The 72,089-nt window shown below is 41.0% G+C and overlaps 2 protein-coding genes across 4 annotated transcripts in view; one reads left to right on the top strand and one right to left on the bottom strand.

Moving 5' to 3' along the window:
- COLEC10 (collectin subfamily member 10) overlaps nt 1-1,211 on the bottom strand; it is a 19,800-nt gene extending 18,589 nt beyond the window's left edge. Inside the window, exon 1 of one of the 2 annotated variants that reach the window (XM_061994647.1) lies at nt 866-1,211. In XM_061994647.1, the coding sequence (XP_061850631.1) occupies nt 866-1,013 (148 nt within the window). In that variant the 5' untranslated portion in view covers nt 1,014-1,211. The remainder of the gene's footprint in view (nt 1-865) is intronic. The other variant, XM_010209679.2, reaches the window with a different exon arrangement.
- Nucleotides 1,212-52,655: 51,444 nt separating this feature from the next.
- Nucleotides 52,656-69,927, top strand: TNFRSF11B (TNF receptor superfamily member 11b). 2 transcript variants are annotated; one of them, XM_010203511.2, is made up of 5 exons: nt 52,656-52,929; nt 63,377-63,746; nt 67,301-67,495; nt 67,811-68,035; nt 69,185-69,927. In XM_010203511.2, exons 1-5 carry the CDS (start codon nt 52,900-52,902, stop codon nt 69,571-69,573), a joined length of 1,209 nt encoding a protein of 402 aa, XP_010201813.1. In that variant the 5' UTR covers nt 52,656-52,899; the 3' UTR covers nt 69,574-69,927. The 2 variants fall into 2 exon arrangements, with proteins under 2 accessions (XP_010201813.1, XP_061851944.1); XM_061995960.1 differs by lacking the exon at nt 67,811-68,035.
- The last annotated feature ends 2,162 nt before the right edge of the window (nt 69,928-72,089 follow it).

Raw genomic sequence — 72,089 nt, 5'->3', positions numbered from 1 at the left:
TCTGTAGCAGTGCTTTTGACTTGATAATCTTTTTTCTGCTTAAAATTTAAATCAGTTGCATTTTTTTCTCTCAGTCTATAGCCTATAGAAAAATACGATGAATTACTAAAAAGAAGGCAATGGTTTGAACTGCAATACCCATGGCGTGGAATATATATTTTAGATCTGTCACTGCAAGATAGATTTGTATGTCATGGACCTCATTTTTGGCTGAGATACCTCCCAGGCAATTCCATTGATGTTAGTTGTGTTACACAAAAAGCAAGTTAATGCTGAAAATTTGGATTCAGATATTTGAAAACTGTTTTGAAGATAAAAGACCCACACATGCCAGATCTTGCTGAAATCTGTAGCAAAAGTCTTGTTTAATTCAACAAGAGCTGCTGAATCAGGTCTGATGAATGCAGCAGAGTTGTGTTTACAAGTAAACATTTGGAAATAGTGACAGTTCGGTTATTTAAAATATTGCATCTCCCTCGCTACCTATAGGTGCAAAGTGAACCATTAGAAGTCCACAATAGGTACCTACTTTTAGACAAATGCACTCAATTTGTGACTGCTGGCTGTACTGGTGGTGCAATGAATACGAGAAGTAAGAGATTTACATGGCTGGAAAAACATGCAAAAGGACACCTCTAACTTATATGAGAATATGTGACACTGCTCCTGAATCTAAAGAAAAGTAAATCCAAATCTCCTTGCTTCATTAGTCCCCCATCGCAGTTTCACTTCTCTAGATGTTTGTACAGTCCACAATAGTTCACATCTTTCATCCCCAGCCCATGCCACAAGCCCTCCGTATCTCTGTTTTAAAAAGCCCGCCTTTATCAGTGCTGGTCAGCATTAGCAACCTGAGATTCCTCACCTTTTGGTCCAGGTAAAATTGTGTGTGTCGAGCAGACATCTGTTGTAGGTCGATTGTCAACATCAAAACCAAAAATCTGAACTTGGAAGATAAAAAGCACTACTAGGATCCAGTATTTCCTTAGCTGTTGTTCTTTCTTGCTGCTCATCCTTGCAGCTTCTCAGGAAATGCCTTTCGTTATTACAGTCTTAACAAATGCAGCTGACTCAAAAATAAATGCTCCGCAAACTGAAGCAGTGCAAAGATTGGGAGCTACATGCAAGAACAGCTAAATAAAGTGAAGAAAGTTCTTCAGTGATGCTGTAGTTATTTCTGTCCTGCACATTATCCAGGATATTTATTTAACACTGACAGCTGTTTATTCCTATTTATCTCTTATCTGTGAGATGTTTAGCTGCTTTTGCCATGAAAATTTCTTCAATATATGGAAATATCTCTTGTCTGTTTTTTTTCCCTTTCGGCACTGACTCTTCTTGCCCAGCTTTTCACTTACTCAAGAGACAAAAGACTTCAGTATTGTATCCAAGTAAGTACTAATTAGTTACAGGATACTTGTGGCTGGTTGTGTGCTGGAAGGGTAATGCAGCCTACATATAACATGTAGAGAGATTTTTCCACACAAGGTTTCCTCCAAGGACACTGTTGGTGACAATGGACTAGCTGCCAGTCTGCTGTGGGTGGTGCTATTTCACAGCTTTTTGGTGCCATGTACCTCTAGACCCCAGAATAGCAAATGAAAAGTTTGTGTTATCAATGAGTGCTTGAGCCAGAAACCCACAAACGATGGCTTTATGCTTACAGATTGCTCCAATAGTTGCTCCAAACTCAGATTATATTGGCAGACAGAGTTCTGGATTGAAGCCACAGAGCAGGAGGAGACTGAATGACTGCAGTACCTCCTGCCATATCACCTGTCCCCATATATATCAGGACAGTGGTGTAACTTAAATCCTAGTAGAACATCATCTTTGAGTTGACCAGGAAGCTACTACTGGTTCAAAACTGCATGAGATAACCGTCAGGTTTTCAGTTGGGTACTGGGACTTTGAAACCAAGGGTAGGAGGCCTTTTGGATGGAGGAACAGGCAGCATGCAAACCCCCTATATATGCTCTTGGAAGGAGCTGTGACAGATATCCATCTGTGTGAAATCCCTTCCTAGAAAACATTTTAGCTTTCTCTTGGAGAGAGCACAGTAACTGGGGACAGCAGACCACTCGAGGTAGCCTAGCAGAAAATAAACATGAGATGTGTATTTGTAACCTTTTCAGGAATTTCATTGACTTCTGGTTTCTCACACAGTGAGGGAGGCAGCTGAACTGTGCTTTTGAACTGCCTAGTCTGTGAGTGTGTGTTTGCTTTCCATTCTAAGGAAAAAATACATTTCCTAGGATAATAGCTTTTGAGATACTTTCTTCACTATTTAAGAGAGCATTAATTCCTTAGCCCTATGTCATGGTTTCAGCCTTTTGGTAGACAGAATAAGCAGCAGCACTGACGTAAAAGCGAATACCTTAAAGGCTGAAGGAAGGCTTTGATTTTAAGCTTTCATCTGGGATTAAATGTTGGCTAAAGTCCAAAGTGGGGTCTAGAGACTCGTCTCCTTCATTCTTTCTAGCCTGGTCACTTTTAAAAACAACTTTACTTTTTGTTAAACTGCACACAGTACTTTTCAGAAAGAAATAGTGGACTCTGTCCTAAAGAACATCATCTAAGTAACACCCTAAAATGTGGCCTTGATAATGGATACACCTCAGCTAGAGGGGGAGGAAAGAGAAAGCCGGTGTTACAGATGGATGGAGTTGTACTAGGAATAAACTCATTCCTCTGTGATTTGCGTTGGGCACTGTGCCTCTGACTTCTACACAGTAAATCTGTTTTATTTATCTTTTTCTTCTCTTCACTTTCCATTTTGCGAGCAGAAGGTCAATGTAAGAGCAAGAATAGAGAGCGTAGGAGTGGGAAGCTGGTGTACTTAGCTTTGGAGGAGGCATTTTGGGAAATGTTGCCAAACTGACGTGAATGATGTTATCTATTCCACTGCACTGAGAGACTTACAGGGACTTCTTTGTTATTTATCAGGGATAAAGAGGGGTAAGTGTAAGTGAAAGAGGAAACCATTTGTTTAACCACTTCAGCCACTGACCAGGACTAAGAGGGAACATTTTTCTGTCACTGCTATTGCTGTGATCATTTACAAATGCTCTCATTTCACATTAGAAAAGAAATTGAGACCCTACATTTTATTTTCCTCCATGACAGCCATAAAACCTCTAAATACACAGTGAGAAATTGAGTTTGATCTATCAAAAAATTTGGTAATGACAGCTCTTGCTTAAAACGAAGGAGATCCAGATTCAAATTATTTCTCTGCCTGATTCAAACCAGTGTTTGCACTACGGCCCGAAGGTTAAATTGCCTTATTACAAGGCTGTTTGCTAATCAGTTATGTCTTGTATATTGGACCAGAAATCCTGTCCTGGAGCTAGGAAACCTGCCTGAACAGGCAATCCATCAAAAAGTATATATTAGCACAAAAACCTTGGGTTTTAGCAAATGAGTATTTATCAAACCAGTTTCACTGAAAAATCTTCAAGCAGCCTCACTGCTGAGAGAGATTTAATGAGGCACATTGCCTGTTGTGCATGTTAATTCTCATTGAATCAGGCTTAGAGAAATGTCTATAGGCAAGAGAGAAAAACAAACTAGGCAGTGTTGTCCAGACATAAAAGACATAAAGCAAACATTTCTGATGGCATGAATGTTTTATAAGGAAACCCTGAGAAGACACAAAAGAAAATCCTGAGAGATTCTGTTCTTTTGAGATGAACAGTATTCAGGTAACCTTTGTGTAGTACATTTCCTCTTTGGAGCCCAAGTGCTTCCTTGGTAATTTGTATTATCTTCACCTGCTTATTCTTCACATGTTAGTAGTTAAATGTCAATAAACTATAAGGAGTACAGACAACATCCCATGTTCATCAACAGGTGGCCAGATCTACAGCCAATTTTAATAATTCACAGAGTCCCAGGTCGTGTGGTTGAACTGCAGGTTAATACATCCTGCTTATAACCATGGGCTGATTCAACTAGAAGTGCTGGGAGTCCACTGGCATCCTTTCTAACCCAAATTTAGTATTAGGGAGAACTTTCCTTACTATACTGAATAAATCTGGAGACATCTAAAGTAAAAGAGAAAAAAAAAAGTACAATAGTACTCTGCTTTGGGATCCTAAATGGTTTCAGTTCTTCTGGTATCAGAGGTCATGACAATTTGGAGTGTTTCAGCGTGTCATACCGGATACATCAATCACAGTGACAAAGCTTAGAGAGAATGGAAGAGGAAAAGCAGTAACATGTGGTTTGCCAAGTGTAGGGAGGAAAGTAATCCTAGGGCTATTTTGTAAAATGTCATTTTTGGTTTTGACACCACACAATGACTACTTGAGCCTGTAAACAATGTCTCTACCAGTTGTTGTTCATCTGAGTAAGATATAAGCAATGACTAGACCTTGATATGTCTGCAAATAACTGACAAAAGGAAACAAACCAAGGACAAAATTGTCCAAAATCTTGGTTCTGTGTTCAGTAATCAGAGCTTACGAGACGCTAATGATTGTGGATAATTCTTGTTTGAGGGGCTTCATCAGCCTCAGCAATGTAGACATATACTCCCCCAGGAGCTCTCTGGTTTTCTGCTAGTGAGTTTGACTCTCTGTTGAGTTGGGTACCTGGCCTTACACAGGATGACACTCTAGGAGAACCTTATGTTTTCTTTTGAGCTTCAGCCCCTTCTTGGGATACTCCTACCTCTCCTTTCCCACTCCTATCCCTCTCAGCTTTTAGCCCTTAAACAGAAAAGCTGACCCAGATTCCAGCTGGAAGTCTGTTGCAAGGCAGGAGGGATTTGGAGACAGCTGGTAACCAGGGAGTAGCATAGCTGTTCAGCACCAAAATCTTAGAAGGAGCTTGGGTTGCAGACAACAAATTGAAAGCTACTGGATGCTTTACAAGGTGCAGTGCTGAACCCTGTACCCTATTTTTAAACAGATCTCAATTATGTGTAACTTCTGCTCACTCACATAGCACTGTATTACAACTTTGCATTTCTAACTTTTGCACTTCACAAGAATTTACTGGCTCACAGTGAATGTGTTACAAGCACTTTTATTGAGAGCACTTTCATTTGAGAATCTTTCTCTGACACCTTTCAGGCTTTCAGTTCTACTGAAGGCACACCTTTGACTTTACTCATATGGCATCAGCCTTCCTGAGAGGCCTAAGACAGATACCTGTTGCTATTGTTTTCCATAGAATCACAGGGAGAATCTATCCAAAGAAGTAAGGCATGCACAAATGCATTCAGAGATGAGATAGAAAGTGAAATACTCAGTGTGGTTTGTAATTGTGTTTATCTAAGTGCAGCCTCTTCCTGTGTCAGAACAGATTTTTGCAAACAAGTGGGCAATGATTCAGTTTCAGGGGAAGACTGACAAAATAAACCCTGCCTTCTGCTGACCTGATGCAGTGCTGAACAGTGTCCTACCCTGGGAAAATATTTCCTGCTTCATTTTCATAAATATTTATGTAATTCCTTCTGGGAAACATATCTTCTGCAGAAAACTGAACATGCTGCTCCCTGACACAAATTTAACTGTTTGTTTACACATGAGAGATTACGGGCATGTATCCAGTCTTGGACTTTCACGTTCTTATCTCAGGCATTTCTGTCTTGTAGAGCTCTCCTTCACCCTCCTCCTACACATCACATTATATCTTGAGCCACCGAGCTTAGTTCAGGCTCTGGAATTTGAACATCCCTGATGCTTTTTGGAGAGTTATTATTTTGGGTTGCACAAATAGGGACCAAATGTAATGTTCTGTCTAGAATCACACTGCTGTTCTGCCTGGTCATGCCCTTCCCATTCTAGATTGAGGGTCCTCTCTCGAAAAAAAAAAAAGCAAGCAAACTCAAAAATCACGTAAGCAATTCAAGGGAGGATTGCATGGCTAATGAAAGTATTTATATTTAGAAACAGACCTAAACGCACTGCTGTGAACTGAAATAGACCTGGCATGCAGTCAGTTGAGTTTGCTTTCTAAGTTTATGGTAGGGATTATCAGCAAAATTGTGCACAAGTTGCCCCAAGAGAACACATATGCTCCCCACCATGACAAACCAAAAAAGGTTGATCCTTCTCTCTTTAACACTTTTAAAGAGAAAAGTCACTGACCTTGAAGTACAGACTGTCAGAGCCTTGCATAATGCCTTGTATTGGTACAAAGCTGAGTTTTGCTTGCCAACACACTCACAACCCTTCCCATGAAGTGATGAACTGTTTGGGGCACTCTGGAAAAAGCTGTGTGATGAGTGTAAGACATAGCCACAAAGAGATGCAGACTCAAAGCTTGTGCCCAGGACAAAACATATAAACGAGTAAATGGTACCTAGATCATATGCTAACCTGTGGATTTTATGTGAAATCTGTTTATCCTGCAGAACAATGAAAAAATGTCAAAGCACAAGCTCTCAGTCCTACCAGATCTCAGTCTCCTAGCATTCAGCTGCTGTGCCTTGAGTTACCCTTCTTGTTGAACATGCATATTTATAGATGATATGGATTTATAATTATTTAGTTTCTCTTTTTTTTCCCCTTCTTTTTCAGTTCAAACTCTGATGCACTTTTTCCAGAGCTAGAGCCAAACAGCTTTTAGCACTTTCTTCCACACATTGCAATTGGAACCCCAACAAACCAGGAGGCAGCTACTTACTCTGGAAGATTTCTGAGCTCATCCAGCAAAAAGGAAAGGCAAGGATTTGAGTAAGATGGGAGAAAGTGAAACACGATGAATAAGGAAGGATTTCCAGGAAAGCAGAAAAAGCCTGAAGATTTCTCTCCTAGCCCAGAGGTTTGTGATAGTATGTGCGTAGTCTAAAACAGGTATTCCAGACTTTTTGAGGTTTTTCACTGTGCTGTTGAGCACCATTGGGATGACAGTGGCTGCTTGCTCCTTCAAAGGGACTGACTTGCTGCTCTCAGAGCTTGCACCCTTGGTCGCTGCCTGAACCCTGCTACTAAGTGTGCCTCAAGACTTATACCCTGCTCAGTGAACTCTGTCTTACCTCCCGAGTTGTTTCCCTGGTGTTTGGGGATACACAGTGTTGTGTAACGTGTATCCTAACGTGGGTTTCACATCTGTGTGGGTGTCTTTCTGGCAAGAAAAATCAAGTTTTGAACCTCATGCTTCCGCCTTCCTAGTTATTGTCTGCCAGACTGTTTGCTAGTGATGAGGACAGAGGTGGTGGTAGTAACGTATTTTCTACTTGACAACCTAACAAAGCCAAAGGAAAAAAAAAATCCTTCACTCAGCCCATACTCAGAAAGGTGGTTTGTTAGTTTGCTTGGGTTTTTTTTAACCTGGTAATGAATTAGACTTCTTACAACTTCAAGTTTTATGTAATGAAGAAAGATTTGAAAAATGAAGGTATTCTTTTCTGACAAATTCTGATTATTGCTAGTACCTGTAGGGCTTTTGACTTCTATTTTGGAAACTGGAAGGCTGGATTCCAGTCCCCACTTCATATACATGTCTCTGAATTGTGAATATTTGTTTAAGTGTACAATGTGGTGTCATTATGGCTGGGTTTTAGTTTAATAGTAGTTAAACATATGAAGTGTAGCACTAGCCTAGACTGAATAAAAGGACTGCTGTGACTTCTGCTATTTGGAGTAATTCACATCACTTGGAACTACTGCTGAGCTACCCTCGGCAAGTTAAAAATTGAGCTACAGGGCTTATAAAAAGATTTCTGAATAGTAGTTACTTTGCCATTATGGGAACTGCTGGGAACCACTGAGTTTTTAGTATTTTTGCCCCTGGCAGGGTTCCCCAAACTTCAAGGTTTTGTTGTCTCATCTCCACATAGGAAGTGACACCTGCTTGGGTGCTTTGCTTTTAATCTACCTGCTCTCTGTCTGAGCAATACAAGTAGAGATATGGAAGAAAGGCTCATAAATCAGCACAGTATTTCTCATCACCAAAAACTGGTGCACGGTTTTGTTTAATATGTGGACTTTTATGACAGCTTTCTAAAGAATTTATGCGTTTAGAAGTAATATTAAATCATTTCCAAGGACAGCATCAGACTATGTCCAACACTGTCAGTAAAACAGTATGTAGCATTGTCATTTCTCCAAGGGTTTTGGAGATTCCAACTCTATTATGGGATTCAAAGTAATTTTCAGTCTAAAGGACAGGAAATTGCCACAATTTGCTAGGTGCTTGCACTTTGGTCAGAGCAGCATGTGCTGGGAGGAAACAGTAGATCCTGGCAGGTATTGGTCCTATGTTGCGGTAGAGAGATCTTTCCCCTTGGGCCATAACCACCCAGAAGCAGTTAAGAGTAGAGCTGAAGTTGAGAGCAGATGGGTTAATAGTAAAAGATTACCTCTAATACTAGCAAGTTTATAGCACAGAAGAGATTTGCCATGCAAAGCATCTACAGTACTGCATCACAGATCAGATGTTCTCTTTTCAAAGCTCAATGTCCTAATGAAAAGAATAAAGACTATGCAAAAGGCAGGCAGAGCCAGAATGCACAACCCATCAGTAAGAAATCTCCAATTGCTTTTCTTCCTCTTGTCTCCCTTCTTTTCTTGTCCAATATATGTCTCGACCCCTTGGCAGCAAAAATGACTTCACACCGTGGAGAAGGCTGTTTGGCTGATCTTGGAGGTGATTCCATCTTCATACTGCTGACATGATCCATTAACTCTTGAATCCATGCAGAGACTCCAGCCATGCTGTTGCTTCCCCATTCCTGGGCTTGGACTCGTGCCCTTGGTGCCCGCAGTTAGTGCATGCATGGGATTGCTTGGCTGCCCACCCTGGTGCCCATGTGGTAGGATGGCATGGTGCCTGCTCATCCAGCTGGAACTGGCCTCTTTTCAGTGATAACTTTTTTTTTTAATAAAGAAAAATTCTGGACTTGGTTGATCTGAAAGTGAATTACTACCTGTTAGCACTAGTAAGAGTTTCACAGACAGCACGTGTTTTCCTTTAAGGAGGCTCTGTGGTAGGGAATGAGTCAGTAATTGTGAGTCTTTCCCTGTGTGAGGGTGCCAGTGCCGACTGCCTCAGATGTGCTGACTGTACCTTCTGTCATTCTACGCCATACAGACAGGCAGTTCAGTGAGTGTGTCTCCATGCTGTGGTGGGGAGGGCGATAGAGGCACAAACTGAGTGCTGAGTTGCCCTTTTTCAAGGAGGCTATGGGCAAGAGCTGAGATTTATTGACTGGACCCCTTAAACATCATGGCAAACCTGATGGTTTTATACATCCAAAGATCTGCATCAATCAGCACTTAATACATATTAAGTAACAGGGGCACATGGCAAAGAGGAAGCGAGAGGTTTGGAAAAGAATGCAGGGGTGAGAAGATGAGAAGTCATGATTAATCTGTTATTCTAATTACATGGGGTTAGAACCAGACTAGAAACATCTGCTTCTTTGATTTTACTGCTTTTGGGATTCCTCAGCCCTTTCCTCCTAAGTGGAGCATTTCAAGTGAACAGGATCTGGCCTGAAGAAATCCATAAAGCTGTATTCATTACTTAGGTTTTCTGGTTGTGCTGATTTAAAGATTTGGCCGTTTTGATTTACTTTGGATTAGCTGAGCTCAAGGGAACTCTCCAAAGGAATGTTGTTTTCTGTTGGTGGTTTTTTTATGTGATGCAATGCATTAAAACTTTCATGCAGACAGTATTAATTGTCAAAACCAAAAATACCTCTAAACTTCTGTCTGCAATTATCCCCACTGTCCTATATTTGGGACACTTTACGGTTTCTATCATTAAGAAGGCCTCCTTGTAATGCCCCATCGTGGATAAAACATAACCACAAAAATGATGCATATGGACAAAATATAAAGTGAAATTATGGGTTTCTATACTGAAATGGAACTACTGATGATGCATATGCCAGACACAAGTGACACACAGAACAGACCTGTTAGTAAACAGAGGGGAAAACTATAAATATGCTTAAGATGAGACATCAGACATTGTTTCAAGTGACAAATTTTGTACTAAAAGAAAGGAAAAAGATCACAAATCTAGACAGACAGCACTGCTAAAAGTTATATAGCTGCATGATTCATTCCCCAAAGAAATCAATGTCAGGATGACATTTTTCTTCAGGCAGTACTGGCAACTGCTCGTAATTTGGGTAAACTTTCTCTGCCTTATAAAAACAAACCATCAAACCAAAAGGTAACCACTGGAACAGCTACCACTCAACCAAAAAAAATAGTATTTTAAACAGAGCACAACATAAAACTTCGTGAGTCAATCTACCGTAAACTTTCGGCAAATAGGATGTGTCATAGAGATCAGCTCCGGTGTTTCCAAAGAGTATGGGCTTATACAGCAGGCTTTTTAGAAACAGACTTTGCTCCAAATAGTAATTCCCTGCTTTCAATAAACCCTGACTGGCTGCAACTATTTATTTCTCCTGATACGCACAGCCAAAATAACTGACTCGTAAACAGAAGCCTATGGAGCTAGATTAATTACAGGGATTACATATAGTATTCAGAGCATTTAAAACCAGAAGTGATCTGTGTGACTGGCCTCCTGCATAACATAAGCCTTGGAATTTCACTGAACAATTCCTGCTCAGAGCTGCTGGTGGTGATGGGAAGATATATCATCCTTATTTAACTACTTCAAGTGAGTGAAAACACAACAGCTGCCCCATTCCAGTGGCTAGTTACCCTCCTTCTGTAACTGCTGGATCATCTGCCATGCATATTTAGTAAAGTGTATTTCATATGTATGCCTGCTCAAATAAGGGGTTGGACTAGATGATCTCTAAAGGTCCCTTCCAACCATACCATTCTATGATTTGAAGTATTTATAACTTTCTGTCAATTTTAGGCCCAAATGTCAACTAGTTTGACATTCTGTATCCTAAAAGCCGATGTATATGACAGAGAGCACCTTTCATCCTGAAGTGTTATGCTTCTTACCAGTGAAATTTTTCATCATACAGCAAAACATGTCTCTTGGTTTCCTTTCTATTAGGTAACACACCTGATGTCCAGTGTTTTAGCATGTTGCAACATGTAGCGTACTTGACAAACTCCACAGCTATTTAGGTTGGAGGCTTCTTACCACTGTCTTTCATATAGGAACATGGCTGAGATGTTGCCTGGCTGTCCTTAGTGACCTTGATTGTTCTTATTTGGTGCTTCTTAATGTCTCTCTTGAGAAAAAAATGAGTTCAGATATTTGCAACAAAACTTCTAGCTTTTGTCTGAATAACCTTTTAGATGAGACAGCCAGTTTGCCTGATAAAGCAGTCGTTTCTCCATTAAGTATGGGAAGACAGTTTGGTTTGCAGATCAACCAGTGCAGTGGTTGCAGAGAGAGCTAAGATGATCCTGTGTGAGTCAGTTAAGGTTTAGCAAAACTGAGCAGTTTAGGCACAGTGCCACCGGATTGCTTATGCAGTTCTCAAGAACAGTTCAGGTCCAGAAGGACTTGTGCTTGTATTTTTCCTTTGGCTGTGATGTCTCATAACTGTGGAGAGCTGATTTTAATAGATTTCCACAAAGCATTTGACTTTATACCTATAAGTGGGGGAAACAAACTCCACCCTGGATGAGAACAAGAAAGCCAGGTAGCTCTTTTAATCCCACCTTGTCATACTGAACAGGCATGTGACAAGAGTTAGGGAGGGATGCATGTTGCAATTGGGAAAAAAATGGAAGCAAGAGAAGATTGCAAACTACCTTTCTGTGGAACGGATGCAATAGGGTAAACAGAAAAATATAGAGAAGCTAGATACTCTCCAGTGAGTCTTTGAATGCAGATGAATGAAAAAGCATGACTCCAAGAAAGCAGTTTTGCAGGGGACTGGTCCATCGGCTAATCCCAGGAGTAAGAGGCAGGTTGTGAAGGAGCTTCCCTGACTTGTTCACAGTGGTATCTCCCTCAACACTCTCCTTTTCTTTAACTATTTTTGTACCTTCTTTTACCTCCAAGGTGAAGTTTGAGTGGCTTTAGTCAGAAATACCTTTATTACGATTGGTGTAAAATTCTCTGACCTCACATTCAAAGGCAGAGCTTACAAAAAATTCAGGGCACAGACTCAAGAAGTGGTTCCACCTTGGAGGCAGGTTGCCTTTGGGTTAGAGGTGTGTTTTGGTATTATAATGACACTATAATGAGCAAAGTTTGCACAAAGCACAGCCTTTTGTCAAGATTTGACAGACCCTTGGCTCAGGGTACTAAAAGTGCTGCTTATCAGTTCTAGGGGACCATTTCCTTCCCGTGTATCGTCACAGAGTCTGATCACAGAGCCTCCTCTCTGCTCCATACTCCGCGGTATTTGCAGATAATTGCTCTTTTGTGGATTCCTCACATACTAGCAGCACCTGTATCCACCCTGTAAGCCTTCTTGATTTTATACCTTTCCTTAATTGGTGAACAATGGTGATTTCTAATACAAGTTTTAATATAAGTTTTAATTTCCAAGCTACTTAAGTAATTATGCCACAATTATCTAGTGTGGAAAATTGAGTGTTTAAATACAAAGGGCCCAGTCCACCTCTTCACCAGGTTCACTTCAATGGAATGGCAAAAACTCACAATGGGAACAGGTATTTGTAGAAGAACGTAAGAATGGTCATATCACAGGTCCTTCTGTTCTGAGTAATGGTTTTTCAGAAAAAAAGAAAAAAGAAAGCAGAAAAAACTACAGAGTGAATTCACATGACAAACGAGATGATGAAAATAGTGAGACTTATGCAGCAAGGTTTCTGTTGAAGACGATTTTGTGCTTTTGCCCTGCAATACAATTTCTTGTCCATGAGTGCTTCCATTTTGGCATGGCTCATCAATCTGAATTATGTTTCCTTCAGAAGTTTCTGAGGTTTGAAAAATGGAGAAATCACAAGGAAAGATTCTTGAATTTAATGTTGATGAACAGCTTACCTGTTATCAACATCCCAACAAGGATGCAAGGTATAATTCATTCCACTACTGCTGGAACAAGGCAACATACTGGGTTATTCGTTGAGTCATGCTGAAGAGCAGTAAAATGGGCCAACATTCTCAGTATTTAGTCAGGTATGCAGAATTTTAATAATTTACTTCATTTTTTCTTAAGAGAGAAAACCTAATAAAAAAGAAAAACAGTCTAAATGTCAATTCTCAATTACAGAATACATCTGAGTGTCAGAAGATCAGAAATTTGGATAGATGTATCTGCTTACCTGAGGGCTTTTCAGCTCTTATGGAAAGTTCCTCACTACCTCACTGCAACTGTTACAGCTGGTGTCTATCAGAGAATGTGATGAATGTTATCAATAGTTGAAAGAATCAGCCAAAAATAAGTCTTTTCTATTATTTATGAGTAAAAATTCTGCAAATTATTGTCTTATACACAATTTCATAAAGCCAGGGTGTGTCTTCTCTTAACTTCCTGACACAATCTACTGTCATCTGCATCAGAGACTGAAACTGCACACCCTTGATATTTACTTGTGTACTATTAGCACAACCTCTGTTTTTCTGTCCTTTATTTTTGTAATGCTCATTGACTGGAAAAATGAGTAAACAAATGACTGTAAGCAGCCATTCGGAAAATCCAGAACTTTCACAGAAGAGTCATGTGGATGATCACTTCTTCTCTGTGTTTCAACTTTGTGGTGGTCTGGGAGGCAAAAAAGACCTTCCTCTGTCAACTCCTGGAGATGAACAAATAAGAAAAATAGTTGTACTTGGGTATTTTGTTTCCTGACATTAAAGCTTCTTGAGACAGAAATATGCTATTATGTGACATTTTTCTTTTTTTCTTCCTGTAACAGCTGTGGCAGACTCTCAGCATTTGCTTTGCATTTGAAATTCTGATTCATTTTGGGAGACCAGATCAAAAACCTGCTGAGACTTCTTCTCATCCTGACGTCAGTGGTAGCACTTTATTGAGATAATCTGGGCCAGCAACGGGCAACCCATATGTGAGTATGCACAAGAGAAAAGGAGGAGATGCAGGAGGAAATTTGTCTCCAGTCTGATGCTCTGTGGTAGGCTGTATCTTTATTATTGCTTTAATCATCGTGGTGGCAGCTGGCCTACCTGTATGCCATTTCAGCATAAAAGGTTCTTGTTACTCCATCCTGAGAAGTTTTAACATTTTTGATGCTTCCAACAGGGCTTTAAAATACAACTACGTATGGAGTGTTTTTCCAGAGATGCTTCCCACCTCTTTCTGCCTATCAGAGCTCAGAGAAGCTATGGCAGCTTGCCAGCATCACAAGCCAATGCTAGCGTGCTGGTAGCTCCACTGCAGCTGACACAGCAGAGGAGGTTACAAGGATGCTGGAGCTGCTCTCTGGGGCTTTCCATTTCCTCTTTCACCAGTTCCCTCCCCTGGAAATGTTTGTGGCTGGTGGCTGAGACCTGTTCATCTGATTTCTCTGTCAGCTGGCTTCCATGTAGCTATCTCAAGCAGTTAAGCATTCATGTCCCATCAATGATGAAGAGGTGGCTGAATGTGAACTGAATGGGCTTTCTTTAGCAACCTACACTTGAAACTCACCTTTCTTTTTGAAGTGGAAAATCAAGTCCTCTGAAGATGGGGAATGCCATGTATTTGTCTGGCCAACTGAAATTCGGCCTGGAGTTTGTGTGTTCTGCTACGAACTTTGATTGTCTTTGTCATGGACTCTGTCCTCAGGGCTCTGATTCATACAAAGTTAGATCTGGTTACGAAATCAACACTTTGAAATTAGGAAGCAAAGCTGGGGTTTCCCAAGTGTCCTTTATGCTGCAACATTGCATGCCTGCTCTTCTCCATTTCATGCCCAGCCTGAACACAAAGTGTCTAAATTTAGGCTATCTGGGCAAGCACAAATGTATTATTTCCTAGTTTCCAAAAATTCAATTTTGCCAGTGCTGCAATCTCTTAATGCTCTTTCTTTGGTAAGTACTAGACAGCATGGAAAAACTCCCATTGAACCCAATAACCTGAAAGGATCAGTGATGTGTATGGACCTTGGGCTACCGATACAATGAGATGGCACTTGATAAATCAGTTCATCCACTCATATGTACCCATCTCTTTCCAAGTAGCTAAATCAAAGGCTAGTATAAACTCCAAGGCACAGGATGGAGAAAGGCAAAGAATGTTTGGACTATAGGCAGAAATTCAGCCTTTGTATTTAATAACAGAGCAGAACTGTAAGAAAAGTGGCAGATATTTGAAAATCAATAGGAAAACAACCCCTCCAGCCCTCAAAACAAAGCATGAAAAAGTTTTAAAGAACAGCTTCAGCAATAAAGATGAGTAAATGTTATAGATACTTTTTAGAAATTATTCTTTTGTGTCTGGCACCAGGCTGCTGAGTTGAGGCTTGGCAAACCTATGCTTTGTTTTTGGCTTTCTCACTGAGCTGTTGCATAACACAAGCACACACAGATATTCAATATTTTACTTAGTTACTAAGTAGGCTTTTATGTCAGATTGTCCCTTTCCCATGAATTTTCCTTTATGTGGATGTCTACCCCTAAGATTAATCTAATAATAACATTAGATCACAAGTTTTCAGACCTATTTTATTTTCCTTTTCCACAAATAACCTTTTTCTGACGTTTTGTGCATTGCAGTACCAGTGGTGGTGAGCAGATGCAGTTGAACTATTGATACAGAGTCCATCCCCAAGATGTAGCTGACTTGTTTGGACAGAACCCTTCCCAGTGCCTCTTGTTTGTGGTAACAAAGTTTTCTGCATCAGCAGTGCTTTGCTGGGCTGAGTGTGTTGACGCCCTTTCAGTAAAAAGTTTTTGACACAAGTGCCTGAAGGTATACAAGTTCCTGTTGTTTGTAACTATAAAGTACTGGTTATGAGTGACTTGAGTTTTGAGAAGATATTACTGCAAAATATTTTTTTGTCAAGTGTGGCCCTTGACAACATTTTCAGACTAAATGTGCCTAAGCACCATTTTGATATATTTGGGTATTAAACAGCTTAGTGACTCAACAGGGAAAGTTACTAGTTTTTTTGTTCACCAGAGTATCCTCAGCTGGTTTATTTGTTATTTCAGCAATATGAGTGCACCCCTGTGTTATTTTGAGCATACATCCACTCCTGGGACTGGGTTCACAACACGCACAAAGTGCCCAGGCTATTACACTTTTGCTATGCAAAAGGAATGATGCTTTATCCCAATTCTTGCCATATGCTTCAAAGCAGCTCTTACAGATTGCCTTCAGTCCCTTCAGCAGGCACATTTGGTACTAGATGAAAGTAGATAATTTCTTTGCTTGGACAAATGTATGCCATGGCAAGAGAGGCAGCACCGCTTCCAGTGTATGTCATAGATACGATGTCCATAAATTCTCTGCAGGAATTTTACTGAGACAGCATTTGAAGTCAAGTTGACTCTGAAAGCCTTGGACACCTTTCTTCTACATAACTGAGGGACACCTTTCTTCTCTCCTCTCCTCTCCTCTCCTCTCCTCTCCTCTCCTCTCCTCTCCTCTCCTCTCCTCTCCTCTCCTCTCCTCTCCTCTCCTCTCCTCTCCTCTCCTCTCCTCTCCTCTCCTCTCCTCTCCTCTCCTCTCCTCTCCTCTCCGCCCTGCCCTTCTTCTTTTCCCATCCCTTCCCTTTTTAAGATTTGATCAAACTTATTTGCCAGCAACTACCATAACTAACTTTTGTAGTTAATTCAAACCTTCCAGGCCAAACATATAAAAAAGATTGTTTCAGTAAGATCTCCATAAGTTTGATCAAATCCTGCTAAAATTGAACTTGTAGAGCAGTTCTGTCGGGAGCTGAATTGGAGAGAACTCTTTACTTTTCCCAGAAGACTACCATTCCAATATACAAAGAACTGGATCATCTCTCTTGGGGAAGAAAACAAGGTAAGTTTCAGCATGCCAAATTATGTAACAAGTTTTTTCACATTATGTAGTGATTTTTACACTAAAAATGAGCACTTTTAAAAATAATTCATGGCATGAAATTGAAGCACAGGAGTTGATAGATGCAGCATTATGAGGAGGGCTGAAAGGAGCAGGTCTGTCTACAGTCACGTCATCAGATCATTTCACCCAGGAAGTAAATATTAAAATCACTTGAATGGGAAATTAAAGTGTGCTGTAGTGTTTTAAAATCTTAGTCTGATGTTTCCATCAATAAAATCAGCTGCACAGAGAAAAAAGAAAATCATTGTGGAAATGTGGTTTAATGGGTGCTCTTGAAAGTGGAATTTTGGTTTAGATGTGATTGCAATTGTTTATCACTACTTATAGCTCAGTTGAATAGGAGAGGAGATGATAAAATGAGAGGAACCTCATGAGGTTCAACAAGGACAAGTGCAGAGTCCTGCATCTGGGAAGGAACAACCCCATGCACCAGTACAGGCTGGGGGTCGAACTGCTGAAGAGAAGCTCTGCAGAGAGAGACCTGGGAGTCCTGATTGAAAATAAGTTAAATATGAGCCAGCAATGTGTCCTTTTGGCCAAGAAGGCCAATGGCATCCTGGGATGCATCAAGAAGAGTGTGGCCAGCAGGTCAAGGGAGGTTCTGCTCCCTCTCTACTCTGCCCTGCTGAGGCCTCATCCGGAGTACTGTGTCCAGTTCTGGGCTCCTCAGCTCAAGAGGGACAGCAAACTGCTGGAGAGAGTCCAGTGCAGGGCCACCAAGATGATCAGGGGACTGGAACATCTTTCATATGAGGAAAGGCTGCAGGAACTGGGGCTGTTTAGTCTGGAGAAGAGGAGATTGAGGAGAGATCTTATTAACATTTGTAAATATCTAAATGGTGGGTATCAGGAGGTTGGGACATCCCTTTTTTCTATAGTAGCCAGCAACAGGACAAAGGGTAATGGGATGAAACTGGAACACAAAAAGTTCCACTTAAACATAAGAAAAAACTATTTCGCTGTGAGGTTGATGGAGCAGATGATCTCTAAGGGTCTTTTCCAACCCCTGCCATTCTGTGATTCTGTGATTCTGTACCCTTGCTCATCAAAAAAACATTTTCTGTCATTTCCACAGGTGTATGTTTTTGGCCTACACTCACTAAATCTGGTCGGTATGTCAGTTTCTTTGAATATCTGATGTGAGTTTGTGGTAATTGAAGTAGAAAATTTAATTAAGAGTTATAAACCCTACAAATATGTTCAAAATGTCTATGGAGCTTTCTTTCTTCATTGGCTTCCCTTTGCTTTTCTATCAATTTCTCTTGCACTGTTATTTCTTGCAAGGTCTATAGTTATTATATTAAAATTCAGGAAATGTTTTTTCACTGTTTTGTATTCTATTCCTTAGTTTGCAAGTAATATTGTTCATGTTAGGCTTAAATTTCTGTTGTATGTCTTATACAATTTTTGTAACTACAGTAGACAAAATCAATGTTTCATTATATCCCATTAGGTATATAATTAGGATTACAACTGTCCTCTTTATAAGCAAGAGTTTCAGCTCTTTCTTACAAATATGTAAATGGTGGGTGTCAGGAAGCTGGGGCATCCCTTTTTTTGATAGTATCTAGCAACAAGACAAGGGGAAATGGGATGAAGCTGGAACACAAAAAATTCCCTTTAAACATAAGAAAAAACTATTTCACTGTTCAGGTGAGGGAGCCCTGGCACAGGCTGCCCAGAGGGGTTGTGGAGTCTCCTTCCTCGGAGGTCTTCAAGACCCGCCTGGACATGTTCCTGTGTGACCTGATCTAGGTGAACCTGCTTCTGCAGGGGGATTGGACTAGATGATCTCTAAAGGTCCCTTCCAACCCCTACCATTCTATCATACTATATACATGGTAAAATTTGTGCTAGTAAGTAGCTCTGTGTATCAGAAGACAATAGTTTCAGGCTTTATTTTAAGTCTGTCTTTACTTACACCACAGGATTGTGCAGATGCAGATCTGTTAAATTCGTGCAGGGAAGTACTTCTGACAAAAGAGATACTATTTTTTTGAGCATGTTAATGAGAGAAGGAACTCTTTCTACTGCTGAAATGCTGGACTGGAGTTTTAGCCTCAGCAGAAGAATTGGTTATCTATAAAAATATCCTTAATTTTCTCTGGCACATATATTCTTCTTCCAGTAACCGTGATATATATATTAATTTTTCCTATTGTATCTATATAAGATAGGTATTATGAGCAGGTAGAAGGAAGATGCATAAGACTGCATTATCAAACACATCTCTTTCAGGTGGTAGGAGACAATCCCCTTTCTTAACAGCTTGAGTTTCTTATAGTTAAATTGAATAAGAGCTGAAGGTACAAAGCACACCTGAAATGCATTACACAACAGAGATAGAACTATTCTCTGTATTAGGATTGTGATCTTTGTCCATTTTTCTATGGGCAGATTTAGCTCTTACTTGCATGGACACTAGGCATAATTATTATGTTTGCTGGTTTATTTATTTTGTTTATTAATTGTTTTCAACAACCATTTTTCTGATCCCTGTATGTGCTTATTAAAAATGTAAACAAGCCCTGAAACACAACGAAATTCCACAGATGCTTAAACCTAAGCATTTGACAGTCTTTGCAGAACCAAGTCCTTTTCATTATGTCCTGCTCTGGTATAGTAATTTTTGACACTTAAACTAACCTTTCTTCACCAGAGAATTTATGCATAGAGTATATTGCTGTCATAAGAATATGTTTTTGTTGCAAAGATAAATCCCCGAAAGAGGAGTTTGTAATGGAAACACTGACTGCTCCTTAAATGACTATGGAACTGGAAGGGGAGGCAACTCTTAACAAAAACAAGGGCATATTTTAAAATTAGACTTACCATTCCTACCTTTAGAAGGACTAGAGGAAATTAAATGGTTCAGCTTCAACCTGGAGGCCAAGACAGCAATGCATTTCACCAAGCACAAACTTGGTCCGAGACCTTAGATATGTTCAGCTTGCAAAAGATCTTACAATCTACCTCATATCAGGCAGCCAGGGGAATCCTGGAAGGGAAAAACAAAGTGCCACAGGAAGTGGCATTGTGATTCAGAAGATGACATTCCTCACCTTGAGTCACTCATGCCCTGCTGGGGTACTCTCCTGCAGGTAAATCCCAGCAATGAGTCCTGACTGCCCCATGCTGTAAAATACTGGATGACACTGGTCACAAGAATAGCAGCATCTATCTTAGTTTTGGCTATATTACAAACTGGGCAATTACCTTTAAGTCCTGGTTGCTTTCATTGCCTGTAGTTCTTTCTTCTGTACTTCCTTTCCCTTGATGTGTGTCATGTTGCTGGCACTGTTACTATAGTTGCTATGTTTCTAGAGGTAACTGTCTTTGCTTGATGCCCGAGGAGAGCTGGCTAGATTTCAGTGACTTCTGGATTGCTGCTTCTAGGTCGTGCATTTTACTTTGTGACACTATTGAAACAAAACCTGAACTGCCTTTCCTGTCTGGAAAGTGCCCAGCCTTCTGGAGTTCATACCCAATTAAGAATATTGCTAGCCTGAAGAACACTGGAAATTTGTGCTATGCCAGTAAATTAAAATAATCTTTACATAGCATCACAGGCACCAGAAAGCACGAAGTACAATAGGCACAAGATGCCATTCCCACATAGAAAACATACTTGGCATGAGTCAGTTATTATATTGTATTTCTAACACATATTTTAACACTACCAGCAAACTGTCAGCCACATGTGTCTAGAGCAGGAGCACTGAGCACATACTCATAAAAAAATGAGCAATTTTTCTGCTCCTTTGCAGGTTATTTTTAAAATAAGGAAGCTCTTTTGTACTGTGATGGAATAATAAGCATTGCAATTAATGTTAAGGACCAAAGTTTGATGGGTAATAAGAGCACAAATAAACTTAATTCTCCTAAACATCAGTTGAATTTTTATCTAGAATGCCATAATCATACCTGATTTGATTTCTCCTCAGAGAAAACTACTTAATCAACTGCAAATTTTAGAATGACTCCAAGGCTCAGAAACCAAACACCAAATATCTCCTTTCAGCAGATTTTTTTATGGTGGCTTATAACAGAAAAGCTGATAGAACTTCAGCCATTGCCTTGCTATCAAATGCTGCTGTAATGCCAAATTAACATGGCTCATGTTATCTACTAGCTCACCTGCTTGCTTTGCATTCATTACGGTGTGAGAATTGCTGCTTCCTTGGTAACGTTACTAATTTTGATGTCTGAGAGAGAATGTTTTGAGTTTCTTCTTAAATTCAAAGCATATAGCAGAAAACACTCTTTTACTGATTTGTTAGAAACCTGATCTCAGTAAGTACTGAGTGTCTTTTGACTTGGTTCTATTGATTTCAAAGAGCTGAGTGTGCACAGTGACTCACAAGACACGTTGACACCTGGCAGAATCATGTCCTAATCGATCTGTGTGGTGCTCGGTGGTTTCAGTTGGCAAAACATCTTGCAGACTCTTGCCTTTTATTGTATTATACATTCCAACCTAAGCGGTTTTGCAAGCCTTGAAGTTTGCTTTGAGCTCCAGATTCAAGTGTTTCTGATGCATTAATATAAAAGTCCTTCAAGATATCACCTTTAGCATGAAAACATGCTAACTGTAAATTTGGGTGAAGGAAAATGAAGCAGTGTTATTAAGATAGCAACTCAGAGCAGGTTCAAAAGCTGAATAGACCTTTTGATACATGTGCTGTGAGTTACAAATCTCTTTCTGAGCCCTAAACACAACACACTTCATGTAAAATCTAAAAGAAACCCCAAGTGATCATAATCATCCATTATTTCGTTCAGTTCTGTTTAAGAAGGGGCCAACCTTCCTTTAGCTTTTGCCTTTTGGCAAAAACTTCCACTATAGTCAGGAGACTATTTAAGCACTTAGGCAGCATATCCCCTGACTTTATTTCCTTAGTTATCTTTGAACATTTCCAGCCTTCTAATACATGTACCCGTGCACTTATACGTGTTCTTTTAGTACCTTATTCTGCACTGGTTTTATCCTGTCCTTTGGCAGCTAGAGAACAGCTGTCTAGTTGCTTATTTTGTGCAAAGATTACAAAGAGTGTACATGAAACTAGATCTCAAGGCAAGAATTTAAGAAAAGCCTTAAAAATGTCTTAAGAAATGCCAAATTTTAGAATGGAACCTCAGTTCTTATTTCAGGTATATTTTGTTTCTGGAGTTGGGACCTGCCTGCATATCAGAGCTGATTTCAGTTATCCCTTTTTAACTTTAAACCCAAATCTATATTATATCCCTGTGTTCTGCATGATGGTGCTTTTTAACTTGAAATATTGATCTGACAAAAGGGTTGATCTAAGCTTCAGCTAACGCAGCTCTTCTGTTATTAACAGGACACAAGCTGCCACCTTTTTGCTGCCAGTCTTCTACTGGCTGCCCAAAACTTCTCTCTTGCACCAAAAACATCTCAAAGTTGCCTCTCAATTCACACAGGAACATTTTAGATCTACTGTTCAGCTGTCCAAAGACTGAGGATAGGGCCTGCAAACCCAAAACACTTCACATGTGCGCAGATAACTCCAGATGAAACTAAGCGGTCCAGTTGTCACTTCACAGTCTGGCCACCACCATTAGCATGAGGCTAAACTGAGCTTAGATAACAACACTGATATCAGGTTGCTATCTGGTACTCTTCAAAGTGTTACTGAAAAGTCAATGGGGCTTCCATCCTTCCCTGCTTTTCAGTACCTAAAAACCAGACCACAGATCTTCTTGTGCATTCGTTTTTGCTGGATCGGAAGTCAATGTTTTTCAATAGCAACCTCCAAGTGAGGATCGGACATAGGAAAATATGTATGGCAGGGCCTCATCTACAGGTTGCATATTAAACAGTTTCTAAATGAAAAGGTGGTTTACTGTGCTAGAAAATAGTCATCCTTCTGCAGACCTACAGCCCACCAGAACGAGGGGACAGGATGGAGTGTGCCTTTTCCAGTATTCCCCACCCACTGACCCAGAGCATGAAACCCACAGAGTTCTTGGAACTGCAAACAGTGTTTGAATTCAGACTAAAACTGGAAAACAGAAACTGGCCTCTTTCTTTTTTTTTTTTGAGTCACATCAGTCAATGCTATTTACAAAATTGGTTTATGGAGACCACAGGTGGACACTCTGACTCATTACACATGAATACTAAATATATCCAAGACAATCTTGGAAAATCCCATAAAGAAAGAGGGAATAGCCGTCTGATTTTTATATTTATAATGTTGGGTTTTGGATGCCAGTAATGGAAACAATATTGTTTTCACAAAAAGCAGGTGAGGGACAGTAAGGGACTGAATGATTGCCAGGCTGCATTGGCTGGAAGGAGAAGAAGGCTCTAAGCTAGACACGGAGGAAGGTTTGTCATGCTGGCGTAGGTTGCCGTCCGCATTTGTGGCAGGCTGTGGTGAGGTTAGCAATGCATTCCACAATTGTCAGGAGTTAAGCAAATGTTATGTGCTTTAGAGAGGGTGAAAAGCACACCTGCCCAGGAAGCCAGTGTGAAATTCAGTACTGCCTCAGCCCTACTGCAGTGCTACATGGAGAATCTGAGTAGTACTTACGGCCTCATATCCTGCCACATATTTTACTCTCTCTGATCTTGAAAACCAGGGAGGTCCAAGGTCTGTAATATATACAGGAGAGTAGACAATGGATCCTCTTATGTTTGTGTCATCACTGAATTCTGTTTTGATGGATGTTTCAGTGGATGTTTCTCTTATTCTCACCGCTGAAGGAGAGCTATTGCTGGACTCCCTGAAGTCCCTAGCTTAGCCCTGAGAAAATTATCAGGGTGAAACTGAAACAAGACATATCAATTCTAGCCTGAAATCTTACTTTATACATAACCTGAGAAACAACAACTTCTGTTAAGAGGAACTAACTGAGGAATAAGTTACTGATTCTGATCTATACCCTTTCCTGAATTGCCAGTAAAGTGAATAAACTAGACACCAAAATGCAAATTTTGTGCTTATAGATCACCCAAATCTGTACTGTGGGTTTATGATATTTCTCATGGCCAAGATCCCAAGCCAAATTTTGTCTAGGCAGTGCAGATCAGTTCCTCGCTACTCCAGTCTTTGAAACAGCCCCACAACTAGAAAGTGCTTCTCTGTCACTACTGTCTTGCTGGAAGTGGCTGTGTGTGGGTGGCTGTAAACACAGACACAATGAGAAACTACTAATGCAAACTCAAATTAAGTGCTCATAATTGCTCAGGTCGAAACTGTATAGCAGAAGTGGTTTCACTTCTTTGTGAAGGCAGTTTGTATCAAGTGGTTCCTTGGTTGAGCAGATGTAATGGGGATTTGCTTGGGGACTTCCTACTAAGACCTGCTAATTTGCCTCTGCTTGCTGATCCTTTAGCAAAACAGATGCAGCTTCGGGAAAGTCACTCTTCTGCTACCTTGAATGACTAAAGTTCAGGAGCTGGAGCTGGAAATACCCAACCAGCCTGTCTACTTGGCTCACCGCAGTCAGTCTCTAATGAGCTCTCCATTTGTCCTGCGTGTCTCTGTAAGGCTCCTTCCAGCATCCTACTAAAGTACTTCTAATGGCAATTTCTGCTTCTTCACTGCTTTCAAAGGAGCTGATTTTTCAGCATATTATGCTTATTTCCATCTATTCACCTTTAATACTATCTACTTCAACAGACTTAAATCGAAATAAAATATTGCCTGAAATGTTCAGGATGTTGTTGTTGTTGACTGTTGAATTTAACTCATCACCAGTGCAGAAGACACAAATAGCACAGCAAATGGAAAAGTTTGTTGCAAAACCAGAAGGATGGCAAATTAGTATCCCCCTTTTTTTTGGTTTTTTTTTTCCCCTAGAAGAATGAATGTCTTTGTTCCAGCCTTAAGTCCAGCAATTTCTCCCAGCTCACTGTCTGCAACTCTTGGTTCTGCATTGATCATCATAGTCATATGAAATTACTTAACGGTTATTTTGTTGTCAAGGTCACATGAAATTCATTAACAAAAACTTAAAAGTGAATTTGCCAGCTCATCTCTCATTGAAACACTTTTGGCTTAAAAGAAACTGCTGAATTGTAAGAATGACCAAGATTGGGTATTTTCCCAATAATAAGATGGCAATAACAGGGAGGAATGCTTGGCTATGTTGTATGGTAAGTGAACAACGCGTCCATGAATTTTGTGTGTTTATATTCTGAGACACTCGTGGTGATTTAGATCTGTGACTAGTTTGAAATTACCAAGTGCAGGAAAATCACATAGGTGGTCTGCAGCTGTCATTAAGACTTTTATAAGTATCCCCGACAAAAGTAAAGGCAAATGTAAATCTTTTTGTGGAGTGAAGTGGAAAGGGAACTTTTTGAGAGTAAAGGATAATTTTATAAGCCTGTATTTCATTTAAAGCTTTGCAACGGCTCTTCACTTCAATCCAGTTCCATTCAGTGCATACTTTGGTCTCTGTCACAAAGAAGTCGCACTACAGAAATATTCACTCTCTTCATGAGGTAAAAGGGTCAAAAGACAAAAAAGGTTTGAGTATTTTGATACTGAGCACCTGAAAGCTGAGCCCTGCTGCAGAAGCAGAGTTCCGTCACTGCTGGGTTACCAGCTGTAGGACTTCTCATTGCTGTCTCTCTGGACTTGTGGATCTCAAATTCAGGTTGCAGAGTGTCCTGATTCCAATGAGAAGGGATAATGTCCTCCTTACCTAGAGAGTCCAGTGACCTCATGTCAGTGTTCTATGAAGCAAGAGCCATACACTTGGCCTCTATCGTCCTGGAAGGTCCACAAGTAAGAAGGTCCTTACTCAGAGTCTCCTATTACTTGATGGTTAGGTTGTCTTCTGGGAAGCAAGAGGCATAGATTCAGGCCCTGTCACTGTAGAAGGTCCACAAGGCAGCACTCCTACCTAAGCAAGTACCATGACCTCCAGGTTACTGTGTAGCTCACCTCTTCCCTCTACCCTTAAATGAAGGTGGCTGTGGCTGCAGGTCTCAGAGCACTCTGCTCATGTTGTGCTCACACCCAACAAATCAAGCAGCGTATGACTGCAGTTCCCTTTTGTTCCAAAACAACCCTAGGCAGGAGAACAGCTTCTGAGTGCAGAGCTCAGCTAAAGTAGTGGATTATGTGAGTAGAAGCAATAACTGGAGCTACCCATCCAGGCACAGGTGCATACATGGATTAAATATAGTAGGACCAGGGAAGCAATTGTCCCCCTGTATTCAACACGTGTTCAGTTTTGGGCCCCTCAATGCAAGAGGGACATTGAGGTGTTGGGGTGAGTCCAAAGAAGGGCAACAAAGCTGATGAAGGTTCTGGAGCACAGGTCTTATGAGGAATGCCTGAGACATCTGGGATTGTTTAATCTGGAGAAAAGGAAGCCAAGGGAAAACCTTATAGCTATCTACAACTACCTGAAAGGAGGTTGTGGCGAGATGGGGGTCAGTCTCTTCTCCCAAGTAACAAGTGACAGTACAAGAGGAAATGACCTCAAGTTGTTCCAGGGGAGGTTTAGATTTTGTGTTAGGAAAAAAAAAAAAAAATCACCTAAAGGGCTGTCTAGCATTGAAATAGGCTGCACATGGAAGTTGTGGAGTCATCATCCCTGGAAATATTCAAAAGACATGTAGACATGGCGCTTAGGGACGAGGTTTAATGGTGGATGTGGCAGTGCCAAGGGTTGGACTCAATGATCTTAGAAGTCTTTTCTAAACAATCCTATGATTTTATAGAATACAGCTTTCCTGCATCACTATGCTGGTTTTGTCTGGAATAGAGTTAGTTTTCTTCCTAGTAGCTGGTACAGGTCTGTATTTTGGAATTGATGTGAGAATAATGTTGATAACACACTGACGTTCTAGCTGTTGCTAAGTAAAGCTTATCCTAAGGGAAGGACTTTCAGTTTCCCAGACACTGCCAGCAAGAAGGTACACAAGAAGCTGGGAGGGAGCATGGCCAGGACAGCTGACCTGAACTAGCCAAAGGACTATTCTGTACCACAGGATGTCACGCCCAGTATAGAAACTGGGAGATGGCCAGAAGGGGTGGATTGCTGCTCGGGCATCAGTCAGTGAGTGGGGAGCAATTGCATTGGGCAGCACTTGTCTGGTTTGGGGTTTAATTTCTCTCTCTTTTTATTATATTCTTTTTCATTACAATTAGTATTTTAAGTTATTATTAACCTGGTTATTATTATATTTCATTTTAGTTAGTAAACAGTTCTTATCTCAAACAACAAGTTTTACTTTCTTTTCCTGATTCCTCTCTCTGTTCCACTGGGAGTGGAGGTGATGGATGGTGAGTGACTGTGTTGTGCTTAGTTGCTGGCTGAAATTAAACCATGGCAATCACTTGGAGTCAAAAGAATTCATTTAATTGCATTTTAGGAGTGTTTTTCATTTCAAAGGAGGTTTGTCACTGGAAGTGTAAATGACAGTATCACAGAATGTTGTATTCATTCACCTTGTTTAGATATTAAAACATAAAACTATTTACAAGACCTCTGAGGCCCAGATTTCATCTAAGTGAGTAAGAAATGTTCTGTATTTTGATTAACAAGGAGTGAGGCTTTCAAAAAATAATCAAGCCCATTCTTGTCTTAAAGGCAATTGCTCTTTGCTCTGGCTGCTCTACATCCTTCAAAAGAGACCACACTGTGTCTGCTAAATGATTAAAAAACATAGATTTTTTTTTTTTACCACACAGTGTAAGGTTGGACTCTCCAAAGTGTTTTAAACAAAGTTGAGACACCACAAAACTTCAATTCAATATGAATTGTTCTTTGTGCTGCTTCCACTAAGGAAAAATGCACAAAGTATTTCCTTTGCTGAACACAAAAATTCTTCTCACTTTTGCTGCAATGGTTCAAAGGCTTTACTTTTTAAACCATAAGAATTTCTTGTTAGAGACTGTGTGTGTGAGCCTGTGTATATATTTATGATTTAAAAATAAATATATTACATTTTTAACCTTTTAAAATTCCTCACAACAGCATTCTGTAACTGCATTCCCAAACCAGGCCAACCAAAAGTCTTTCTTGACCTGGTAAAAACCTGCATAGATTCATCCTTTGCCTAATTTTGTTAAATCTGTAAGGAGAAAGGTTTGGGTTTGTCTTTGCTTTTTTTTCTCCAATAGTAACAAAAGAGTTTTTTGGTGACCTAGTGCTTCCTTAAATTCCCCAGGCTCACATAGATAAAATGTTGCACCAACAAACCTTTGAGTCCTGGTCCCATAACATAACAAATTAACAATTGTTCTAACAAAACAGCCTTGGGGCATGTGAGGATCTGCCAATATATATTGACTCCATTATGATAAACAATACGGACGAGAGAGGACTTGTCAAATTCCTTCTTGTTGCCTACTCTTCTAACCAAAGGCTTAGCTACAAAAAATAGTGGGGAAAGGGTGAACATCTGTATGAGAACCTGACTGTTCAGAGCAGAACATTTTAGGTAACTATAAAATCTTGAGGGAGTTAGAGAATAAAACTGACAGAAACCAGAAACCGTTTCCCCTGACTTAGGACATTAGTTTCTCTTATTCGAGAAAACTCCAGCTGCAAGGAAGTCATTGGCTACCCTCCTGCAATGGCCTCAGGATAAATAACAAATGCTTAAAGCAGTTGCTGCTGCAAATATCCTTGTGCTACTCCTGCAGTGAATAATCCTCCCAAGCAGTGCTCCAAGGCCAGAAATGACACCCGCCTTTTTTTCTTCTCTCTACTTAAGACCATAAATCAGGAAATGGACATACTACCAAAAAGAAAAGAGAGTGTGTACATAACTCATGAACACCGAATTCCAGAAACTCCCTCGGCTCAAATCCTAGCTCCAGCGGTAATGACAAGAACCAAGTACAGCCAAAACCAGGGTCTAAGGATCATGAAATGAGCTGATCAGATCTGCAATGTCTATTGTCCCACATTGTCCCCTTCAGACAGCTATGCAATATTAGGCTGAAATTCCCAGGGAAGGGGCCTGATCAACTTTTTTTCTGGAATGTAGGTACAGGTATCTGGAATGTAACAATGTAATGCTGTTTATTCTCACAGAACCTACTAAACACTAGCTTCTTGAGTTTACTGTACACTGTGAGTTATTTACTCAACTTTCTTGGTTACGTTGGAGAAATGCTGCACCTTTTCTTTAATGTAATGCAAAAGAGTGGGTTTATATTTTTGCATCTGCTGCAGTCAGCAGTGATTAACAGCCTATGTGTCTCAGCAGTTTCTTTTTTCTTCCTTAACATTTAAAATAAAATGCAATGGAAATTCAATACTCTAATCCATATTCTCTCTTCTACTCACATAATTTCTCTGAGCTGTCAGATCTCATTTTCAAGCCTTCCTTCTTCTGTCATCAGAAAATTATGTCAATATTCCACACCGCCTGATTCATTCTCTTGCCACTTTATCGAAAGATCAGAGGAAACACATGTAGAGTACTGACAAAAGTGTGAACAATTATAGCTGCTGGGCCTGGAAACAACACAATTTGAAAAACATGTTGTCTTTATTATAACTTACACGAATAGCCTCAAAGTAAAAAGACTGGGTGTGTGCGATGATCTCACATAGCAATTATTACCTCTAAAAGAGAACAAGCATTAAAAAGTCTGATGTCCAAGACCACACTTGGTTTTCCTGTAAGGAATGTATTATGGAGAACACCGGGAAAGATGAGAACTTGTATCTGAGCTGATATCTGTGATGATTTTAGAAAAAAAAACAAACAAGAAGGGAAAAAAAGAAACCCTCTTAAAATGCGGTGGAATGTATCATTTGTATTTATTTGTCTCTCCATTTCCATGGAAAGCGGCTCAAAGTTGCTTCACAATTAAGAGTCGTCAACTGGAAAGACTGAAGGTCCATTGAGTTTCTTTACTGGAAAATCTTGTCATCGGTCAAAATCTGATTGAGAAAGGAAGACTGTTGCAATTTCAGTGTGAATTTGACTGTTTAATAAATTTAAATCTCCACCAGTTACTGGTGAGTTTAGCCTTAGGGTACCTTGTTCAATACTTTTCTTATAGATAATGAGTGTTTGAAGAGAAACATTTGATATGGTGCAACATTAATATCACAGAATCACAGAATGGTAGGGGTTAGAAGGGACCTCTAGTCCAATCCACTGCTAAAGCAGGTTCACCTCAATCAGGGGGCACAGGAACACATCCAGGCAGGTTTTGAAAACCTCCAGAGAAAGAGATTCCACAACTTCTCTGGGCAGCCTGTGCCAGGGCTCCCTCACCGCATAGGAAAGAAGTTTCTCCTCCTTCAAGTGGAACTTCCTGTGTTTCAGCTTGTGCCGTTTACCCCTTGTCCTGTCACTGAGCACTATAGAAAAAAGACTGGCCTCATCCTCTGAACACTCACCCTTTAGGTATTTATAAGTGTTGATGAGGTCCTCTTTCAGTCTTCACTCATCCAGACTGAACAGTCACAGATTTCTTTCCTTATAAGGACGATGCTCCAGTCCACTGATCATCTTGGTGGCCCTGTATTGGGTGGTCTCCAGAAGTTCCCTGTCCTTCTTGAGCTGGGGAGCCCAGAACTGGACACAGGACTCCAAATGTGTCCCTACTAGGGCAATATATCTAATAAAATAAATCCACTGTAGTGGGATATACCTGTGGTGAATGTGGGAAATCAGAAAAAAAGTGGCCACAAATACCCGTCTGCTTCTTAGTTGTGGCTGTTGGTGAGAACTTGCAATGGCTGCAGTGATACTGCCAGCCATTCCTGGAAGAAACACCACCACAGAGGGCAATTAATACTGCTTGTTTATTTTCTGGCAGCCTGCAATACATACTGGGCCACTTGAGGGAGAGCCAGAGGCTGCTTTAATCTTCAAGAATTAGCAATAACATGCTGTGGCAGAATTTTACAGATCAGAATCCATGTTAGCACTCACAAAACATTGAGGCCACATGGATACTAAATGCCACTCAGATTCTGGCACTGAGCATCTCCATTTCATTTCATTTCATTTCATTTCATTTCATTTCATTTCATTTCATTTCATTTTTTTTCATTTTTATTGTTTCCCTCACTGAGTTACTTCTCCTCTCCTCAAGCCTGCCCCCTGAATTTCCTGTGACTGAAAAACACATTTCCTTCCATCTCTTGTCTCTGACTGTTCAGTAGAAGCAGCCTCAAAAGATCAAGAAACAGACGGATGGACTGTTCTTGGTGTTTCTCCCAGGAATGAAGGTTTGGTTGCCAGTGGCTTTAGTTTAATTGGAAAAGGCAGCTGCTATCCTATTGCCAAGTGGGAGGATTAAATGATTTGGGGACAGTGAGTTCACCCAGGAGAGAAGGGGGTGGAGAGAACTGTGTCTTGGCACAGTGAGTCGCTTTTGTGTTGGGAGAGCAAGTGCCTGGACTAGACTGTGCTGGGAGGTACAGACTAACCCAGAAATGACTAAAACAAATGGTCCTTGAAACATGATTTGGAGCAGAGCCTATGGCATGTCTGCAGCACACATGAGATAAATCCTAGAAATGGTTGGAAGGGACATCTGACTGCAACAAAAGGCTGAGTCTTACTTTCAAGTGCTCAGAGAGGATGAAAAGGCCCACTAGAAAAATTGACTGGGTGCTAAGAATGACAGAGGCTACATGACTGTTGGGAAATTTAGTAGCTGATACTGCCTGTGGGATGGGTAGAGGATGTGCCTTGCTTAGGTAAAAGCACTGTGGTGTATTTAAGTGCCTCAGTCATCCTTGAATTTGCTTCCTGATTCCCCAGAAGGGATTGATATAGCCAGGGGAAAGATTGTTGTTCCAGATGTGCATCTGGGTTTCTCTCAGCCTTTCAAGGCCTCCTGTGAACAAAAGGTCTATTGAAAGATGGTTTCCTGCCATTGCAAAGCTGCTCAGAGGATTTAAGCACATTAATTTTATAGTGATTAAGTGTCCATAGGTATACTCCTCTATGGTTCCTCACCCAATTGGCATGAATACCTCCCCTGCTTTCTTGTAGAAACTAGACCAAATTGCAGCCCTCTACTTTAAGCTCATTTCAAATCTGAGCTTTGCTACCTCCCCCACACCTAATCAAGCATTTTCTGCATCTACTTGCTGCTTCTTACATCTAGTGGGCAAGCACTATCAGGCAGACAGGAAAAGAAGCTCTACTGAGAGAGATTTTTCTTCTGTTTCCTGAAAAAGGCCTCTGGCCAGTATTAGGAGAAAGTGATTTTCTCTGTGTAAGCCTTCTTCCTGGTGTTACTGGCAAAAACAAGGGACAGGTTTAAATAGCTCCTGGGTGGATCTCCTTTTGAAACCAACATCCGCAGCTCAATCTTTCTTACAGACTCTGTAGGCTCCTGATGTGCCCCTAATACACAACACATCTTTGCTGTCAAGTGCAAGAATTTACAGGAGACTACTGGAACTGTATTCTGAGGAAAAAGCACATGGCCTTAGCAGGAGAAAAGAGCAATGTGCCTTTGTGAACAAGAAATAAAAAGCTCTTCCCTGTAACTCTGGCAAGAGCTTGTTTGTTTGGTTTCCTGTCTGCTGGTGTAAACACCAAATACCAAATGTCCTCTAACCACATGACTTCATCCATCCACCTCTGCTTACCCTCTGTCCCGATGTGGTGGAGGTGGGTATAATAGACCTAAAGTCTTCAGGTGTACTTGGAAAGCCTCTCCCTAAACCTTTTGGAAGTTACCTAGGTCTTTCCTGAGACTTTCATACCTACTGCAGTTTTTGTGATCTCAGTGTCAGTGGATGGGGAGCAGTTGTTGACAGAGTTTATTAAGGAGTGAATCTGTTCCCTACAAAGGACCCTGGGAAGCCAGTGTCTCCAGATACAATCTGGATACAGATGCAGTCTGGATACAGATACAATCTGCTGTCTCCAGATGCAATCAACTGATCTCTCTGTATACAATCCTAATGACGCTGAAGCCATAGCTCCTCCACACAATTTCTTCCAGCATTCAACTGTCTTCCAAGCAGAAAGTATTTTTCGTAGTGCAGCCTATATCTCTCTTGCTGTCTTTTTAACCTGATTTCTCCCTGTTCTGTGCTCAATATGTGTAGAAAATGACTAATTTTGCTGTTTCTTTAAACTTTTTTAGAAGTCTTGTCCCCTTCTGCAGACTAAGTTATTCCAGTTCTTTGAGTCCCTTCTTTGCATAATGCATCATTCCTCTTTCATTTGTCCATTTAGTTTCTGTTTTGAGTAGATAAACAGCTACAAAAATGCTCAAAATGACCCTCAAGGGATTCTGAATAAAAATCTTGTAATCTCTGTAGTCATCATCTCCTTTATCCATACTAATAAGGCAGGATAAAGTATGGGTGAAAAAACAAGCCCAAGGCACATATAATACAAAATGTGTAAAGGAGATGGTAAATTTGTTTTGTAGCTCTGGAGCTGTTTTAGCTGTTGAGCTATTTTAGTGACATATTTCCACAGAAGATAGCAGCAACTCTGAAATACAATGAGAGCACCTGAATCTAGTATAACTGACATGGAATGTCCATTGAGGGCCACTGACACCTCACCACGCTGAAGAGTGAGGGACAAGTGGAGCAGAGTGCACTCAAAGATGACCATGAGTAAATGCCATTTCCTGTTCTTTGTTCCTTTTATTTCAGAGCTTATGTTTCTGTACAGTGGTGGGTAGCTTTATGGCATCTACCTTTCAGACCCTTCAGGGGTAGCTCTGTGAAACAGACCCAAAACTTTATAGATCTTTGACAATACTGACCGAAAATAGGTTCTGGAGCAACATCATTTCTTCTCCTTATCAGCCTGGGTTTTAGTCGAAGCAGTTGTGCCTGGCTACACGTAATGCTGGAAGTTGGAGAGTCTGTAATATTGCCCATAAGCCACTTCTCCAAAGCTTCAGGCTGCAGAGCTTGCATATCTTTTGTGAGGACTGTACAGTCTACTGAAGTTGTTCCCTGTAACATTAGGTTTAGCCATGGGCATAAATATAGATATTTGGCAAGATAGCTTTCTGGTTAAGACTCTGAAGATGCATGATGTAAAGAATTAAATGCTTTCCAAGCCCTAATACATAAAATGTGCCATACTGTATTTAGCATAGCTGTGGAGAGGAAGAATGAACATTTACCAGCAGACTGGGGGAATCAAAATGCCAGGGTAGATTTTGACAAACATTGTTTAACTTGCATCATTGCTTATATGCATTTTCAGTGCAGTATGAGAAATGCAAACTGGTCATATTTCAGTGTAACCCTCCATTAGGGAAACATTTATAATTTCAAGACAGAATACATGGGCAGCAAGACAGTCTTGTTAGCAAGCTGCCATCTGAATGAGTCGCAGACCATCATGCACAACAGAGAGGACACAACTCTTCCCTTTGGATGTGTGGATTTTCTACAGGTGCATCTCTTTCAATTTGCCACCATCAGGTCTCTTTGTGGAATGGAAATTTGAGGCCTGTAATCTTCCCAAAAGTTGGCCTTATCAGGTAGCTTTGACAGACACTTATTCCACTTCAGTCTTTTGAGGGGGATTAAAGAGGTAAGCTTGCCTAGCCAGTCTGAAACTTCTTCTGCACCAAGCAGATATTTACCCTGTTTCAGTCTATACTGCAATATTAAGAGTCATAAGCTTTTCTTGTCCCCTCTTTTTTTTTTTTTCTCATGCAATTGCTTTGGGAAGGGACATAAGGATATATTCAACTGATCTTTTGAATATGGTTTTATGTGTGAGTTGATTCTTGAAGCCCAGAAAACTGTTATATAGAAATGGAGGAGAAAAAAATAGTTACAGTATATTTTTATTCTACCTTTATTCTGATATTTTGAAATTACTTAGCAAAGCATACAATGCTGGCACTAGGGAGAGACAGAGACTGGAGAAGCCTGGACTCTCACTTTCTCTAAGACACTCAAGAGTGGTGAAACCCAGTCAGTCTGTGTACAGAGGGGTATATCTGATTGATTGCAATAGGAATGATGGAATCTTTTCCTCACAGAGACCAACTGCTAACCAGAATTACTCTGCTGCCATTCACCCCATTGCAGCGTTAATACTCTGAAATAAACTACTTCAAAACGTGTTGAATACTCACTGTTGGTATCCAAGGCATATTTTTTTTAGCCTGAGTATGGCTGGACTGACACTTCTGAGTCCTATTTTTGAATAAATGGGTAAGTCATATCATCACAGTGTGTTAAGGGTGAAGTTCCCTTTCAGTGAAATAACTTCAGGAGTTCACCACCCCACAGTGGAAAGGAAGCTTATTCTACGTTACGCTGTCGTGACTACACCCATAACTATCAAAAATTACTATAGTGGAGATGAAGCCCTTATTTTTCTTTTAAAAAGTCTACATTAAAAAAAGAAAGAATCCTTTGAGTAACACCTGTTGGGAAGATCCATCTGTAAAATTAAGATATGCTTTGTCAATGAGGCTATAAAATGATGTCTGAAAGATCTTCCAGTCAGAAGTGAAGGAGAAATATTCAAACACTTAAGAATGAGAGAGGTTTAACCTTCACAAACTGCCAAAGGAAAAGAGAGATTCTCTTGACATTTGCACATCAGTGCTTTCCTGGAGCATTATGTTATAGTAAAACATAACTTATTGGCAGTAATTAGGTGAAATTCAATGACTCGTTTTATGCATAGCTACTGGACTTAGTGGTCTACTCTGGCCTATGAATTGTTTAAATATAACTGGTTATTTTATGCTTTTTTTTTCAATTCAACATATTTTAACAGTTAGTCGACATAGAATTTGGTTATTCCTAGTAAGGAAGTGATAGATAAATGTGGGTAATGTTTACTTGAAGATTTCAATGGTCTGCACATCTTGATGTGGTTTCTTTCATGGTTTTGCACATGAAGGACTCTAAAGAATGTGGGACATGACTGAGCTCATGGTCTGAGGTTATTCATTATGATAGCCAGTTCTTACCAAAAAACAGAAGGCCTCTAAGGATATCACTGCCTTGGGCCTTCTCCTTTGATGTCATGTTTTTCATTGTGAAATTTCAATTCGTCATGAAGACAATAGAGATCAAACTGTCCACTGGGCAGAGTTCACATGGAGGGCACAGCAGGCCAACAGCAGCTCTGACCTTGTAGTTAGTTCTGGAGCTGCCCTAGGCTCTGCATATACTGGATGCGTTGAGTATGCTGGGCACGTTTCATACTGCTCCACATCTACCAAGGACATGTAAGAAGCCCTGATTTGTTTGCAGTCACTTTGTACCTATTTCTGTTCCTTCATGCATGCACAGGAGATTACTCATTTGAAGGAGTTTCCCCATCCGGGAAACCTGTGTGTTTGAGTAAGCCCCTGCGCTGCCTCTACACCAATGCACGCAGCCTGGGGAATAAGCAGGAGGAACTGGAGATGTGGGTGTGAATGCGGGGCTACGACCTCATTGTGGTCACAGAGACGTGGTGGGACAGCTGCCATGACTGGAGCACAGCCATGGAGGTCTATGGATTGTTCAGGAAAGACAGACTGACGAGGCATGGAGGTGGAGTTGCTCTCTATGAGAGAGCAATTAATGTGTACGGAACTGTGCCTGGGTGGGGATGAGGGGCAGATTTACTGCTTATGGGTGAAAATTAAGGAGCAGGGCAAGACAGATGATATTGCTGTAGGAGTTTGCTACAGGCCACCTGATCAGGAGGAGGAAGTGGATGAGGCCTTCTACGAACATCTGAGAACTGCCTCATGATCACAATCCCTGGTCCTCATGGGGGACCACCCTGATATTTGCTGGGACAGCCACACAGCCAAGCACACACAGTCCAGGAGGTTCCTACAGATTGTTGATGACAAATTCCTGTCACAGGTGACTGAGGAACCAATGAGGAGGAGTGTACTGCTGGACTTTATACTGACAAATAAGGAGGGTCTGATTGGGGGTGTGAAGGTTGGAGGCAACCTCAGCTGCAGTGACCACGAGATGACAGAGTTCAAAATCCTGTGTGGAAGGGGCAGGACACAAAGCAGGACCGTGACCCTGGATTTCAGCTGAGCTGACTTTGGCCTCTTCAAAGACCTGCTTGGAGGGATCTCATGGGTTAAGATCCTAGAAGACAGAAGTGCCAATGAGAGCTGGTCAATCTTCAAGCACCACTTCCTCAAAGCACAGGATCAGTGTGTCCCAACATGCAAGAAAGGAGGAAAAGGAGGTAGGAGGCCTCCATGGATGAGCAAGGATCTGCTGGGACAACTCAGGCAGAAAGCAGCCATCTATGAGAGGTGGAAACAGGGGCTGACCTCTTGGGAAGAGTATAGGAACATTGCCAGAGCATGCAGGGGTTCAACTAGGAAGGCTAGAGCCCTTCTAGAATTAAATTTGGCCAGGGATATTAAGGAAAATAAGAAGAGTTTTTTTCAGGTATATCAGCAGCAGAAGGAAGATGAAGGGTAATGTGGGCCTGCTGCTGAATACAGAGGGTGCCGTGGTGACTGAGCATGCAGAGAAGGCTGAAGAACTGAATGCTTCCTTTGCTTCAGTCTTTACAGGCAAGGCTGGCCCTCGGGAAGCCCAGTCCAGCAAGGATAACAGGATGGCCTGGACAGTAGACGACTTGCCCTGGGTGGAAGAGGAAGAGGTTAAAGACTTGTTGGCCAAGCTTAAGGCTCATAAGTCAATGGGATCTGATGGGATGCATCCAAGAGTGCTTGAGGGTGCTGGTTGATGTGGTTGCTAAGCCGCTCTCCATCATTTTTGAACAACCAGGGAGAACAGGAGAGGTGTCTGAGGACTGGAGGAAGGCCAGTGTCACTCCAGACTGCAAAAAGGGCAAGAAGGATGACCCAGGAAGCTACAGACTGGTCAGCCTCACCTCCATCCCTGGAAAGGGATTGGAACAACTCATCCTGAATGTCATTACTAAACATATGAAGGATAAAATGGTTATCAGGAGGAGTCAACATGGATTCTCCAAGGGTAAATCCTGTTTGATCAACCTGAGAGCCTTCTATGAGTGCATAACCAGCTGACTAGATGAGGGGAGAGCAGCGGATGTCATCTACCTTGACTTCAGCAAGGCTTTTGACACTGTCTCCCCTAACATCCTCATCAGAAAGCTCAGGCAGTGTGGCTTGTATGAGTGGATGGTGAGATGGATCAAGAGCCGCTGAATGACAGAGCCCAAAGGGTGGTGATCAGTGGCACAGAATCAAGTTGGAAGCCCGTGGCCAGTGGATTTCCACAGGGATGGGTTCTGGGGTCAGTCTTATTCAACATCTTAATCAATGACCATTTAAACATAAGACAAAACCACTCTGAGGGTGATGGATCCCTGGCAAAGGCTGCCCAGGGAGGGTGTGGAGTCTCTTTCCTTGGAGGTCTTCAAGACTTGCCTGGATGCATTCCTGTATGACCTGATCTAGGTGGACCTGCTTCTGCAGTGTAGTTGGACTAGATGATCTCTAAAGGTCCCTTCCAACCTCCACCATTCAGTGATTCTATGAAAAGGATTTTAAGTAATTTGGTGCACACTGCTGAACTGACTTGCTTTTAAACTAGAACAGTTGTTCTTGTAACCCCTTCTCAGTGCCACCAGGACTTCCCCAGCAGGGAAGGCATGGTGTGTGAACCAGCTCCCCTCATCTGGGGAACATGTTAGATTCCACAGTTTCAGGCAGGAGGAACAACATGAGTATCTAGCCACCTCCCAACCAGCCTCAGCTTACCAAGCTGGTTGGAAAACAGTGATCCTAAACATGTATCTTGCATCACCCTTTCTCCTTGTGCTTTATTACCTCCACATCTACCATTAGTGGGCTATGCTTTCAGTGCTTTTGTATCATTTATCATGGCAGGAGTGACACTGGTTACAAGTTTGCCTTTCAGTGCAATGCATAAAAGAGAACAAGTCAGCATGTAGCAGCCAAAAAAAAATTATTTTTGTATTTTTAATATATTATCAGAACACATTCATCCATAAAACCATGAGAGGGCAGCATTCTCTCTATCATTCATACTCTCTTTCTTCTAGAAAATTAAGAAAGACTTTCTTTAACATTCATATCATAAACCATAGAGAAGTGTTATATATAATTCAGAGCTTGGTTCAATATTCTTTCTAATCAATAGGAATGTTTCCCTTGATTTAAATAGGTGTTGGACTGAGGCTTCAGTTCTTCAAAATGACATCAGGAAGAACTCTCTGCACAACTTAAATCAAAAGATACTGAAAATAAAGGGTCAGGAAATAATTTCAGTGGTGGTTAACCATTGGAACAAATACCAAGAATACTGTTGCATTCTCCACTTCTTGATGTCTTTGAATACAGACTAGATGTCTCTTTGGAAAAAGTGGACAAAAGCTGCTGGATTCAATACTGATGTAGTGGAGTGGTGTTCTGTAAACTGCATGACATGAAAGAGAAGCTGATGTTGTACATATGCAGACAAGATAAGCCAGACTTTTTTTTTTTTAATGCATTAATAAATAATGAGTGGAACAACACCTCAAGGTTTCGGAGGGTGATTTTACAATCAAAATGGGTTGTATTTCCACGTGATCTTCTCTAAGTCAGTCCAAAGCATTTACATCATCTATATTGCATGAGCAGTCAGATTTGCTAAGCAAAACAGCCTCGGTGGCTCTGGAGCCCATTAATCTGGCCAATATGGTTAATCTCACCAATATGATTGTTGCAGTGCAATATTTTACTGCTTTCATGTGATCCTTTGAGCAACATGCAACACATTACTGTTGCAATGTTTGGAGTTTTTAGAATCATAGAATCATAGAATGGTAGGGGTTGGAAGGGGCCTTTAGAAATCATCTAGTCCAACTGCCCCGCAGAAGCAGGTTCACCTAGATCAGGGCGCATATGAACATGTCCAGGTGGGTCTTGAAGACCTCCAAGGAAGGAGACTCCACAACCCCTCTGGGCAGCCTGTGCCAGGGCTCCATCATCCTCACGGTGAAATAGTTTTTTCTTATATTTAAGTGGAACTTTTTGTGTTCCAGCTTCATCCCATTACCCCTTGTCCTGTTGCTAGCTACTATAGAAAAAAGGGATGTCCCAACCTCCTGACATCCACCCTTTAGATATTTATAAATGTTAATAAGATCTCCCCTCAGTCTCCTCTTCTCCAGACTAAACAGCCCCAGTTCCCGCAGCCTTTCCTCGTATGAAAGATGCTCCAATCCCCCTGATTACCATGGTGGCCCTGCACTGGACTCTCTCCAGCAGTTCCCTGTCCCTCTTGAGCTGAGGAGCCCAGAACTGGACACAGGACTCCAGATGAAGCCTCACCAGGACAGAGTAGAGAAGAACCTCCCTTGACCTGCTGCCCACACTCTTTTTGATGCATCCCAGGATGTCATTGGCCTTCTTGGCCACGAGGGCACATTGCTGGCTCATATTTAGCTTATTATCAATTGGGACTCCCAGGTCTCTCTCTGCAGAGCTGCTCTTCAGCAGGTCAATCCCCAGCCTGTACTAGTTCCTTCCCAGATGCAGGACTCTGCACTTGTCCTTGTTTAATCTCATGAGGTTCTTCTCTGCCCAACTCTCCAGCTGGTTGAGATCCTGCTGAATGGCAGCACAGCCTCTGTGGAATCAGCCAGTACTCCCAGTTTGGTGTCATCAGGGAACTTACTGAGGGTACACTCTGTCCCCTCATCCAGATGGTTGATGAAGATGTTGAACAAGACTGGTCCCAGAACCGATCCCTGTGGAACTCCACTGGCCATGGGCCTCCAACTCGACTCTGTGCCATTGATCACCACCCTCTGGGCAAAGAAGAATTAATTGTGCTTTTTTTTTTTTTTTTTCAAAATTCGAACAGCTTAAGATGAAGAGAGAGGTTTTGAAAAGGAGAAGCAGAATTGTTTACATCCAAATAATTGCTTCAGAAATAACTCGAGTCACAAGAAACTAGAGATTTTTAGCCAGATGAACACTTACACATCGCAGTGTCAGACCAATGCAGTGGCAATGCTAATTAGCATTCTTGCTTGCAGTTTCAGCAAAGAGAAGGAGTATTTAATGAACATGGAAACCAAGCTGTTCTTTCTATACTGCGTGACACGGTGACCCAACTCTGACCTTTGTGAGTTTGTGATGAAATTCTATTTTTTTATTTGTTTACTTCATCTCCTGCTGGTGAGGGAAATTCCTGTATGTCTCTTATTCACTGTATTTCAGTCATTTCAAAACCCTTGAAATTATGCACAAAGTTTTCACTGTGAATACCCTTAGGAGGTACCACAAACTGTGGTTTTTCAGAAAAGTCATGGGAACAAATGCAATGATGGGCAAACGTGCACGATTCTGAAAGAGTGACATGTCCAAAGCAACCATCCAGCATGTTAGAAAGCAAACAACCTCCAGAAGGGTCAGCAGTAAAAGAAACAAAAATCTTATTTGATCTATATCCACTTGCATACACATGTTATTCCATCTATATCTAGAATTACAGTATTCCAGGCTAGAAGTGATCACAAATATCATCTGATCCAACCTTTCCTGAGAAAAGCATGATCTAGGCAAGATGGCACAGTACCCCGCTCAGGTGAATCTTAAAAGTGTCCAGTGTTGGGAAATCCACCACTTCTGTGAGGAGATTATTCCAATGGCTGATCTCATTGTAAAAAATTTTCCTATGGTGTCCAAGCAGAATCTCCTCAGGAGTAATTCATACCCATCTACTTGCATTTTCTTTCATTGATATGCAAAGATTTCCCATTGTTTTGGGGGGAAAGAAGCTGTGTCTGTCTGTAATTTTTAATTAGGAACATCAGAAGGAAAAATATTAATTTTCTAGTTACATTTTAAAGACTACTAAAGGGTGTTAGCATTTGTTAACTTGAACTAGTTTCACATTGTTTCCATAACAAAGAAAAATGTGAGGTATTATTTAATTTCCCGTAACTTGTAGTACAAAAATGAGCTCAATAACAAGAGAGCTTTGGCAAGAAGATTGTATATTGTTTTTTGGAGAAGTAATGTATCTGGTTCAGACTAGCCCACATTTTTTGTGGGGTTTGAATTAGTGCTTTTTCAGTGGATCCTACAAGCTTTTTTCTCTTTTGTTCAACTCAATACTAAAGCTCCAAGTTCAGGAAGACACTTCACAGTGTGAGCAACTCTATTCAAAACAGTGGCCCACTGGCAGAGCTGGACACGTGCTTATATATCTCGGGAACGAGGTCTTTGCATACAGTGAAACTAACTGGTGTGTGTGTGGGACGTGCACCGGATTTGAGACCCACCTAGGTTTCGATTTCATGTCTAAGATGGTACCTGCTGCTCTTAATCGGTGTGTGGGATGCCACTGTCTCATGAATGATCTTCTCTTGATCTTATTATTCCGGTAACACTCAAGAGGCCACAGCCCCATTAGGAGTAGTGTAAAACTGGGAAGTATAAAATGCAAATAGTCAAGACAGGCCCCAAAAGAAATGTCACAACATTCAAGGAAAGTTAATAAGGTAGAAGCAGCAAGCAACACGATAGCTTTATGCCTCTTCCTTTTTGGATGGAAGATTGGGTTAGGTCGAGAAGGGGGGAGATGAGAGAAAAGCAGCAAAGCTGCTTGAAGATGCAGAGATGGAGATAAAGAGTGGGAAAAACTCAACTCTTCACTGTGAGGCAATGGAGATCCACTCAAGAGTGCCAAGAGGTCCTTGATCTGGGTTTTGCTGCAAATGAGCAGATTTACTCTGTCCTTGTTGAATCCAGCCCCTACACCATGTGTCAGGGAGAGGTGAGATGGAGAAATAACCATCACTCTAGCTGTTGCTAGAGTGGCTGATGAATCTCCTTCACAGTCCTTTTTGTCTTTAGTTTGCTTTTCTTTTTTCTGTTGTGGAAGGCTTGATTTTGACTCATTTTAACAGTCAGCTGATGTATTCAACAGGGAGCTTATTTTGCTTATTTTGCTAAATAAGCTACAAAGCAAAACACCAAGAAGCATAATGCAGAGAAATAAAATACGGACTCTAATTGATGCAGTAGTTTTGAATAAACCTTTCTGTTGTCACAGTCAGTGCACTAAATGCCAAGGCCTGTCAGCACCACTTCTTAGCTACCTACCCCAGGTAATTATATAGCTCTTCCCACTGCAGATCCAACTGCATCTCAATTTGAGGTCTTAATCTGTTAGCAATCCTAGTTTATGGGAAGATACTGCCTTATTGAAAGATATTTAGATCCCATCTCTTCTTGCAGAGCTAAAATAACTTGGAGATCACAGTAGATGTCTTGCTGGGACTGCATGGGTGAAATGGTGCCACAGCAGAGAACTGGAGTCAGCTTTCAAGATCCTAACACTGGACCACCCATCCTTTTGTGATGAAATGACTTTGAGCAAGTAATGTGCAATTCCTCCCCTTGCTTTTAATGTCCATACTCCCAGGCAGTCCCAGTCGCCGTGGGCACAGGGCCGAACATTCAAATTAACAAACATTTGCAAACAGCCCATGCCACCCACATGCGAGGTTTATAAATAGTAAATTTGCTGCTTTTAGTTATGGAACTGAGATGCTTTTCATCTCTTTACAACTTCCAGCTCTGCATGTGAGCAGGAACAGCAGCCACTTTGTCCTCAGAGCTGCTAAATGCTATACAGAAGAGGCATCCAATGTGCTGAAATTCTACGTCTGTCCTTCTGGGTGGCTACCTAAGTGTATTTCCACTCTGAATATGTGAAATCATTGTATAAGTGTAATGGAAGGAAAAATGAACCCCCAATTTATGAGAATTGTGAGGCAGAGGGAGCAGAAGAGGGGATGTCACAGATTGCAGTCTTCTGCTCTTGCAGGCCAGACATCACATGGCTCCTTTCACAAAACTAATGTTTTAGTGAAAAAAAGAAATGTTCTGATGCTGATCTGGCCCTAAACCGTGTCCTGTGCATCTCACTGACTTCAGCTGGCATCCCTGGGTTATATGTCAGATTGCAATTAGGCCTTCGAAATTAGAGGAAAAAGAAAAGCTTTTTGTAGGATTTTGTGCAGGATAAGTTTAATTACTTTAATTATTTAGGCTTCCAGAACTGATGTAGATACGGAAGGGGAAAAAGACAATTTTTTATTTTCTCAATTTCCTTCTGTTTTTTAACAAGAGGCCCCTTTCTATTCTGTTCTTGCACTAAAGGGCCCAAATTTGTCCTGGTAAATTTATCTGCAAAAATCCATTTAGTTCAAGATTCTACTATTGTGAAGAATTCCCATTGTGTTTAATAAGAGGTATTCAGGCCAGTCCTAGAAAAAAAAATTGTTCTCCTGCAAATCCTGCCTTAAACACCTTTTAGAATTTGTTCTAAATATTCTGCAGTTTTCTTGTTTGGTTGGTTTTTTTTTCCAAACTACGTTATGGCAAAGACAGAATTTTGCATTAAATTCTAAGAGCTCAAAAAGTGTATTTCTAGTAAATGCTAAAGAAATTTGCTCCGTGAGGATATAAGCAACCCTACAGGAAATGGTAGTTAGGCTGCAGAAGGATTCTTCAGGCTTAGAGAGCTTGGGGGAACATGTTTGAGTGCATTAGTATTCACTCCACATTCTTGCCTGCTGTTCCACATGCACTGTTTTGTGCCTCCATAAACTGCTCTGGATGCAGATCAAAATTAAAAAGAATTCACAGCCAAAAACCCCTCACAGCAGAGCAGTAGTTTCTATGTGTTTCCACACTGCCTTCGTTTTCATTGACATTTACTATTAGCCTTTTTATAGTAAGATGAAAAAAGATGGCAGAAGCAGAGAAAAGAAAGGCTTTCTCCCCTAAGAAAGATTTTCACATTTTAGAGAGAAGTTCTCACAACAAATCAGAGTGCTGTTAGCTTTCCTTGTGCAGTCAGCATCAACAGTTTAAAGCAGCAGCACGGAATTCTCTAACTGAAAGGGCACTTTCACAAAATTGCTATTATTCTTTCTTGTTTGCAAGATCTGCTTTCACATAGGAAACAGTATGCTCATCTCTTTTGTGTTAAACATTTTTAATAGGATGAACAATCACTTCCTTTCCTTTTATCTTTTGCTTCTCAAGACTCTTGAGTCCTAAGCCAGTCCAAGAGCAGACCTAGCCAAGGAGCTAGGCTTCCGTCTCCTTGAGTTGAAATAGTAGCTGCAGGAACACTTACAACAGAATTTCATGAAAGATCAAGTAGGTGAGATCACCTGCAACACATGGCTTTATCAAGCAAATTCTGCTTCAGTTCTGCTAAAAAGAATCTGCTTCTTACTAACAGCTTGGAGGAAAGAGCCTTTAATTTCTTGTTCACCAAGAAAAGCTTGTTTCATGGCTCGCCACCACTGCCTCTATGGTCTTTCCTTAACATTTCTCCTGGTAGATATACTCTTGAATCCTGGATCAAAAGAAACATGGTAATATGCAAACTTGTCTTACAGTACAAAGCTGTATTGTTTACTCTAATAGCAGCCCAGAAGAATTCTTCTGTCTCTTAAAACTACAAAAAAGTGCAGAGATCTCCAAGAACACACAGACACACACATGCACACACATACACATACACATACACCTACACATACACATACACATACACATACACATACACATACACATACACATACACATACACATAGCAAAGACTAGAAAGCTGAGGGGGTGCATGGAAAGCAAAATCCCCCAAGCACTGGAAGCAGATTTTCTTAGAAGAAAGCTGAGAAGGAATCTTAGAATTCTTTAGAGGTGTGAATAAAGGTGGATTCAGGGAAGAGGTGCATGTTCCACACACATGTACACACAGAGAATTCTGACGCCCAATGTTTAAAATTCACATTACATGAAATACAGCAAACTCACAGTGCTAACTGAGGCACAGAGTGGTAGATGCAAAATCATTAAATCAACATTCCTTTATGGACAATAGTCACTTGCCTCTAGGCAAGCTCTTTCAAAGTCCTGGTCCCTGCTGGGTGAAGCACTGGAATGTACGCTGTTGCTCTCAGGGTACCACCCTGCTGTGCATACAGTGATGGAGAATAAATATGCATGAACTCTACAGCTTGGCTTCCACCAAAGCTTAATTTAGCTCACTTCTAAGCTCTGAATAAGGGAAATTAATAACAATAATTAATAGTTCTTTTAACACAGTATGTGATAAAATTCTAAATCTGGGAAAACTTCAGAATTGGGAGGTAGGACTGTGCAACACACTCTACATTCCCCAGGAGGTAAAACATACTTTGCAGGGCACTGATGGCCTAAACAAAAGAAAATGTCTGGTTAGAGGGAACAATGGAATGCACTGGAGCATCCAGAGAGGATGTAGGCCAGTCCAGGATGGCTGGAATGCAGTCCCGAGGAGGCTGAAATTCATTCCACTTTCTCTCCTCCTTTTTTTTTTAACTCTTTTCAACCTTCTCTGCCAAGCAAAGGACAAAAGCTGTATTATGCCTAAAGTTTGGCCACAAGCAAAAGTACCAAAAAGGTGCTGCAGAGCATTTAGTACATGAGCGTGTGCTATTTCTGCAGGGACGTGGCAAGCTTTACAAGTGACTTTTGCCATCATCCACAAATTGCATATTCTTTCTGTGTTACTTCACAAAAGTTCCCTCCTTTTTTTCTTGGCTTGCACCACTGCACATCCTTTGAAGCCAGAAGCTGAAGAGCTGACATTGTGCAAGGAATTTCAAATCAATTCTGATAGCTGTTTTGGGGAGGAAACATTGGGTGATTTGTGATTGTTTCTGTGTGGAGTCCTAAGTGGGGCTTTTTGTGGATGGTGCTACACAAAGCCTGAGAAAGGCAGCATACTTTCTAAAGAAGCTTTAAAATGGTTTTAAAAGTCAAGCAAGTAGAGAGCAGAACGTACATTCAATTTTTATAATACGTCTACATCCATGTGTTACACATACTTTTAAATCAACTGCTCTGAGAGAGGGTGGATGGACTGGAAAGTAGCCTTCAAACTTTATTCAGATAGTGTGACCTACAAATGGGCAACAATGCTAATGAAGACGTAGAGTTGGTTGTGGGAAAATGGGCAGGCTGAGGGTGGCCTCAGTGCCATGGTGAAAGAAATAGAAGCCAAATGGAAAGAAACAAAGAGCTAACTAGCAAGGAAAAGGACCATGTCTCTCTCAAAGGTGTGGACAGGATTCTTTCACTTGATTTAGTGGGATAAGGAAAGCTTGTGGGAGAAATTCAAGGAGGGATGGTACTGATATGCCAGAGGACAAGGTCAGAAACTTTTTACAAGTAAGGGGAAAAGCAGTGTGTCTGAAATAGCTGGATTTGTAATGTTATCTACACACCTCATAGGATTGACATGTTGATTGTTTGATATTTGCAGCTGGAAGACTGTTTTTATACCAAATATTCTTATATTTCCTTGAAAGATTGCGCTCTCTGATAGTGATTTTTCTGTCCAGCCTCGGTAAAGTCTACACTTGAGATTCCAGTCTCTTTTCTAACCTGTGTTTCAGATTCTTCAGCACTCAAAGTCCCTGCTGCACTGTAGAGGTTTTCTGTCACAAGAGGCAGCCAAGGTCCTGTGCCAAGAAACAGCCAGCTGTGTCTCATAGATGAAAACTGCCTTTACTTTTTGGGTTGGAAGGGGAGAGTCTAGCAATCCACAGGTGGTGAAACCATTTAGATGTAAATTATACTGACTGTCCATCAAGCTGCACAAGCCCATAGCTGGTTCACAGTTGATTGAACCCAGTGTCTAGGAGATTTAAATTCAGAGCACGTAGCAAAAGTCCCTCAGGTGCCCATGCAAAATTCATTGAAGGCTGAGCAAGGAGTCATTGCTGGCCTGACATCCCTGTGTCTATGGAAAACCAGAAGGAGGGAAAATTGGTGCTATGTTAATACCACCCAAATATACACAATGAAGTCAGACTGAAAGCAATGAAATTACAGCCGCTGCTCATGAGCTAACAGGACCATTTTCCTTAACCAGTGACCTTCAATTACAGAGTAGCAAGCAAATTAGTAGAGACAAAAAAGCAAAACCTGTTAGCCAGAAAATCTTACTGGCTAAAGCTTGTCTTGTTTCAGTTCCAGTTTCCGTAGCTTTCGGTAAAGTATGTGCTGTCTCTTTTGGAGTACTGGTGTTAACTGGAAATGTTGATGCTGGTAACAAAGAATTCCTTCTTATCAAAGGACTGAGGTTTAAGACTGAGTTTTTCAGAAGACCTTAAAGCTTTCTGAGTGCTTGAGAGTCTGAAACCTTTCGAGAAGCCTCCTGATGCCACAGAGATCGAGTTAGGAAGAAATCCAAGGCCAAAAAAAGCTAGGGCAGGAATGACTAAATGAAACCGCCATTTCTCAGTTCCTAGCATTCCTTACGCTCTGGGTTATTTGGCTCAGAGTTGTTTGCCTGTAGGCCGAAGCGACTGTGGAGCAGCCTGGGATGCAAATTTACAGTCTGGTGGAACTCATGCAGAGATACGGGGCTTGATCTCAACTTACTCTCAACTACAGCCATCTGAAAGTCAGGAGTCTGATCCCACCTGACTCAAGTTGCTTACACAATCTGAAAAACTCACAAATCCAGATGAGCGATGTAGTATGAATCTACTTAGAAAGGGCACTAGAGAAGATAATGTTATCTGAAAGCTAAGGGTGTCCACAGAGGAAACCAGCACTTCTCAGATTCACAAGCTGACAATCCCCTAGGTAGGCAAGCACAGGCAGGAAAGAATATATGACCTTCTTGATTTGGAAATTGGAGATGTTCCTATTTCATTGTTTATTTAATTATTTAGATGTTTATGATTGGTAACTGTATACACAGTCTGTGACTAATTTATCAGTTCCTCCATTGCAACATTCAAATCCTATAATCCAAATGAAGTTCTGTTTTAATAGGACAAGATCCTTTTCCCTTTCTCTAGATACACAGTTTGAAAAGTGAAGTTTTCCTTTTGGTATATTAGCACCTTGTATCTGCCTCTGATTTATAAAGTGAGCCAAGGTCTCAATCAAAAAAAATGAGGCAAAACCATTTACAAGATAAAAACCAAGGATAACCACTTAGGTCCAAGTTTTCTTTTGACAACATTATTAGCTAAATACGTTTTCTGTTCCTTTTGGATATGTTGGCATGAAATCTTTTCCCCAGGATTTCTGAGTTACATGAGAGGAAAGGGAAGGGGAAATATCTGCAGGTGGTTTTACCTAGTTTGGCAAAAAAAGAAACTTGTTTTCCTGCTACCTGCACCGCTATATTGTCTGCAGATTATCAGGTTTCCTTAAGCCTCCATTTTCAAAGGTTTACTGGGATAGTTCAGATCATCAGCTCTTACAATTGAAATGGAGAGATTAATTTCTAAAGGACTGCTGTAACAGCATGGTAGAAAGCCAGATTATTTCCTTCTTGTAGCTACTAATATGTTTGCTTTCAGAGGCAATTGATCTTTTTGAGGTCCCTCTTCCTCTTAGTTTGACAGAAATCCATTAATGACAAAGCTCTGAGTGTTCTCTAAATGCAATGTGTGGTGAAGTTTGAGTCCCAAGTCTGAAGCCACAGTCTTCCCACTGTTTGTCGCTTGGGCTCAATAAACATCACACTGATATATTGAGATGACTCAGCTATGCAGCTTTCACCTGTCAGCACCAGCTCACTGGTCTGGACTTGTGAATTTTTCCAGATAGCAGACAGGCTGCAAGAGCAAAGTCATTTATAGACCCAGTGATTATAATGATGCATGGGAACAAAAACAGATTTATAACAATCATAACATCCAGGATAGCAATACAAATAGTGAGGATTAAAACCAGGGAAAGATAAATACCTGTCTAAAAATATGACTACTACTGAATCAATAAGTTGATGTCCCACCAAAAGCACATCATTATACATTGAAAGCAACATGATATCACTAACTTTCAGTTTGCCCAGTGAGAATGGTCCTTTTTCTTCAGTTTTATTTACTGTTACAAGTTGCAACAAACTGTTTCTGTCAACTAGAGGACTGTTTCTTCATCACTTGTAACTAATTAAAACAAGCTAGTCATATTCCTGTAATATGGAGCAGACTACACAGTACCTATATTCACCACTTCAAGTTTGTTAGTAGAAGAGGAAATCCTGATTTTTAAAGTTTTCTTTACCTGTTAACTCTTGTAAACTATGTTATGGGTAATTAACAATTAAAGGAACTTACCTTTAAAAAAATAATTTCAGGCTGTGCTCCCTCCCTGTTATGACATGTAGTCACAAACGTGGTTTTTTTAAACATTGCTGAGGACAGCTTGGTTGTAGCATGGACAAGTGTTTATTACAGGGTTTACTGCCTTGTCCTATGATTCCATGTTCTGCAAAGCACATCTTAACTAATTCCCAAAGGCAAAGTGGCAACGCTGTAAAGCACTTGTGAAAACATTCAAACTGCAGTTTAAACCTTGTTAAAGTGTAGTTCTTCTCTGAAAAGTGACACTAAAAATGGCAGTGTGGGATCCTCTATGTATTGTCTGTTTGTGATTTCCAGATCAAATGTGCAAAGTACAACTATATAGTTCCCTCCTAACATCCACAGCCAGCTCCACCAACTCCAGTGGCATTAGCTGGTTAAACCTTTGATGTTCATGTATAGTTAAGATGATGGTCTGCTTAGCATCTGCCCAAACCTGCTGCCCTCACAGAAACAGATACACCTTGGCCCTCTTCCATTTATCTAAATGAGCTCAAGGAGGATCCATTTTCTTCTCATTAACCCGTGTCAATTTTTTCACTACTTATGGGAGCAAAATATCTTTTCAAGCAGGTCAGCAAATCTAGCTCTGAACAACAATATACACAAAACAGATGAGTTGAAGAAGATGCCACTTCTAATCATAGCCACATTTTCAGCTAAAGAATTTTAGTGGCTTTTAAATTTATTTTCTTGTCTGTTTCATGGCACAAAACATTTTGATCTCTAGACAATTCTGTTATGAACAATACTCTCTATACATATTAACCTGTTTAAACACAGGCTTATGAGCCACATTTTTAGTTCTCCAGAGAGCCAGCTGTATTTATGACTAGCACCAGCCATGACAAGGCACAGCTCAGTCCAAAGCCCACTAAAATTCTGCTACATTGTTCAATTAACCACCGGGAGCTTGCTGTGCATTTGGTGCTTTTCTTTCTGCTGTATCTGAGCAGGAAGCAATCAGTCTCACCAAGGTCCCAGGGACCTCTGAGTTGACACTGGAGCTTACTGTTCTCCATCAGGATAAGAGACACTTTGCCATGTCCAGCTCTGAGGGGATAAAGCTAGTTTGGCTTCAATAACTTCTGCTGATGCTATTGCTATAGCATTCTGATCGATGATTAAGTTGTTCTCTATATGGAAAATACTGTACTCATGCATAGCTACCCTGACATGGTCAAAAATGGCCCTTTCAAAAACAGTTCTCACCCCTGCCCCATGAGGAAAACATTGGAAGCAGAAAATATTTGGAAGTAGATCCTTTTTAGTGGCACTACTGTCCCATTATCCAGGCTGTATGTTTGTAAATATATCTGAGAACAAATGCTAAAGTACTAAAAGGCTCTAAAAAGAGTACAAGAACAGTTACAACATCCATTCAAGGTGAAACAGTTACCAAGTGGAGACTACTATCCAACAGATGCTGGCAGTACTTGCTTGAGTGGTAGGGTTTTGTGCCAGTTTTCACATCATGTCTTATAAAGAATTCAGTACGTTGAATTTTTATAGTCCTGCCGAGTGTAATCAGCATCTGTTTCAATCTTAGGTTGTGCTTGATGTGTGTTCAAATGGTTACAGATGTGTAAGGAAGAATGCACAAGGCTGTCCTTGAAGACGATGGTTTCCTGACTTAGTGTAGCTGAATTTTTTGTGAAACAATATGCAGATTTTTTTCCACCTCACTCTTTTGCCAATCCCTCAGAGTCTTGTGACTCAAAGGGGCAAAACTACATAAGGCAGAGCCAAATGGGCCCCAGAATTCAAATGCTGGAGAGCTGGAACATCCAGAGCTGAGGTTTTGGTCTGGCCTGCGAAAAGGGAGAGAAAAAACCATCTGTGAAAACTGGAGGCACATCTGGGTTTGGCTTTTACCTCAAGATCCCACAGCTTCTCATAATCACTTTCTGAATATCTGGAGATTGGCATAAGAAATCTTTTCTCTGCACCTTTGCTTGGAAAGCTGTGCTCAGCTCCATGCCTGGTACATGCAGGTTCCCCAGGGCTTCCAGGAAGCCCTCTGAGCAATCCAGGGAGGGGAGATGGCAGACTTTGATCCTTATGGCTTTAGAGAAATACCCCTTTCTAGCTAAAAGCCAGGGAAGGAAGAACAGCTTCCTGAGTTGGAGATCACAACTGCACATGTGAAAGCCCCATATCATCCCCACAGGTCTCGCCTCCCCACAAAGTCCCTTGTGGGCTGGTGCTGGCTGGTGGGCAGCTAGGGCAGCCATCAGTAGGCCTGCCTTGGCAAGCTGCGGGGCAATGGGGCCATTATTTGCATTCCTGCCTCAGCAGGGAAGGGAAACCAGCAGGGATCCTTCTTCCCCTCAGGCTCCCTCTCCATGGCCTTTGCTTCCCTGACCATCCCACTCCTGGAAACCCTCGGGAAGCTGAGCTGAAAGGCCCCCTTTTCTTCCCAGGGAAATGGCAGTCCTAAGTGTCCTCAAGAGCCCTGTGAGCGGGAGGCTCTGCTGCCGCTGCGCCCTGGGGCTCAGGCTCCAGCAGTGCTTTTAAACCGCATTCCTGTGAGCCTGGGACACTGTGGCAGCTGCTGTCAGCCCCGGGGCACAGGTCATCCCTCCAAGCCAGCTGCTCAGGGCAGAGGAGCTGGGGCCAGCCAGCCAGCCAGCCAGAGCCCAGTTAAACCCTCCCCTGGCCAGCCCCTGACACTCCCTCTTGCATTTTCCAGTCTGTGGTTACAGCACTCAAAGGGTTCCATTAAGTCATCAAGTTTACAGGTTCCTCAAAAAGAAAAAGGGGGGGGAGAAAGTGCGCGCAAGAGAAAAGTTTGGTCATGGTAGAGAATGAGTGATCAAAGCTGAGCCAAAGCTTCCTGTTACACCAGGACTATATATATATCGTGTCTTTAATGTTGGGGGATGTAAGCAGGCTGCTAGGAGACTGGAGAGGGAGCTGACTCTCTGCCTGATTTCCCAGCTCGCTGAGGTTTCTTCCACCGACCACAATGAACAAGTTCCTGTGCTGCACACTTGTGGTAAGTCCCTTCAGAGAGGTAGATAGGCTTTAAGATGCATTACAGCTTCAGAGATCAGACTGTAAAGACATACAGCTTTTCTTCTGGTTTGGGTTTTTTTTTGTTTTGTTTTGTTTAGGTTTTGTTTTGGGTTTGTTTTTGTCCTTCTCTTAGTTTTCTTGGTAAGCCCTTTTTGTTTCATCATGCTGAGCTTTCCCGGTGAGGTTTGGAGTGTGATGAACATGTCCAGCTCCAGGGAAGCAGCAGGGATTTTCATCTCATCCTTAAGGTAGTGGCATGAATTGCTTTCCTTTTCCCTTTTTTCTTATCTTCTTCTCTCCTTCCATAAGGCTTCAGCATACCAGGCTGACAGAAAACACTGTATCTAGGAGTGAATTTTAAAACTGTGGGCTGGGATGTTTTTTTTACATTTACAAAAGCTCCATGCCTGCCTCTGTAATCTCTGCTGCAGTGGCTCTGGTTATCTCAGATATTGGGCTGGCTTTCTTACCCGGGAAAACCACTGTGAGCTCCAGAAAAAAAAAAGAAATCACAAGTGTGTGGTGCTTGTTTTGGCTTAGAAAATTCAGCTTCATGTGCAAGAAAGTGATGAATTAGTAGCTGTGTCAGTAGCTATTACAGAAAAACTTGTGTTACTAAGTCTGGTACAGCCCCTGCTTTAATAAGTTTTTTGTTACTTGGTGGTGTAGCAAGACACTTCCAGATGCAAATTCAGATATCTTAGCAGTGCAGTACATGTTTCAAAATGTCGTTTACCTGTATGGAATTGTATATGATGTCAGATTAATTAAAATCTGTGTACAGACAGACACTGTGTAATATCTATTCATCTCTTGGCTAAGAAAACATTTGAAGGAAACATTAAAAATAATATCCAGAGCAGGCTGTTACGTGTGCCTGCACGGTAACTTGCTTCTGGGTTGTTCTGGTGAGTACAGTGGCATTAATGTTGTGGCAGTGTTAGAACTGAGATCCATTTATTTTGAAAGCTCTTTATAAATGCAACGAGATTTCCAGGATCCGATGAGTAATGCATGTTTATTACTCTCTGTACTACTTTCTGAAAGGGCTTTTTGAGAAACCCAAAGTAATTAATGGTGCAAGGGAAGCAAAAGTTGCCAGGCTCGCGGTCAGGAAATTGAAATGCAGGACAACTTTTTCATCTCATGTATGATGTTGTGCCTTCTTTGTCTATATGAAAGCACAGGAAGTTGATCTGGGAATTTCAGCAATACTCATTTATCAGCTTGGCTTCTTATCTGTGGCTGCCATAAAATAATCACTTCAGTATTTTGATTTTGATTAAATGTAATGTGCCTGTTCATGTTCTCCCATAAAGTAATAGCGTTTGGTGAAGTTCACCATAATCCTCTGGCAGATGAGTCTCAGAGCTGAAATACGTCTCAGGCAGGAGTACATATTGGAGGGATTCATAATCCAATTCTTTTTTATTGCTGTTACTATTATTTAAAAGCAATTTATATTAAGTTATTGGGAAGTTTAAGTACTATCAGTGATGTTTAAGTACTGTCAGATGTGCCAGAGCTCAGAAAAGCAGTTTTAGTACCTATTTTATAAGAACACTTACGGAACGCACAACAGCAGTTGTGTACGTTTGGCTCACATAGCTTAAACCTAGTTTGGAGACATCATAGCTAAAAAAGACTCTTTGGACATGATGTACTTTCAACCTTGGCCTCTTTGCTAAGGTTTCAGAATGGGGACCTGCTGTGGTGGTGCATGCATGTGCGTGTTGTTTGCTGGAACACTAAAACTGCTTACAAACAGACAAGCGTTATGAAATCACACTGAATTGAAAGAAATTCCCCAGAGCTGGATCTCGTTACTTGTCACGTAACTATCTTGACCCTTAAACTTGACCTTTCTCTATTTTGGATCTCTGGGTGCATGTGACATGCTTTTTCTGGCCTGCCTGTTGGGTTTGCTGTGTGTAGGCAGCAGTGGCTTTGCAGCCTGCGAGGGTAGGAGTTATCTTTCTGTCTGACTTTCTGTCTGTCTGTCTGCGTGTGTGTCGGTTAAAAATAAAACCCCGAGGTTACCGGAAGAATTTTTCAAAGATATTGTCGCAATTTAAATAACTCCCACTGTTCAAATCTCACTGAAACTTTAATGTTGTTCTTTCTGTGTTTAATTTTTATGCAAGTAGATGTACTACTCTGATGATCTTCCGGTAGGAAAATACCTGTTTGGACATAATGTTGGACATAGTGTTTCTCTAGCTAGAATGTCAGTTGTTATTAGTTCTATTCAGTGCAAAGGCAGACTGTAGTCATGGTGGTAACATCCCAGGTTTGGGTTAGCTCTAAATCTTGCTGTCACTGTCAAACAATGTTCCAAAATACGAGCTGTGGCTAAGACGTATCTTTTGGTGAGTAGTTGATTAGTCTTTTCTGCTTTCTCGCTCCACAAACTTCAAGGCAAACGTAACTCCTGTAATTGAAGACTTGATTTGATAAGATGCAAAATTGCTCTTCAGATGAATGTCATCTTCCTACCACTGAAAGTGAAACAAGAGTTTAGACCCCTAAATTGCATTGTAAATGACAACTAATGGTGCCTCACAAAGTCTCTATGAGATTTGCATTGTTGACATATTGCTTTACTCAAAGAGCAATAAAGACAGTAGCTGGTAGCCTCAATTTCAAATGCAGGTGGCTCAGGAGAGTCACTAGTAAAAGAGTAGCCTGCACTTTATAAATCATCTTCTATGCAAAAGTAGGCATTCTTATGTCCAAAGTGAGTGGATTGCACTGAAGCAGTTGGCAGGATGGTAGAACAGCTTTATGAACTAAACTCAAACCAACGAAACTCCATTCTAGCCTTTGTTCTATACCTGGTGCTTGGCTGCAGCCAAATAAACGGAAGGTGCTTTGCCTGGGCTGTGCTCCCAATGAACAGGCAGCAGCTCATGGAGTAAGCAGTGCTGCATAGCTCTCAGCCCAAAGAATTTAAACTCGGTGATTGCACGAGTCCCCAGAGCAGGAAAGTGAGGAAGAAGAGAGCTGAGTATCTCTCAGGTGGATGCAAGTAATGCTTTCCTAGATGACAAATGTTTTACAGTGGTTATTTGCAGTGGACGGCTGTGGATCTGATTGAACATGACACTGTCAGGTACTAGAGATACTGTTTTGGTGTGACAAGTTGTTGATCAGGAGGACCTCTTTAACATTATTCAGTGCTATGTTTTGCCACTGGGATTTCTTGGGTCTGCACATGATTTCCATGAGGCATTCTGCCTAAGGGCTGAGGGTAAACAAAGGCCTCCTGCCTTAGCTTTGTCCAAATTGAGCAGAAAGCGAAGTAGGAGAGCTGTGAGGTTTTACTTTGAACCCAATGCAAACACTAAGAGCAATCTGACAGATGCCTTGAATGATTATCTATCACGCAGGAAAATATGCTTTGGAATAGCTGTGGAATGCAAAACAGAAACAGATTTATCTTCCTCAGCAAATTAAACATTCTCCTTTGGTCTACAACCCAAAACCACAAAGCCAAGCTATATAATAATATTTTCATATGCTGAAAAGCCACTTTCTTTTCTCTTACAAAGCAGTGATTTAAGGGGATGATGCTTGAAGGATTTTTGCTTTCTGTGCTTTGTCTTCTAGTTCATTTTAATTCAACAAGAAAAAGCAAGAGGCTCTTTGCTTTACATTTAAAGATGAAAGAAAAGGGTGTGTACTTTTTTCATGCCCAAGATCTGAAATAAAATTTTACAGTCACATTATTTCTCTTTCAAAAGCATCTTCTAAGGGCTCAAATAAATGGACTGCATAGGCCTTTTATGTGAACATTTTGTGTATGCTGACATAAAAATGGTATGAAAAATATAGCTTCAGGCCTAATGTGTTAACTGACACAATCAAAGGTTTGCTTTTTAACCTTGGGTAACTCACTTTGAATAAGTTCTCAGTATTCAGTATTTACTTGCATGACATTGCAGTGTAAGTCAGCATTTGCAGTTTGTCCCAGTCCCTTACATAAAGCCCCAGTTCCTCACACAAAGATAGCCATCCTGTGCTGCCACACAGTAGGATCTCTATTGGCTTGAGAGTTGGACAGAGAGGAACCTCCTGAGGTTCAACAAGGACAAATGCAGAGTCCTGCACCTGGGAAGGAACAACCCCATGCACTAGTACAGGCTGGGGGTTGAACTGCCGGAGAGCAGCTCTGCAGAGAGAGACCTGGGAGTCCTGGTTGATAATAAACTGACCATGAGCCAGCAATGTGCCCTTGTGGCCAAGAAGGGCAATGGCATCCTGGGATGCATCAAGAAGAGTGTGGGCAGCAGGTCAAGGGAGGTTCTTCTCCCTCTCTACTCTGCCCTGGTGAAGCCTCATCTGGAGTCCTGTGTCCAGTTCTGGGCTCCTCAGCTCAAGAGGGACAGAGAACTTCTGGAGAGAGTCCAGCACAGGGCCACCAAGGTAATCATGGGGCTGGAACATCTTCCTTATGAGGAAAAGCTGTGGGAACTGGGGCTGTTTAGTCTGAAGAGGAGACTGAGGGGGGATCTCATTAATATTTACAAATATCTAAATGGTGAATGTCAGGAGGTTGGGGCTGCCCAGGGAGGGTGTGGAGTCTCCTTCTCTGGAGGTCTTCAAAACCTGCCTGGATGTGTTCCTATGTGACCTAGGTGGACCTGCTTCTGCAGGGAGGTTGGATTCTATGATCTTTATAGGTCCCTTCCAACCCCTACCATTCTATGATTCTATGAAGTACCCAGGATTTGGTCCAGGGAGGCAGATGAGAACTGAGTTTTTAACTCCTTTCAAAACTGAACCCATGGCAGTAGAAATTAATTTCACCCAGCAGGTAGATAGAGGTGGTTAATCATATTAGATTTTGGGTTGGTTTTGTTTTGTTACAACGATTTGGTTTCTGATAGCATTTCATAGTCAAAGAACAAAAAATCCTTCGGGATCGTTTTTTTTAATTGAGCCCCGCATTTCACTGCCCCTAGGAAAACCATTTGCAATTGAGTGCACTGTGAATCAGACTAACAGTTAATTTGTTGATATGAACAAGATATTGAGTATTACTGGTTTCCATTAGTGTTGGGATAGAATGGATTTGCTTAGGTTTTAAAACTGAAAGAAACTGCATAGATCTTTTTGGTCCATTCCCCAGCTCTTCCAGGAAACCAAATGGCATATTTACTTTCAGAAATGCATTGAGAGCTATATTTAAACTACTTGGGTTTCTTGCACCTGCTTCTCAGTAAAAGGTTGTTCTCAAACTTCCTCTGAAAGAATCCCCTTTTCATTTGCCAGCAATACACTTTAATGGAGAAAAATCTCTCTCCATTTGTTCGCTCTCTGTACCAAATCTATAGCTACTGTTTTGACTTGCTGAGCTATTGAGCAAGTCATGATCTTCTTCAAGATCAGAGTTTCCATTTGCTTCTTAACTTGTTTGTACCTCTTCCAGGCTGAACTAATCTCTCCTAAACACAGATAAACAGAATTTTACGCAATCTTCTGAAAGCAAATCAATGACTTTGGCCAAGTGTAGCACTGATAGATTTCAGCTTTGGTTCCATAAGGGTTAAAGGGTGAACATGCTCATTGCCCCTACTTCTGATTCCAGTAAACTGAAGCTAGACTTTTAATTTGTTCCTCCTTTCAAACTGGAGCATGCCTTCTACTCCAGCAAGAGCAGAGCAGGCTAGGGCCAGCTTGATTAACAGGAGAAAACCCGCTTCCTGCAAAACTTTTGTGAAAAGCAATGTTCAGGACTTGAAAGTCCTGATCATGACATTTTCATGTGCTCAAATAGTGCTATTTTTTACAGCAGAAATTCAGGCCTTTAGTACGATATCATAACTTTAAGTATGGGCATGCAGGTCTATCACAGGCTTTATGTGGCTGAGAATCTGCTACTAAGTTGGTCATAGCATAATTTAGGAGGAGAAATGTCAGGAACGACATAAAATACATTTAATTACCATTTAAATTTTATTTGGGAATGTGCTTTTGAAGGGCCTCCCCTGATCTTCCTTATTTACTGTATTTTAGTTTGCACATCAGAACAGACTTGGAGTGCACAAAGCGGATTTACAAAAGTAAACTGGATTGATGAAAGTAAACCCAGAGAGAGATTCCAGAGGCACACCAGATGCACTTTAACCACTAATATGTGCTAAGTCCATGAGAGCAGACTGAAGTTAGTTCAACATGCCCTCTCCTCTAAATCATGCATAATGTGGATGTCAGGTACTCAGCACCATCTGTTTTGCTCTACAAATCTGCTGTTGTAACAGGTGATCCAACTTGCTAATGCAAGCACAAATCCAGCTTGTCTCTGGTCAGGAGACAGGACCATTTAATGACATTCTGCTCTAGCTTACTCTGGGGTCTAGGGGACAAGAAGAGTTTTTTCATTCTGTTTGTGCCAAGTTATTGCAGCAAAACTAGTAAAAAATATACTTTATTTCCCTCTGCTGGTCTTCTCACATTTTTGCAAAATTTCTGAAAAATAGATTGCTTTTACATTGGTACTTGATGTAGGTTCAAGGATAACTTCTGATTTTCAGGTTGCATATCAAAATTCACATGTGCTAGGTGTTTTTACTCTTCCTGGAAAACAATGTTGCAGATCTAGTCTCTTAATTCTTATTAAGGGTCCTACAGTAGTCTTATGGAGAAAAGTGGTATTGGAGACTGGAGTGTTAACGAGACAATGACTGTGCTGGGTCTAAGTACATAATCAAAGTAAATTAGTACATAATTGCTAAGTAATTAATCTAGAAAAAATGCCCCATATGATGTCTGTGGCAGAGGTTGATAACTGATGCATAGAGGACATGGAGGAAAAAGGCAGAAAAATAACAATACTTTTCCAAAACACGTCACCAGACTCAAGCAATTTGTGGTTTGAGATTTCCTGATCAAAAGGAGATGTTTATGTTTAATAGCCCTTTATTATTTTCCTCCATTACTATGTCAAGTAACATTTTCAACTCAACTATTGACAGCGTCCTGTGGCAATGAGTCACACAGCCTGTTGTACTACTAGGATCATGGTATTCAAACTGTAATGGTAATAGTAACCTAGCCCTGTGTTGAAAATTATAAATGAAAAGTTCTGGTAAAATACTGAGATATTGATTGCAGGTATCGCTTTAGTTTGACTGAAGAATCTTTTGTCATAATCATTTACTAAACAAACCAGTGGGGGATTGGACTGGATGATCTTTCGAGGTCCCTTCCAGCCCTTGAGATTCTGTGATTCTGTTATTCTGCATCCATGTGGCTCAGCCACTGATCTATAGGTTGCTGCAGTTATAGAATGTGCACTTCTTGGAAAGAAGGGAAGACAAATAGGATGTACTCTTCTTTTAGAAACAAAGTAAAAATCAAATGTAAAGATTGATTGTCCTTTTAATGATGCTGAGTTATAAATTCTATTATGGTTATTGGTTATGCTCATTAGTAGTATTCTGATTGCCATCAATACGTAATAGCTATTTGTCCTTGCAAAGGCAAAACTTTGCATGGTCTCACACAAGTGCTGTAAGTATTTTTTGCTCAATTTTAGAAATCAATTCCTCTCCAATTGTGTTGTTTTCAATTTTTATTGGCTTGTTTCAAACAGCTCTTGGTTTCTCAGGAAACAAACGCCTCCATTTTCCCCTGCAAAACCCCATGCTCTCATACTATGATTCCTGAGTTTTAATTCTTTTAAATCCTGAGTCATCCCATGCAGGAAAACCTCTCACTTGCCTCATATATGATTTCCAGTGTAAATAGTTGAGTAAGGAAAATAGAGAAAAATCTTGTTCTTGCTACTGCATGTTGCAAGGGAGAGTTGAGCAGCCACAAAATAGTTCACCTAGCTGTTCAGCACCTGAAAATGTGTCACCAAGGACAGAGGCATGACCTGGAGAAGCAAATTCTACTGCAGTGACTTGTGATTGGGATTTGTTTTGAGCCGTGCATTGCAGCACAAGAAAACTGGCGTTTCTGCACAGGGACTTGCTGCCTGCTTGTCAGCCTGCTATCCCTAATCGTTTTTGCAGTGTCAGATTTTCATCTGCCTCAGACATTGTCTGGGGTTTCCACAAACATCTGCATGAAACATGGGTTGATGCTTGTCTTTGTAGCATCTGTAATGCATGTTGTAGTCTGTTATGTCTTGAGAAGGGAATGCATGTGTCCATGCAAATCTAGGACTCTGGGATGCTATATTATCTATTAACTGAATAAAAAAAAACCCCTGACTGTTCACATTATCAATTAATGGGATTACCAGGACATCTTCGTTGCTAGAGTAATAGCTGTAGATTTATCAAGGGTGGGAGCATTTTTAATCAATGGAAGGCCATTCACTACTAAAAAATGTGCTGCACCCTCTTGTTAAATAGGTCACATGAAACTGATCCAGTCATTTGAGAAAAAAAGGAGTGGTACATCAAACTGCCATGACTAACAAGGAACTTCTCACAATGGAAGAGATTGTTCATTGAGGCCACTAGAAAAAGTGGAATCTCCATCTGTGAAAATCACAGATGGGACAAGTTACAGGGCTGAGTCAAAGTTAACTAGAAGAGGACATGGGAAATATCTGTACTGTCTGAATTTCATTCTTCAGCCTGTCTATAGCTATATAAAGATTCGTAGACAGGCAATAGGAGAATGCACTGAAGAATAGGAGTTCCTGATTTAGGCACCTAGTATTACTTGGTGCAAACACTCTGACTTGTGTTGATGAAGATAGCAGCCCTTTCTATCCTTAAGAAGTGTCATTCTGTGACAGAAATGAGGCCCTTAGACAAAGCCTCTTTAGGAAATCTAGAGTCTGAATGAATAAAAAGAGTTAATTCCACTTGCACTTTGGGGACATCTGCACTGGAAAACAGGAAAATACCTTCGTGAAATTGAATTTTCCAGTCTGTATTAGCTGACTGGGATTAAAATAGCAACAAAGGCAAGTTAGTTGAACAGTTCAGCACAGGGCCACAAAGGTGATGAAGGGAGTGGAGCATCTCCCTTGTGATGAAAGGCTGAGAGAGCTGGGGCTCTTTAGCTTGGAGAAGAGGAGACTGAGGGGTGACCTCATTAATGTTTACAAATATGTAAAGGGTGGGTGTCAGGACGATGGAGCCAGGCTCTTCTTAGTGATGGCCAATGATAGGACAAGGGACAATGGGTATAAACTGGAACACAAGAGGTTCCAAAGAGATACAAGGAATAATTTCTTCCCTGTGAGGGTGAGGGAGCACTGGAACAGGCTGCCCAGATGGGTTGTGGAGTCTCCTTCCCTGGAGACATTCAAAGCCCACCTGGACAATTTCCTGTGTGACCTACTCTAGGTGGCCCTGCTCTGGCAAGGGGGTTGGACTGGATGATCTTTTAAAGTTCCTTAAGATTCTGTGATTCTGTGAGTCAGTTTACTTCATCTTTATAAAACATACAAGCTTTAGGAGACAAGTGGCACATTGGTCATGCAGTGCTGGGTCAGAGCCAGGTTCTCAGTGGGGAGAGTGAGCTGCTGGCTGACCCAGTGGGGCTCGAGGTGCTACGTAGGGAGTGAAGCCAAGAGGGCTTTTTTTGGATGGGCTGGTGGAATCACAGAGCCAAATTTTCAGTTACCAGACAAAAATGCTGTGATATGGAGATTAGGTCTGCAGAAGGGCAGGGTTGTCTCAGATTGCTGGATCCCAAACAGCAGCAGCAAAGCAGGAGTGTAGCGGTCATGGTGTGTGCTGGTACTGAACTGGGTCCGCACCACAGCTGTAAGCCTGTGGATTTACATGGGAAGTCAGAGAATTAACCTGGCTGCAGCTCATACAATTATGTCCTTAGCGTACCCTCCATAAACTGCAGCATTCTTCACCTCTGTCTGGAGCTGCATCTTCATACTTGACGTAGCTGCCAGGTTTTATCCCCAGAACTGCAAGATGAAATGGAAGGCATTAAAAAGCAACCTATATTGTTGTAGCCATTCACTGCTAGTAAAAAGAAATATTATAAGGAATCATTTTTAAAGATATCTGTGGTAATGGTGCAGTACACTGGTAAGGTTTGCATGCTCAGATACCATTACATTTGCATCTGAAGTACTTGGTACTTAAGAACGCAGGAGTGCACTGAGTACACTGCCAATGCAACCGCTAGGCTGGGTTCTGTGGTGCCAGGCAGTAAAAGAGTGTAAACTGGGGAAGAACAGCATCACCATCTCTGGAAGAACAAGGAAGTACTTGGTTGGAGAAAGTTTGCTGGATAATATCCTAAAATTTCCCCGCCCTCAGACAGACATGGGAGAGTCCAGAAGCTGGCTATTATGTTAGAAATCTCTAATGCAAACATTTTTTTTGAAGATAGCAACATGATTAAACTCCTAAACTCATTAAAATATAGGTTTCTTTATGACCACAGTGCTCCCCAGAACTAAAGCGACCGATGTTTTATTTTCCTGTCGCTAGCTCTTGGACATTTCTATTAAGTGGACCATCCAGGATGACTCTCCCCGCAAGTATCCCCATTATGACCCAGAGACATCCCGTCAGCTGCTGTGTGACCAGTGCCCTCCTGGGAGCTACGTGAAGCAGCACTGCACATCCACCAGCCCGACTCAGTGTGCCCCATGCCCGGATCAGTACTACGCCGAGGAGTGGAACAGCAATGACGAGTGCCAGTACTGCAGCACCATCTGCAAAGAGCTGCAGTACGTCAAGCAGGAGTGCACCAGCACGCAGAACCGCCTCTGCCAGTGCATCGAAGGCAGATACTTGGAGGTGGAGTTTTGTCTGAAGCACACGGAGTGCCCTCCCGGATTCGGCGTCACACAGCCAGGTACGTACGGCTTGTCAACACACACGGGCTCCGTTAGAGCTCTGCCACGCGACGACAGCTCCTGGTGCTTACAACACTAGGAAAGTGGCTCGTCCAGAGGAAATTACAGGACAGTAAATTGTAAAGCCAATTGAACCTGTTCCTAGTCTGCATAGTTTGGACTGTAGCCAGAGGAACGTTTCTCAGTGGAATACCCTGCTCCTGTTGTAATATAGAACTTAATGGCAGTAGCAAATGTGGCAAATTGCACTCTAATGAGAAACATGATGGATTGCCTCTTTTAAAGGAACATTATCTGGAACGTAGTATTTGTGTGTGTGATAAATAATAATGTTTTTCATTTCGAAATCTGCTGTTTCAAGCAACTGTATATCCTAACAAACACTGGGAGCACTACGTGTTTGACACCAAGCATGTAATTATAACAATATTAATATAGTTCTAGCACCACCACAATATGTGGTAATAATTAATTATCAGCATCCTAAGTGGAACTCTTGGGGAAACTGTTACTGCTGCCAAATAAACGACCGTTTCTTTGTCAAGCAGGCTGGCATTATGCTGGACATCTGGTGGGGATACGGAGCGAAGTGGCACCTTTCAGTGGAGTGTATTCTTCATTTAAGACAACACAAATTGTTAAACCAATAAGGAGTTCTTCTCTCAAAACATAATTTATCATTTGGCGAATGTCAGGGCCCAGTTTAGCTCCAGTATTTAATAAAGCCTGAAAGAGTTGTAAACTGTCACTGTACCAGAGATTGATAACTGCCCGAAGCGGAGCACTGAGGAAGGGAGTACAGAAAATTAAAGCATCTCAGACACAAACCCGTAGGCAACACAAATCTCCAGACTACAGAATTGCACATATATAGTGAGAAACACTAGGGCTGGCCTGTACATTTTAGAGCTATGCTGAATGAGAGCTGGGAGTCCTGTCTTGGGTTAACAACTCATTGGAGAGCAACTTTGATGTAAGGAATGATGTCACTGCTGTAGCTGCTCACTAGTCCCTGAGTAATTGGTTAACTAGCCATTACCTTGATGCCCTTACTACTGTTAAACATTTCCACTGCCAGCTACTGCATTTCCATATTATAAACCTTCATTAACCTAAATCATTATACCCAGGGGCTTGGGTTAATGAGGTCCCACCATACCTCATCAGGAAGTCAAAAGGGACCAGAAATAAAAGTTCTCAGAAAGACTATGGGAGGTGAACAGAGAAGTGGAAATTGTCCAAGCAACCAGCCTGTTGCATTCCTGCAAGCACAGTGAAATCATGGCAGACAAATTTGAATCCCTCAGTTTAAGATGAAACAAACTTTGTAAGGAGAGAAATTGTAGAATCATGTAATTTATTGGAAAGTTGGTTTCCAAAAGACCATCAGAATGAACCAGTTAAACACAAGCAGACCTCAAACACGGAATGCAAACATTGTAAAAATAATTGTGTCCCCCTGTGTCAATAGTCTGTTTTTGAGGTGAGGCATAGGCTAAGAATTTTAATGAGTGTGGACTACACTGTGTTCTCACTTTCTGCCATATGATAGCCTTGAACTTTGTAAAGATGTAAATTCAGGTGAAATAAAACCAAAGTGTAGAAAAATATGCTTGCACTGCCTCACAGGGAGGTGGTGTGGTCCAGTGTCTTGTTCAACGTCTGAAGCACTGGAATCTGTCTTCCCGCTGCCGGTCACTGATGGTTACACTGAATAGATCACTTGACCTTGGCAGTCCCCTTCTGTGAGTGCACATTAATGCTTTATTCCTTTCTGCTGCTGTTGGCCTCGTACATGGCAGGGCCTTTGGCAGCACTGCACTGGGGAAGCAGCACTTATCTCTGCTGCGGTTCCCCTGGGGAGAAGGGGGGATTCCAGGAGAACCGGAGGGAGCGGCAGAAGACTGCCGCAGTTTGTGCCCTCAGCAACAGCACCCAGATAAGCAGCAAAGACTCTGGCAAAGCTGGGAACTGAATTTGTGCTCAACCCTGAGAACTCTGATGTATTACCCAGGTTATTTCCCTCTTGTGCCACCAAGGTTATATGGGAAGCTCAGAGCCCAACGACGCACCTTTTGCAGGGACTCTCCTTTCTTCCCCTTCCTGGCTGCCAGAACACAACAGCAGTGTGTGTGGTGGGGAAAGTTGCTAAAAATTCAGATGTCTCAGCAAAGCTAATTGCTGCCCGCTCAGGTGCAGGTGTTGGCTGGAGTTTAGTACAGCCCAGAGCCGCAGGCAGCACACATTGTGCAAGAAGGCACAAGGGCAGAGGCTGCTGCTGCCACGGGCTGTGCACTGGCTGCAGAAAGCAGAGGATTTGGGGAGGATGGCAATAGGAGAGTCTCTGATTTTTCAGATGCACAAGAGCTAAAGCCTGGTCCTTCGATTTCACTTTGATGGAAGAAGCGCTAGGTCAAGTGCATGCAAGTATTATTCTTTACCTCACCACTGGGTGAAAACTTGTGATTTGTGCTCTTTTCCTCTAAGGAAATACCCCAAATAAATAAAATTCACTTAAAAATTCGCATTAAAATAAGCATCCACATGTAACTACTTCCAAACTACACTAGATGGAGGCATTTTCTTATGCAAATGTAGTTTCCAATTTTTTCCCCAAAATTTTAATTAAACTCACGTTCAATAATGCAATATTAGATATTAGACTTCAGGCACTTGCTTCAATGTTGGCTGAATAAAGATGAATTAAGAATAGATATATAGCAATTATTGGTGCTGTTATTTTGCTGCCAGTGCTGGTTAGACTGTTTGCATTGTTTCAGATTTTGTGTATTAATTTTCTTCCTCTTTGTTGATGTGATAGAATCACAGAATCACAGAATCTTGAGGGTTGGAAGGGACCATTCTCTTGTGGTATCTTTTTTTTTAATTCCAAAGTACAACCATGCCATCTGCAGTATATTAAATACTTTTGCTATATTGAACAATCTATTTTTTTTTATTTTAAAAATATTTTATTCAGAACCAGAAAAAAAAAGGTTCAAAAGTGTTATTGAAATTCTGTTTTGATGTATAATTTAATATTTGAGCAGAGAAATTCCTTTTCAGAGCGTCTTTGGTTGATATTTAGTTGCGTTGTATTTTTAGCTAGAACTAAAGTAATCCATTCAAGTAAGGTTCTGAGCAGTTACTACAGATATTACAGTTTAGAGCAGTTTCTTTTGACATTTAATTATTTTATGGAATATTTGTACAGTTGAAGGACAAAGGTCAGACATCATGCAATGTCTGAATAGACTCAAGTAACAACGGCATTAGAGGTATTACTTTACTAAATTACTGATTTAGCCAGTAGTTACTGATTTAAAAATTGGTAACAGGAACATCATGTTCTTAAAGAATCTTATCTGCTTTTTAAAATTAAGGTTCTGGGGTTTTTTTTCTCATCGTGACTCCTTCATAGATGAGCAACGTGAAAAGCAGAAGCATGACGATTTGGAGAGGAGTATTTGCTTTTATTTTTGTAATCTTGTTGCGTCTTCTTCCACAGTTAAAGTTATATATAATTGCATGCATCGTTTTCCTGTTTCCACAGGTACCCCTGAGAGTGACACTGTATGTACAAGATGTCCAGAAGGATTTTTCTCGAATGAAACATCATCCACAGCAGCCTGTCTAAAGCACACAAACTGCAGTGCATTGGGTTTCAAAATAACATTGAAGGGAAATGCAGTTCGTGACAACATCTGTCAGGAAAATATAGATACGACACCTCAAAAATGTGGAATAGGTAGGTATCTTATTAAAGAAGAGTGCTCTGAAAACATACCTTTAATTGTAGTTGAAATGAATGTGCCAGCATTTATGACAAAAATATCTAGCTTGTTAGCGACTTGCTAACCTGCTATGGTGATGGCCATAATAGAGTTTTAATTACTGTAGGCTAGACCAAATGGGACTCAAGCACAGAGAGCAACTGCACCAAAAAGACTATTTCTTAGGTTTATTTTTTAAACATTTTTTCCTTGTCATCCTTGCTGCTTTTCCAGAGACAAGCAGGGTAACAGATCAGAATGACACCTTCTTCTTCTCTTTCTCATTTCAGATGTAACCCTGTGCGAGGAGGCTTTTTTTAGGTTTGCTGTCCCTACTTATCTCACACCTAACTGGCTGAACATACTAGCAGACAGTTTGCCTGGGTTAAAGCTTAGCACAGAAAATATCGAAAGGATTAAACAAAGGCACAGTTCTCAAGAGCAGACCTTCCAGGTTTTGAAGTTATGGAAGCAGCAAAACAAAGAACAGGATATGGTCAAGAAGATTATTCAAGGTACCTTGTTTTGATAGCACGTACATTAAAAGCAACTTTCTAAATGCCATTTTAGAAATTGCTTGGGATCAAATACCTCCTGGTGATGTGTTATGCTCTGAGGAGGACCTGCAGGGCTTGACTGAGTTTTATCAGAGCAGTAAGCACAGTAAGATCCAGGGGAAGCAGAAGAGAATTCGGCTTCCTCTGATCAGTCAGGGACTGAATTCTTCCGAGACTCCTATCACCCTTGGGAGCATGTGTGGTGGCACAGCCAAGATCCCCTTATGAGACTGCACAATATTTGAAGAATTTTGATCAAGTGATGTTGTATCTGAGCTGTGGCTGCTGAGGTTACAGGGAGCTGGATGCCTCCAACTGAGAATGTAATTTGTTTTCTATAAAGTGCAGACTGACAGCTCAGACTAGGACATCTATTCATGAACAGAGACCCATGGGAGTGAGGAATATACAGACAGGCTTTCCCTTCTTTCCCTCTTCCAGAACCCATTTGTCATGCCAATTTACCCCTTTGCTTGTGCTGAATCTGCCAAGACAGGTGTCAAAGGGGAAACAGTGCTGCGGTGTTAAAACCAGGGGTTTTATGAGAGTCAGGCCAACTCTCAGTCATGTAAGCCACCATCAACAACCACCACATTTTAGTGACCTTTTGCTCACTCAGAATAGATTTGAAAAATGCTGCAGAAATGTCTTCTTTTTTTTTCCCCCCTCTCCTTTTCATTATGCATGCTTATGTCAGGCTGCAAAGTGTCTAGAAAATTCAGAAACCAAAATGACTATTTTAGCAAAACCTGTCTAGACATTTGTGGAGAAGAAAAGCAAAATTGTCATTCACTGGAATAAAATATTAGGAGTCCTATTAGATACACAAAGCATTATACAAATTAGATGAAACAAGCTTATAGCAATAAATACTTGCTCTAAAGTTTGTTTATAACATGAGGTTGTTTGTATTTCCAAAATTAATGACATTCTTATGTGCTTTTCATAACTGGAGCCTAAAAAAAATGCGTTCCTGAGAGAATTATTTCAAATAAAGAAAAAAAAATTGGGAAGGAATATTCACCTTGAAATTTGGGCAGTTGTTTTTCAGACCATGGTAAAGTTGCAATCTACTGTACTTACCTTTTTGCTTTTTAACTTCTACAGATATCGATATTTGCGAAAAGAGTGTCTTAAAGCATATTGGCCACCCAAACCTCACCTTTGAACACCTCAACACACTGATGGCAAGCTTACCAGGCAAGAAGGTGGGAAAAGAAGATATTGAGCGCACAATGAAACTCTGTCAACCTACAGAGCAAGTTCTGAAGCTTCTCAATCTGTGGAGGATAAAGAATGGTGACCAAGACACCATTAAAGGTTTAATGTATGGACTGAAGCACTTGAAAACGTACCACTTTCCAAAACGCACCATCCAAAGCCTGAAGAAAGTGATTAAGTTTCTTCACAGATTTACAATGCACAGATTATACCAGAAACTCCTTTTAGAAATCATAGGGAGCCAAACTAAATCAGTGAAAGTAAGATGTGTCTAATTCAAGATCTTCTTCATTCTCCACTGACTATTTTTCCCTAATTACTGCCAGCAGTAATTAAACTGGAACATTGTTTCCCTACATTATGTCTTACTATTTATAGAAATGCCTGACTGGAATAGCTCTAAGACTTTTGCAGTGTTTTTGGAGTTTGGTTTGTTGTTTTGGGTTGTTTTTTTTAATAAAATCACTTTTCTAAAAGCTATTAACCTGTTGATAACACTAAGAGTCTGACTCTGCATTTTTGCACAAAGTTGAAAAGCCCCACTAGATGAGGAAAGAATGCTGGCCCAGGCTCTACTACAGTATTTGCTATTTATATTCTTTGAGAAATAAACATTTTTGTTGTACATATTTATTGAGTTAAATGGAAATTGTATGAGACTGAGTTTTAGGAAGAGAAATGAAAAGCACACTGTATATTTTCTAGTTAAACAAATATGATCCCATATATTTTTCTGGCAAACTTTTGTAGCATGCTCTAAGAGTTATTAATTACCTTAAATTTTGTATTTAAAAAAGTATTATTGCTTAGTTTTATTTGTATAAGTTGTGGTATCTTTTGGTAGGGATGTTTTAATTTATCCAATGATTTTAACTCAAATACAGTGAAAATATAGCAGAAGTGACCTGAATATTTAAATATTCTGTGAGGAAGTGAATGTACCATATTTAAGAAGTGGGATTTTTATATAGAACTTCATAATCTTATTTTATAAAACAATTAAATTTTTCAGTTTACTTTTTGCCTGGTGTTTTACTCTTCACTCTGAAGTAGGAACTAAAACAAAGACAGACCATGTGGATTCTGCGCCTTACCTTGGGCTCAGCTCTCTGTTACTCCCTGTCTGGTCTAGCAGTTAATATGTGAGCCAAGTAAATATCGACCAGCACTGGATTTTCATGGTCACTGTACAGGTGTAAAAGGAGGTAAAGAGCATTTAAGGTTCTAGTTCAGAAGGCCCAGGCGGTTGCTATATAAGCAATTACAACCCCATAGACACGTTTGGCCCAGCATCACTCTTGGCCCAGTGTCATTCTTGGAGAGCTCACAACCTTTGCCCTAACCACAGCTTGTAATTTTGTAGAGGAAAGATGATGCACAGCCCTGACGTGCTTGGAAAGCCTCATGCATTGCCACTATGTTTAAAGGAAAGGAGCATAGAGAGGTCACATAAAAAAACAAAAAGAATAATCATTTACCATTGCCCTCAACTACAGAATGACACCTGCAAAGACATCGGCCCCAAAAAACGGAACAGGGAGTGTATGAGTGTCATTACCAAAAGCTCACAGCATTTTAAGGACCAGTGATCATTCACTGGCTTCGGTAGCCACAGAGAGAGATTGCACCCTTGGGTTTTTTTCTTTAAACTACCCAAACAGAGCAGGAGCATTCAAACACACTCTTTTCCCCTGTGTAAAGGAAGGAAAAGCCGTAAGCATCTAGCCTTGTGTGACAAATACTCCTCTATTACAGATGAGTGGATCTTAAGCAAAGAATGGGAAAGAGATTCCTGGTAGATACGATAGGTGCTCATGAGAATTGCTCTCCTTGCAGAGAGTACAAATGGGACATATTGCTTTAAAATGCTTGGGTTTCATTTTTCACTGAATTCTCACATCACTTTTTGTATCAGAAGGAATAAACTCCCTTTCATATTTCATTGCTATGTATTAGCTTCTCATTTATCAAGGGAGCTGAGAAATGGTGCTGAACATACACACACACACAGAGAATTCCTACTTTTGTGTTGACTAATTTGAAATAATTTACACACTTTGACAAGGGAAACTGATTATAATGAAAAGATGATAACCACAGAGTCTTAAATTTGCAAGATAGAAACCAAATGTTTCCATGACTCTTCCAGGTGTGGAGGTTTGAGGTGTTGTAGGTATTAAAGTGAGAATAATCATCTTACTGAGAGGATCCCACATATCTCTTCAAAACATTTCTGTCCTAATCCTTTCTATGTTAGCTCTGTTTAATATGACAATTTAGCAATTGGTGGTATAGTTATAGTATTGAGTAGTAATACAGTTTATCAGTCAAATCACTTTAACAGAGCTATTGGCTGGAGAAAAGCAGAGTTTCATCTTAGTACATGGTACTGGTTTTAATTTATAAGTTTATATTTCCATATTCTGACTAATTATGTGTAACTCTCACTGTAAATAACACCAAAGCTGGTCCTTCAAGAATGACAATAACTGAAGTCAGGGCTCAAAGCCACAGTGTAATTCATGCTGTAGCTCCCATATGAACATGCTTCACTGCAGTAGAGTACAGCCTTGACTGGACTTCCTGGGGAACTTTAGCATTAAACTATTGCCTGTGCAGTTTAAAATAGGATTCTTTTATATAAAGTTACACCTGTTTAATGAATTGTATCTGTTAAAGCTGATTCAGCTAACCAGGTGCCCATGCTCAGGTAGACACTTCTCAGCCAGGTTATGCCTCATTTATCAAGTCAGCTTAGCTTGGCTGGAAGGAATCGAACACTTCACATTCT

This window comes from Colius striatus, chromosome 4 (genome assembly GCF_028858725.1).
Source record: "Colius striatus isolate bColStr4 chromosome 4, bColStr4.1.hap1, whole genome shotgun sequence".
Classification (NCBI taxonomy): domain Eukaryota; kingdom Metazoa; phylum Chordata; class Aves; order Coliiformes; family Coliidae; genus Colius; species Colius striatus.
The sequence above is the reverse complement of the archived record's forward strand: the minus strand, read 5'-3'. Positions and strand labels throughout refer to the sequence as shown.

Coding starts and splice junctions, on each gene's coding strand:
- TNFRSF11B (XM_010203511.2), top strand. CDS start 52,900: ATGAACAAGTTCCTGTGCTGCACACTTGTG. Junction 52,930..63,376: donor TCCTGTGCTGCACACTTGTG/GTAAGTCCCTTC, acceptor TCCTGTCGCTAG/CTCTTGGACATTTCTATTAA. Junction 63,747..67,300: donor ATTCGGCGTCACACAGCCAG/GTACGTACGGCT, acceptor CTGTTTCCACAG/GTACCCCTGAGAGTGACACT.